Source organism: Aptenodytes forsteri, unplaced genomic scaffold, assembly GCF_000699145.1.
Source record: "Aptenodytes forsteri isolate BGI_AS27 unplaced genomic scaffold, ASM69914v1 Scaffold15, whole genome shotgun sequence".
Classification (NCBI taxonomy): Eukaryota; Metazoa; Chordata; class Aves; order Sphenisciformes; family Spheniscidae; genus Aptenodytes; species Aptenodytes forsteri.
In genome coordinates this window covers 4095300-4157518 of record NW_008795129.1, presented here as the reverse complement: position 1 = coordinate 4157518, position 62219 = coordinate 4095300, and the positions used below count along the sequence as shown (strand labels likewise).

The following is a 62219-nucleotide window of genomic DNA, read 5'->3' as shown; positions in this document are numbered from 1 at the left end:
GGCGAGCGGGTGGCTCCCGCCCCGCGGGGCTTCCTTCTCGTCTTCTCCGCTGCTCGGGTTATTTTGGCCGCGCGAGCCGAGTTTCTAGGGGATCGGGTTCTGCTCTGCCTAATTCGGTGCGAGCGGGACGCTCAGGTGCTCGGGAAAGGGCCACCGGAGTCTTCTGATCCGGTTCGGACATCCTTGCGTTAGCCGCTAGCGTGGCAGCCCCGCGGCCGGGCGCTGCAGCGCCGTGCTAGCTCCCGCGTCCCACCTTTTCCTGGAGCAGATAAAAGCCTCGGCAGGTACGAGGTGCTTTGTTTGACTTGCGCTCTGCGGGAATAGTCGTTTCTTCCGGGAGGATGTTTGCGGTTGCTTCAGGACAAAAGCACAAGGCGGAGCGCGGTCCTGCGCGGTGACAGCCCGGTGGCAACGCGCTGCGGTGTGACAGCCCGGTGGGAACGCGCTGCGGCCTGACAGCTCGCTTCTGGGAGAGGGAGACGCGTCCTGGGTCTAGGCTGAGGAGTAGGAGCGGGGCGGGGGGCTCTCGGGCCTGGAACACTTGACACGGACCCCTAAGGAAAATGGGTGCGTAAAATACCGCTGACTCGAGCACCCACCTGTTGGCGCGAGGATAGTTTTTCTACAGTGCTTGCAATATCACCCGAAAAGAATCTCTAGGAAGTAACTACCAGCGCTTCCTCAGTTTCTGATTTTGCATCGGAGTGTTGTTTCCCACGGCTTTTGGTGTGGGAGGGTGGAAGTCTGAGCTGAGATGTGATTTTGGAATGAGACTTTGCTGGAAACCATCCCTGTTTCCTCACGAGCGGAGCGGGTTAGAGCGTGGCCGTGGTTAAACACACGGTCTGTCTGTCAGAACTTTTGTGCTCTTGAGCAGCCCGGCTGGTGAACACTTGCTCGGTTTCTTAACATCGCTTTCTGTGGGTGTGGTACGGTATGGTAAGCTTAATCAGTGTTTTTAATAAAACAGATAAATAGCATCGATAGTTTTTTGTATAAGCAACAGTTAATTAGTTGCCTAATTCCATGCATTTATGAGACTTGAAAACTGTTTAGGATTGCCTTTATTTTTTTAAAAGCTCATGGGATTTCGCAGTGCTGCAGTCAACGACAGAGAAGTTAAGCTAATATTGAGTACTTTCAAGGAGAAGATACTCTTTGAACTACCTTAGGTCCCGGTTTTGTTGCTGATCCTGTGTTTTAGTGTTAGGTTTCTGCTGAGGTGAGATGGTTTTCAGCATAGCACTGTGTTTATTTTAAAGGCTGTTTGACTTGAGGGATTTCTAATTATTAATTTAATATCGGTAGTCTTCTGGGGGAAAAAGGTGTTTCATAAAGCTGTCATTGAATTTATTGATTTCTGAGCCCTTAGGTCCCGGTTTTGTTGCTGATCCTGTGTTTTAGTGTTAGGTTTCTGCTGAGGTGAGATGGTTTTCAGCATAGCACTGTGTTTATTTTAAAGGCTGTTTGACTTGAGGGATTTCTAATTATTAATTTAATATCGGTAGTCTTCTGGGGGAAAAAGGTGTTTCATAAAGCTGTCATTGAATTTATTGATTTCTGAGCTCTCCCTTCAAAAGAGAATTCTTCTGATGGTTTTTAGATCTTCTGAATGATTACCTAAACAATTACCAGTGGAAATCACAAATTCCTTTTGAAGGCTTGTCTTTTTTTTCATCTAAATTACTCAACTCTTCAAGATTATAACTCTGTCTCTTGGTTTAGTATTCTAGTTCACATGATGTCCAGTTTAGTAACATCACATGATAGGTTAGGAATAGCTGGTGTAGGAAGACAGTTACCTTTTTTTGGAAGGCTGTCTCCTCGCTTAGATATTTTGATACTTTAATACTGTGCAGGAGATTGGAGTGGAAGTATTATTAGTATGAATGAAACATGAACAGGGTTTTGTAATAGTAGACTGATTTTGAGATTAAGACCTGAAGGAAATGTTCCCTAAATACTGCATTTTAATGAATTTCGGTTTTGAATTAATCTTTCTATAAACAAAGTGCTTTATTACATTTTGGAGGCTCTGCTTGCTTTTGGGGAAGTGGGGGGGAGATAGTAGTATACCAATTCAGGACTTGGTAACTTCAAAATGTAAATTTTCACTAACTTTAAGACTTGAGTCCTGTTGGTAGGAATGCACACCATTATGCACTGCCATTTCCTTATTAATGCTTCAGTGTGCAACTTCTTGTGCCCAAGCACTTGGTCTTGTCTGGGTGAGCGTGTGTCGTTACATCTTGCCACAGTTTGCTTTTAACTGCCGATGTACGGGGCTTTATCTGTATTGGGTATGCTGAACATTTAGAAGTACTGGCTTAAGTGTTTAATGCTCCATGTTAACAGGTTAATTTTTTAATTCCTTTACTGCCACTATAATGCATAATAGTATACAATATTTATAAAATAATACATGTGTGCTATAATAAATATTTTTGCATTAATATAAATTGGCTGTTAATGTTTTATATCTGTCCTTTATTTTATAACTGTAGGACTGCATAAGCAAATATTATAAAAGGTAATCGCAAGAGGACTCTGCATGAAGCTCTAGGACTATAAGTATTAGTGTTTCTGAAGATACTAGGTATGGATAGCTTCATTGGATCAACAGCTAAATCTTTTATCTTAAATTTGAATTAGTCTTTAAAAATGGTGTCTGCATTTCTTTAGGGGAAGCATAGTATAAATACAATTATAAGATAAAGACTTCGGTATTTAAAATCAGTAGTAAGTGAAGAGAAATTGGGATTTGACACAGCATTTAAAATCTTCGTTATCAAAGGACAGTGCAGCAGCGTAACTTCAGACCACAACAGAACAATTTATCAGAAACTAACTGAAAACTTGTCTGCCGATTCTTTAACTTATTTTCATGCTTTGGAGTGTGTCACGTACCTGCTTTTTTGCCTGTATTCTGATAATTGCACCATTTTTTGACAGTTGGCCTTTTACTTGCGGAAGTGATAGCATAGATGAGATACTTGTGGCCTCATCACAATATACGCTGATCCTGCAGAAGCAGCGTTGGCGCACTCCTGCCTGGCCTTTGCTTTCACGTCTTCTGTTGCTAGGCTTGTTGGAGTTGATGATAAAACAGACAAACCATAAAAATATTCTGAAATACCCTGGGGTTTTTGTTGCAGAGGAATGGTCTAGGGAGTAGGTAGCATTTTAATTTTAATGTTGCTTCAATTTAATTATCAGTGCTCCGTAAGCATGCAAATATATGGCAAACATTGAAAAAGTAAACAAAACCCAGCCTGTACTGCATAGCAAAATTCCTAATTTATAATTGAGAAAAGCATTTTTGTTCGACTTTTAACCTGAAGTATGTTAAGCCCTGAGACTGTAAAGCTTGTTTAAAATTAATACATAAAATTATGGAATTTGTGTAGTATCTGTAAATTGTCATTTAGAGAAACACTGTAGAAGACATTTCGGTGCGTGTAAAATACCTCTTTGCATACAAAGTTGCGTGCAGACGAGTAGCCTGATTCCTTTTTGAGGTTCTCGTGGTTCCATTTTGAAGAGGTGAAATAAATGTCGCAGAAGCAGGACGTGGTGTGCCTGAGCAACCTCGTGCATCTAGGAAGTGTAACAGTAAAAGGACTGCTTGTACGGTAGTTCAGACTGTGCTGCTGGTACAGTTGTAGCGACGTTTAAGCAAGGCTTAAAATTCAGAGGGAAATGAAGAGATGTTACTAGAAATAACCTGCTCTATCCGAAGGAGAGCATGAGGCTGAAATCCACAGTTTAATAGACCGTGGATGTGAGCTGCAAAAATTGCACATTATCACAGTGCTTGATAGATAGAATATCTGTAGGATACTGGGGACTAGAAGCCTGGGATATTACTCGCCAGTTGAGTCTTACTTGCTGCCTCTCATTTATTTTCCTGCTTCTGCAGCTTTGCTCTGCCAGTAACAGATAATGTTGGTCCTTTTTTTCCCTGAACTATGTGCTGGTGTTCAATGAACTGCATTCTGGAAAGCCTCACTCCAAACTTTAACTTGAGAAAAGGAGTAAAATTGCATGCTTTCTGAAAGAAACTATCTTGATTTGAATTTATTTTGCTGAATCATCACATAAGATTTGGTAGTTGTAATCCTCTCTGTGTCTCCATCATTTTTCTGCAAAGTGTTTTTCATGGTTTACAAAGAATATCAACAACCTGCCAGCCTCATATCCTTTTCTGCAGCCTTTCATATACTGACTTAATCTAGCCTTAATTGTTTTACAGAATAAATAGTTTATTCCTAGGGCTACCATGCTGATTTCTATGGTTGTGCAAAGAGAACATTAGGTTGTGTTCCACATCACGAGTACCCTATTGGGTAACAGGAAAGAATGATGCGTGTACTGTGCTGGAGATAGTCTCAGTATTGCTATGCTTGAATAGTTTTTAAACCATACTGATGTATGGAAATTGTCTTTGTATTAAGCCTCAAAGCATCGCACAGACCCAAGTTTTCAGTAGTTGTATTGTCATGGAAGAAGTCCACGCTTGGACAGGTCAAACTGCGCAAGCTTCGTGCCAGTTTAGTGTTCTGCAGGGGACTGGAATGGTAGCATTGCCTTGTTGCTGGTATGGAGGGGTTTAACGTGACTTTCTCTACGGCCCAATGCTCTGAACAGGCAGCGTGACCGTATTGTGCTCCTTTGGAACAGATGTCCCCAGCTGTGATGAGGGTTGTAGCCAATACGTGGTTGCACTTGAGGTGCACATTGGTCCTCCACCACCTGGGTGGCAATTACAGAAAAAAGTTTCTGAAGGTTTACCTCCCGTTAATCAGATTGTACCAGCATATGGTAGGTAACTTGTGTGGATGCTGAGACTTGTTCGGGCTGCCACTGTGTTTTTGCACAGTTGAAGTAGATCATTATATACTCCATAGAGTTACTGAAATTACTGAGCTGATACTAAGCTTAGTGCAGAAAAAGATGCAAAGCCAAGCTTGCTACGCTTACAGAACGAGCACTATATTTTTCATAAATTATACTAAGTAAAGGCTATTTAAAATTGTCTTTTGTAGTCTTCCCTCATATTTGGAAGTAGTGAACTCTGTGAGTTCTGGCACCATTACTAAGTTGTTACATGGTTGTGTCTGTGAATTTTATTAGGATCTCTGAGCTATATGCAGTATATTGTCCCTACATATGAACCAAAACCAGAAGAGCTTGCTGAGGTATACCAAGGTAGAGATTGCAGCATCTTGTTTGTTGACCTTTTTTGCCTTGTCAGTAACTATGTCCTTAATAGGACACTGGTGTCCATCTTCGGGCATGTGAAAAGCTGCCTTTCCACCACCTAATTCTGTGCAAACAAGTCAGGGAAGAGAATGAAGAACAAAAAAGAATTTCTGAAATAACAGTACTTCAGTACAGCAAAATTAAGTCCTTCATGTTAGGAAGATGTTTGGCACTTGTTTTCATAAGGGATAAAGATAAAATTGCATTGACGTGTGAGTGTAACTCTAGATATTAGATTTCTGTCACTCAAATTATCTGGAGTCCACTCTGCAGATTGTTATTTTTACTTCAAATTATTTTACCACTTGACATGTTACTTCATAACTACTTGCCCCTGTTGCAAGCCTCAGTAGTTTAGCTAGAGCTGTAATAGGAATATGCGTGTTTCTTTTCTAGAAGTCCTAGAGCAGTGATGGGTCAAATAGTAACTCAGGACCCTTAGCATATGTGGAATGAGAGCAAGAAATTTTTATTTAGATCTCTTACGATGACAGCTATTCTTGGTGAATTTAACTCGTTGGACGTGTGACCTGGATATTCTTGCACATTGTAGCTGACTTCCTCTTTTGTTTGTTCTGTACCTGTATTGATAAGGAGTTCTTGATACTTTTTTCATGTTTTCTGGGATCTGGTGGAATCTCAATGAGTCATAGTATTTTACTGGCTGATTATGTAGCAGAAGATAAGGCAACTATCACACTTACAGTCGGTTATGCAAGTTTTATATTGCTATATAGCAATTTTTGAAAGAGACCATTGGACTCCTCATTGTGTCTTATTCCATGTTGGTTTTGACTATGAGTTATTGCTGACTTGCCTGCTAAGGTTAACAGAAGGCAATAGGATTTTGATTTGCTCTGTTGCATTCAAAGCTCAGAGGGTACAGGGCAACTATCACACTTACAGTCGGTTATGCAAGTTTTATATTGCTATATAGCAATTTTTGAAAGAGACCATTGGACTCCTCATTGTGTCTTATTCCATGTTGGTTTTGACTATGAGTTATTGCTGACTTGCCTGCTAAGGTTAACAGAAGGCAATAGGATTTTGATTTGCTCTGTTGCGTTCAAAGCTCAGAGGGTACATTTGAACAGTTGCTCATCAGCCAATATCAGAACAGTAAAAAAAAAGAATTCAGGGTTCTTCTGTTTTGTCATTTTGTCCAGCGTGTCTAAGGCTGATCAGTTCCTGATGAAATAAGAATAGTTTCTTCAATATGTTCTTTCTGCCGAGAATGAAACGTGGTGCTAGGGAGCTGAAATTTTCTTCCTGTTTTCTACGGCTATGAGTTCTCCACAGTTTGCAGGAGACTCCATGTATGCTGAAAGAAAATATAAAAGAGCATGACAGTAGTTGAAACTACCGCAAGACTGACAATGAATGTGCTGACCAAAATCTGACTGGTACTGATACAGCGTACCTGAGTGCTGTGGCTCCCTTAGAACCAGGGCTTTCTTTAGCAAGTTATTTTATGTTCTCTCTCTTGTAGTGTGATGTTTTTGCTGGAAGGTATGTTGTATGTTAGCCTTCTCTGAACCTAGAAATCCTCATATAGACGTGACAGAACAGTCCTACAAGATACTCTAGTTCTTTGTCGTCCCTAAATAAGAATTGTTTTCCTGTAAGTGTATTGTCACTGTTATTTGTTGTAAATGCTTTGGTATTGTGAAGGCAGTAATGAAAAAGAAAAAAAAAAACCTACCAAAAGCCCAAACCACCACAAGCTTGAACTCTTTGATAGCACTGAGCTCTGGCCACCAAATTACCCTACCACTAGGGCAAGATTATAAGGATGAGATATGTCATGACAGGGAAACTTATTTAAACGTGAAAGCTCATCTTTATAATTGAGAATGAGCAAAACCCAACAAATGTAGGGAGAAGAAAATCTGTTTGAGTTTCTATTAGACACCACCCCCAAATTCGGGCTGAAGTTGCTTAGGCTAGCTTTCTTACTACAGCCCTCTTAATTTGGGAGGGCACTGATGGACTGCAAATTGCTGTAACTAGGGACTTGCTGATTGTGAGTGAGGTGTAGACCGGGATGGCTGAGGTGGTGTGTTCATTTATGTAGCAGTCCTGAACAAGCTTTCTCTTGTGCTGTTCTGGGATGGTTGTGAGAAAGGAGGAAGTAATAAGGGTAGACTGAATTCTTTGCTTATGTTTGGTTTGGTCCCTTTTCTCTCCAGAGCAGACTGATGGCATCTTGGAGTCAGTGTGGGAAAACCTTGTAGGCCCTGAAGGAGGGCTGAGCATCATGTGGATAAGAGACAAGCAAAACCAAATTTGTTATAGTAGATATTGTAATTACAGTGTAGTTACTTTATTAGATCAGAAAATGTAACAAGATTTTGAATAATATGTTCTTGAGAAGTTGGTTTCTGTCACTTGAAGGTGATCTGGTATAGTTCCAAAAATGCAGAGGTCCCAACTCAGTATGAAGCAGGTCAGAAAGAAGAAGCTAAGTAAAGCAGTGGTCAATGCTTTCTTTGTTCAGGTACTGTCAAAAATGAATTCACAGACCTAAGGATGTTGTCATATTCTGTTACTGAAGGTTGTACAGGGACGTAGCTCGGTTCACATGTAAGCTGCTGCATGACAAGGAATAATGCTAAACTGGGCTTTTGACAAGTTAGGACCATTTTGAGAAAGGGCTGAAAATTATGTTCTGCAGCTGTTAGAGGAAGAAACAGAAGACGTGCTAGGCATAACAGGCTAGAAAGAGATATGGAGCAACTTGTCCCTTGCTACATTGGCAAGAGCTAGAGGTGGCATCGTAGTGCAGATTCTCCACTATCTGCTTCTGCTGCTGAGGGGGCTGGAACTGTGATTTTTCTTTCTTTCTTCCTTCTTTCCCAACTTTCTTTGAAGTTGTCCAACTGTGCTGCACTTGGTATAACCTTTCTGGTTGCTGGCAGAGAGGAGGAATGTCTACTTTCTCTTGCTGTGTTTGCTCTTTCTTTGCTAAGTCATTGACATTCTTTACCTGTCAGAATTGTTCTGAAGTCTGTGCTCTGCAAATGGGCAGGTCTGTGAAATTAGTTAAGTGTTTGGTCTCTGCTGCAGCTCAGAATGAAATTAGTACGGTATTTAAAGTTTCTTGTTGGAGATTGCTCACATAAGAGACTGGAATGACCCTTGTGCATCTTTGTAAACAAAAAAGATGAGGCTTGTAATTGAGATGACATGTTAGTATAAAGGGATTAAATTAGTTTCCAAAGCATGTTTGTTTAAATCCTTGAGTTTAACTTTTAAATGCCTCATCTGAAGAATTTACTGCATTCTACGTGTAGCTAATTATTTCTGAGTTAGCCTATCGGTATGACTGTGGTTATTCAGGATAAATGGAGTTGAAGAACCTTTGTTCACATCTTAAAAAGAGAGATGCAGAACTGTATTCAGTATTTCAGTTGTGCTTTATGAAATAGTTACAGCTAATTAACATTTGACTTTCTTTTCCTCTCCAATGTGTTCCGTGTTTGCGTATTGGTCTTAAAATAGTACTTTATTCTTCTGTACTTTAAAAAAAAAAATCAGGATCTATATGGTGATTGTGCTTGCAGGTGTGTACAGTTATAAATAGGGGTTTTTTTCCTGCTTTAAAAGTTAGATCACTGTACCTCCTAATATGTTGAAATTGTGGTAGGTGAAGGAGTTGCATTGGGTGAGAGGCTTTGTAGTAGCAACCAGCAAACCTGATACCTCATCCAGATGCATTCAGATAAGTGCAAGTAATGATTTCAAATCACTTAATTCTCCTGAATTCATGCAGTGTTTGAATACTGATAGATGAATGGCTTTAAGGACTTTTATTTTTGAAAAGTTAAAAGGGCTTGAAAAAAATTACTGCCTCCTAGCCAAGGAATAAGTTTTACTGGCTAACAGTAGCTGTGGAAAGTGAAGGGTGGATGTTCCCACAAAGAATTTCATGGCAGCCACCAGACTCCTTGCTGTTCTGTTTTTTCACTGTGAGAATGTTGGAAATGCATCAAAATACAGTCCTTCTGTCTGACTTTTTTGCCTCACGGCTACTGTAGGTATGCCACAGTTTAATTGTAGAGCTTCCTGTGAGGCGCTGCACTCTTCTGGGAATTTTTAATGTAATTTATACCATTACAAAAATGAAAAGGAGCTGCATCTTAGGAAAAAACAGTATACCTGTCACTGTGGGTAGATTGCCTGATTTATTTGCTAAGGTGTTGTTTAACAAGATGTTAGTCTGATATTTCCTTTCTCTCAGTGGAGACAAGTAGAGTTTTGCTTTTAACTGATGTGTGTTTCCACAAAATCTGTAAAAGCTTATTTATTTTTGAGACTTCTGCTTTTCTCCACTTCTGCTCTCTGCATCTCCATTAAATTTGTATGAATCCCCCTCTTCTGATACTTCAGTGATAGGCTCTAAGAAACTGTATGATCAACTAAGCCTTTTTTTTGTAGGAAAGCAGGCTGAAAATCTTGTCCTAGAATCCCTGCCACCCAAAAGACAAAAATACCCGGCTGTCTTTAAATGTAACTGTTGCCTGTGATTGAACAATCCTGCCTTGCTAGTTAATATGAATGAGAGTTTCTTGAATATTTTTATTCTTCTGGGCTTCTCATCTAACTCAATAACTTTATCTTTCAGTACCAAGATAAAGAGGAAGTTGTTTTATGGATGAATACAGTAGGACCCTACCACAATCGCCAAGAAACATACAAATACTTCTCTCTTCCTTTCTGTGTGGGATCAAAAAAAAGCATCAGCCATTACCATGAAACCCTAGGAGAAGCACTTCAAGGAGTTGAATTGGAATTTAGTGGTCTTGACATCAAATTTAAAGGTAAGCAATTGAAAGTGCTTTTAGTCACTTAAAAAACCCCACGAACCCTTAAAACTTGATTTTTGAATTAGAAGACCTGAAAGTTTGCTGCTGCTAGCAACTGAGTTTATTTCGTATTGTTGCCTGAAACACCCTGCAAGGTTGTCTACTACCATTGGCTTTTCAGTTTACAGTAGAGTTTTCATCTATGTGCCATTTAAGGCAGATGCTTGCAACAGATACATGCTTCTAAAGTAACTGATTACACTTTATAAAGTAAAACTAAGCTTTCTGCGTATGAGTGATTGAAAGTATATTTACTGGAATTAATATTCTGGAATTATCAATTCTGAAGATGTAATTTTTTCCTGTGATGTTGAATACTTGCAGACTCTCTGCAGTTGGAAAGCAGTAGCAAGGGCTCAACACCTCAAAGTTCTACCTTAACATGAAGTTAATTATTGTATCCTTCTGGTTACCATCTAGTTTAAATACCTTTGACAAATACCTTTATATTATTGGCTCTAACTCATCATATGCCAGTCAGGATGGAGCTGGTCTGTTTATTTTCTGTTGTTTCCTGCCCTCTCCCTCTTTCCATACTGTTCCAGAGATGACATTTAAATTCTTTTGCAAACACATTTATTGGTGTTAGGGGCTGAGTCTTCTATTGTGTAATTTCTCTGTGTGAGTTCTTCGGTGCCCAGAGTCCTTTCAATTATCTGTAACTGGTAGTTGCAGAGCTTCAAATAATAACAGATTCTTTTTGTCTGTATCGAATTTTAACATTTATATATTTAATCCAATTTGAGTTTCTGTGTATAGGTATTTTTTCTTCCCTTGAGGGCTACACTTCATTGCGTCACCAGTGCTTAACTGGATGGAGAACTTAAGCATAGTATTTCTTGTCTGAGCATTTGCAATCAGATGGGACTTAGTTTTTGTAAGTTACAAAAGCTTTATCCAGAACTGGACATCCACAAAATAAGAGAATTGATTATGTTTTTGCTATAAATAGGATAAATGGAATAGATTAAGTTTGTTAAAACCATAAATTCTTCATAAATTTTTAAGTTGCATAAGGGATAGCATCTCTGCATTAAAGGAATCCGGAGTTGAACCTTTCCTTTAAGAAGGGAACTGTACCTGCACAAACACTAGAAAACAGTCCTATTACTGGTTTGCAAGACTTGTAGCCTGCTGAAAATTTTATTCAATATGGGGGAAATAGCATATGCTCAGAAACGCAGAATGGAAAGAACAGAGGAGACAACTGGCAGCAATTCAACGTGGCTGTGAAGATTAAGTAAAACTTCTGTTGTCAGAATATGATAAATATTTATTTTTACAGCCAGTTATATGTGTAATTTTTATTTCCTTTAATTGCCCCATCTTTACAAAGAGATTGTGTTATTCCAGTGCCAAGTGTACTCTCTAGATGCAGCACCAAATTGAAAAGACTGAAAAGTTTGTGAGTTAATGTTTACTGTTATGAAGTGTCCTATTCCAAGATTTATTTTCTGAAGATTATCCATAGTTAATTTATTCCCGTATCATATCAAATTTTCGCTAGATCAAGTCTTTCATTTTGTGACTGGGAGTACTGAGCTGACTGTGCTGTTCTGTAGCTCACTTTTTGGCACTTCCGTCCTGGACCTGCACTTTTCCTTATTGACCTGGAGGTAGTAATGTAATAATCTGTTTTTATAGTGGAAGTGTTGAGATGATATCAAGGGAAGGAAATGGACTGGCTCAACATGAGGAACTGGCTGAAATGCTTGAATAATTTTCTTCTTTAGGGGTCCAAAAAGGCTAGAGCCTCTCTTGTACCAGAAGTACATGCAGTAGTCAGACAGGTTTAGATTTGTAAAGCACCTTCACCTAATTTTTCCTGAAATAACATGAGATAGATGAAACTTTCAGTTTATCTTTTGTCTCTTCTTGTGAACACTTTATGGTCTGTAGTCAGATGTAGTTTAGTTTTTCAGAGTATTTTCTGCCATTTCTGAAGGAAACATGCAGAAGCAGAGCATTGTGGACAAATCCCTTCTTCTGTGAATACACTCTCAAATACTTCTGTAAAGTACTTTAAAAATGGAGAAATTAATGAGTTTCTGTTTTGGTAATTCTTTAATCTAACACTTAGAAAAAAGATACTTATATGTTTTCTTAAACAAAAATAAGAACAACTTGGGTAACGCTGAACCTCCAGCTCCTCAATACATAGAAATTGATACCAATTCCTATTTGGTTAAGAGAAGTCTTTTGGAATTCAGAACTACAGGGAGCCAAAGTCATCCCAGACTAACACAAATTCAGAATGGTGGAAAAGTGCTGTGATTTTTTGTACTTTGTGATTGTTTTGGTTTTGATTATGTCCCTGCCAGATTAGTTTATCTGTTGTCTTCCATAGTTCTTTACAACAGGTAAACCCGTTTTCCTTAAGTCTTACTTTGCTTTCAGGTTAGGAGTTTCAAATTCCGATTCACAACTGCTTGTGCTGAGGTTTTGACACAGAAAGCTTTAGATTTTCTCTGTTGTAAGTATTATTTATTGCAATTTCTTCAGGGTTTAGGGTCTGATCTTCCACTCATACTAGTTTTTTCAGGTGCCTTTTTGCACCTCTAATTGCTTTACCGGTGCATATCAGGTATGTAGTTGCTATATTGGGGTATATTCTTCCAGACAGACTGGGCATGGTGTTCTTCAAAAGAGGCTTTGAATTGGTGCAGAAGAGTAGAGATTGCAAAAAGAATCAGGTGTTTATGGCTTGTAAGTCTAAGTGATTGATGTGCCAGTACATTTCCCAGCAGGTGGGGAATTCCTCTTCAGCCATGTCCTTTGTTGCTTTTAAAAAGTTATTAACACGTTGGCACTCTGTGTAGATTGCTAATCTGTATTGGACCTGCAGTGAATTTAACTCCGAACCAAAGCGGCTGCAGGTCAGATGTTTTCTGTAAAGCAGATGGTACATGGTAGCTGGTGGATGACTAAGTATGTGTGTACGTGATCTGGGAAGCTGTCCATGTGCACTTCTAGTTTTTTCCCTTACAATCTGTGTCCTCTGGATAAAAGATGAAGACAATAATCTCTTTGCTGTTAGCTGGCGTCCAGCAGCTTCTGTATCAGGAGGTGATTTTGTATTTCTAGCAGTGGATCCATGAAGTGAAATCTGAATGGGAGTCAACTCTATTTTACTATATTTAATCTGCTATTAAAAGTATTAAAATATCCTTTCTTCCAAATTTCAGAGTAACAAGTATGAATTAATTTTAGCAGTAGTTATTAGTACTTATTTAACATAAAATAATGTAAAATTTGTTGAAATCCAAATCTCCTTGATATACAGGTTTTTAAAGTAAAAACCCAGAACAAAAGATTGCTATCTGAGATTTTTTTACAGGCTTAAAAGCTGTCATAAACCCAGTACAATTTATATCCAACGCATGTAGGAAAATTTAAATTTCATAGACCAGCCCTTAAAATTTAGCATTTGTATAAAGAATTCTTTTACATTTTGGTTGTTGAAATGTGATGGTAGCTCAGTTTTTTGGTGACTCTTTAATGGTAGATATTTTTCTTGGCTGAAGTGGTGTTCCCTTTTTTTTTTTTTTTCTTTTTTTAAAAAATTGTAACTGGATTATATCAGTGAAATTGAAATTTTTTTTGTAATGGTAAATTTTATCTCATTGTTGTGATTGAGCCATCCTCCTACCTCTGCACCTTGCTGCAATGAAATTGAAACAGAGTTGTTGGCGATTTGTGGGGGTTTTTTTCTGAACAAATAGAAGCTTATGTTTTGGCACCAATAGATTCATATGTTCTTAAGTAAAAGATACGGCTTCAAGGAGTGTTGAGTACCTAACATCTGTAGCTGAAATAATTAAGAGCTGCTCAAGTACCTTTCAATAATCATTTAGGTGCTTGAATATGCATCTAAATACCTAACTGTAGGGACCTGCTTTACAAAATGTTGACGTGACCATCTGAAAGACTCGTACAGATTTTCTTCATGAATATGTGAATCAGATCTGAGTTAACAGGTAATTACGGTTTACCTCGTGTGTTTGGGATTATGGCAAGACTAACAATTACAGGTATTTTTCCTCTTTAATGTAAGAGTTTTCAAAGTTAAATTAGATTTGGATTTTATATTTTTAGGTTTTTATCCTCTGGAGTGAGTAAAGGGGAATTAGAATTGTTCTAATAAATTAGCTTCTGCAATAAAAACCAGTTCCCTTCTTCTCAACATAGTTTGACTGGACAGCAGTAGCAGGTGAACAACACGCAGTTTCACGCTTATCATATTTGAAGAATTATTTAGGCTGCAGCTGTCAGTAACTGAAGTATGGTAGACTGCGTAAGTAAAACTGTTCGTTAAATCAGTGGACCTTGCCTGTATTTTTGAAATAGAATAAGAAAATTATGGCTCTGCAGAAGTGTATTCTGCTGAGAATGGAGGTTTCCACTTGAATGCTCATAGTGGTGACTGGTGGGGCAAATCTACAGTGTATTCAGGAATCCAGGAAGTAGCGTTTGTTCTTGTATTTAAAAATGTGTCACGTGAAAGGATACCTGTGACCATACAGGATAGCTAGATTTCCCTTTTGTTACAAATATGGACAATGTTGTTCTTATATCACAGGTCTCAAATCTGTACAAATACCTTTGTGAATAAAGTAATGAATCATTAACATACACTTATAATATGACTTTAGGTTTTCAGTTGGCTTAATTCTCTTGTCAAGCTAAATCTAGAGTAATAATGCTTTTTATGTAATATGTCAAGTTCTTTATTCAAGCATTTGAATTGACATCCTCTACGTTACACCTGAGATCTAGTGAATTATTAAATGTATTGAACATTGGGATCATAGCGACTTCAATTAGAAAATTAATTTTTGACATTGCCATACAATACCAATTAGAGAAGATGAATTTAAAGGGGAAAAGGATTTTTTTAACGTGCTTGAATTTTGCATTTATTTAGAAATGTTATTAAATTACCATACTTCTAAGTGAGGAGAACTTGCCCAAGACTTCCTTCTACAACACCTCTGGAAAATATGACAGCCATTCAGGATGTTCAGTGTTGTACTAGGAGATGGTCAGATATAATGAGGTTTTATATGGTCTATATGTTTGAATAAAACCCAGTTGATCTGACTGTTCATAGGAGATTTAAAATCTGGCATAAGCGCACCTGCTTTTGTAACGAGTCTTGCTTTCATGCTCTTTTAAAATTTGCTTAATGTGCTGTTGACATTTCTGAAGCTGTGTTAGGTAGCAGATGTTACCTCTTGGACATCCCTGATGTAGACACAACACAAAACATACCTCTAACTTCACACTCTTCTTGGATACACACACAACCATAACTTGGATAAGAACTATCTAACATATGCAAAACTTCAGGTCTGGTAAAGCTGTAATGAAGTAGACTTCAGCTTCTTCAACTACTGAATGCTCTTCTAAGCTACTTTCATTTAATCATTTAACGCAGTGGACTTAAGCTTAACCATCTAATCCTGTCCTGTAACTAAACAACAGCTTCACCGTTCTCAGTGGCTGGAGAAAGGAGCACTTACCTTCATTCCTCTTGCCTTCATTCAGTTGTTGTAGGGGGAGGTGAGAGGAACTGTACTGTGTAGTATGGCTGAGGGTGAAATCATATACCATATGTAAAGTCACGCCTGTGTTTTCCAGGAGTTGAATGAGGTTGTTTCTAATGATTCTGCTGGTTTTTTGTGTATGTGCACTGGAGTAACTCGTAACGTAGTTGATCCACAGTTGATTGTAATATCACTGTGATGTCTTTTGGTGTTCTGAATACCGGGAGTAAAATCCATAAAAATGGATGAAGACAGTTTTTTGGTGGCATGCTGCTATCTGCAGCCTGGTCGGATGTCAGTGCAGTCATTTCACTTCAAATGATATTTCGAAGTTTTTTTTTTTTTAATTTCTTTTTTTTTTTCTTTTTTTACAGCAGCAAAATCCACTGTTTACATCCTAGAGTTTTAGATGCAGAATGGCTCATTTCAGTTAGTTTAAAAAAAAAAAAAGGCAAATTCCAGGGGTCTGAAAGCCCATGGCGTAACTTGGTATTAGATTACAATCTAATACCAGCTTTGTCTTGGTTAATTAACTGCAAACAAAGGCTGCTGTATTCAGGCTATAAAATGGGAAAGGTCTCTAAAAAGAGCACTTGTAGTTCATGTGATTTTTATTTCAGTAGTAGCACTTGCTCCCATCCCCGGGTTGTCCTTCAGTTGTGCTGGTACCGCTGTGTGTGTGTGTGAACCAGTCAGGAGAGAGCCACCTAAAACCAGCCTGGCCCTCATAGCACTTCCCTGGATCAGGCTTCCATGCTCCGGCGCTAGGTAACGCTTCATTTAACAGCCTCTACCAGTTTCTCTTTTACCCTTATTTTAATTCACAGTATATTTTCATTTGACCACTGTGTGTTGAACAATCCTTTGTGAGTAAAAAAATTTAACATTAGAAAGGCATTATCCTTTGAGTATAGTATGAAACTGCTAGAGAGTGACAATAAAGTGCCAAGTATTTTGGAAAGAATTATTCCCTACTTAGCAACAAATCCAGAAGATAGGGATTCTGATTTTTTTTTTCTTTTAATTAATGTCAAGATGTCTCAAAAAAAAAAAATCTGTTAAAGTGAAAAAGTGCCAAGCAGAGGCTTTTTTGGGGGGAACATAGTCCAAAAAGTATAGGATCCAGCTCAGTAGAGGCATAAATGCAAACTGAGTCCTGGATTTTTAAGTCTGTGTTTCAGCTGTGTGCCAACTTTAATGGCTTCCTTGTCCTGAATGTACCAGTATGGGTCCTGAAGATGTAATCCATGGTCTAAATGTCATCTTGGGACAGATGTTGACTTGAATGGTTTTGTTTTTTTCCAGCAGAAGGTTTATTGCCTAACAAGTCAGTCTAAATTTTTTTTTTTTCAGTGAAAAAATGAAGCTTAGAGTGTGTTCGTTAGGTCTTGAAAGAAACAAAAATAGAAAATACTAAAGTTTTCATAAGAAATAAGAGAAAGAGATGCATCCATTCCAGAGTAGCCAGGGCCACTGTCTTCTCCAGGGCTACAGGAAATCACTGCAACTTTGTAGGACTGCTCTTGGCTGGTTTCTTACTGTCTTGCTTCACCAGGCTTTCCTTCAGTTTTGCTTGACCAGACGTACTGTGCGTATTTTCATTTGGACAAATTGTCGTTATCACGGAAATAATGTTTTGTGTTGGAAATATTTCACTTGCTGGTGCTTTTTCTGTGCAGGTGATTTGATTTTCTTTTTAAGCTTTATATTGCAGTTAGTGTATAGGAGAAAGTAAGCTGAATTTTGATGCAGATTAGAGCTGTACTTGGGGCACAAATTAGTTTTATGTACTAGAAATGGGTCCTCGATTCCAGTGATGACAGAAAGAGGAGGGAGGGGGATCTGGAATTATTTACATTCGCGTTGTTTCACTATTTGCAGAGTGAAGACATTCACTAAGCAGCAAATGGTTTTTTTTGTCTCTAAATCTGTTGCTGCCTGAATTCTTGTAAACATGAGCCCTCTTGTCTTGTTTCACTTGAAAAGGTAACATTAGGGAAGGAAATTGGGATGTGAAAGAATGGCTGCTAACTGCATTACTTCTGAATTGTTAATGGGAGAAAAACAGCTTTCTGGCTTGAAGAGGTGGATTTATTTTATTTCCAAATGCAGCCTCTTGTGCATTCTTTGCATTATTCCTATTTTTGTCTTCTGTCCTTTTTCTCTACCTTTACCCTGATGGCTGTGTTTCTTCCTTCATGGTAATTTCTTGAAAATTGCTGAGAACTTTAAGAAGTTTTAGTTTTTACAAACAGTATTCCTAGTCGGTGAGCCTGATTATACTCAAATGGAGAGATAATATTGTACACAGTTTTAGGTATTTGTTAATAATTTCATACCTCTTGTAAAAGTAAAAGAGGTCTCATGATTTGTCCAGGTAAAGCTGCCATCAGCAAATGGATCTTAATTTAGTGTGGGTGAAGTAGCAAAAGGACGGTTCGAAACCTTTCCTTATCCGGTCTGTGGGAAGCTTCTGCATGGGAAAGGTAGAATGACAAAAGCAATCATGTAATTGCTTTAATGGTTCCCTTTTAAATGTCCTTTTTTGTTACCTACTTGAGGATAGCCAGGAGGGGTTAAAGACTCCAGCAACGTGTATTCCTCCATTTGCTTGGTTTGCCTTCGCTTTGAGCCAGCTCATTAATAAATCATTAACTGTGCTTTAATTTTTTGCAGACGATGTAATGCAGACTACTTACTGTGAAATTGACTTGGACAAAGGCAGACGAGATGCATTTGTGTATGCTATCAAAAATCACTATTGGTACCAGATGTATATTGATGACTTGCCGATATGGGGTGAGTGATATTATGCGTAAACAACTTGATTACAACTACAGGAGTCCTGTGCTAGTGGGTTTCTTGGAGTAATTTAATGACTAAGCTTCATTACGAGAATCTCACAAGTATGTAGAACTTATGTAACTAAATAATACAAATAAGTTGAAAGATTATTGCACTGAAAGTGCAATAAAGTGCAACAGTTGAGTGGCTTATACTAGTGAACTACAAAAACAATGAAAAGCTCTTTTGTTTCTCAAGCACTGATGTAATAATACCGAGTTCTTAGAGTTAAAATCTTTTAAATGTTCAAGTAAGTGGTAATTAGATAGGTCAGCTATAAGATCCATGTTAACGTGTTCATGAATAACAATTTTTATAAAACTCTTTCAATGGTTTAGCTTTATTTTGCTGGGTTTTGTGTTTATTAATAACGCAAGAGTTGCTCGATTTACTTTTATGGTAACTTAGTGACTTTTAAACAGTTTTGCATGCACAAGCTGTGGTTATATGAAGTAGTTTTATTTTATTTGTTCTTATACAGTTCTTAAAATTGCTCTTGCTGAGTGTTATTAATCTGGGCTTAGACGTACTTGTGTCTTGAATTAAAATTTATGTGTCCTTATTGCCATTGTCTCCTAAGCTCTCTGTTTTTTGTCACTCCCTTGTATCCTGTGATCACATACCTAGTAAAGAGAGCTCTGCAGATTGCATTTTGCACTGATAGCAATCAGCCAAACTCCCCAAGCCCTAATCTCCCTGTTGTAGATGTAAACTGAAGGGAAAGGAAAAGCACCACAAAATACTTTGTTAAGGTAAGGTCTTTGTTGCCTGTGTTCTGAGAAAGAGGTAAAAAAAACCCCAAACAAACAAAACCCCACAACACCTACAAAAATACATTTCAAGCCACATGACAGAAGTTCTTTGATAGATAGTATGCTGAATACCCATCATTCATTCATTCTGACAGAGGCTGGTTTTTTAGCTCTTTCTTATAATTTTAATTGTTTTTAGAAAGTAGCTAGCTGTTGAAACGTGAGCCCCAGCCAGAAATGCTAGTGTTTTATTTATTTATTATTTATCTGTTAGTCAGGAAGGCTCTTGCTTTTTTTAATGTATCTGTTTTTAAGAGATGACATTATAATGCCTGACAGGAGAAATACTCATATATTGTATTCGCTCTTTTCAGCTGATTTGCTTAGTGTGCGTAACAGCTTTGTGGCAGGGCTTGGAGTAGACCCTAATTAATCTGTGTGGCCTTTACTATTCTTCTTGCACAATTGCTGGTAGGCTTTTTAAAACCATCCATGAGTGACAGTTGTTGCTACAATATTTTTAATGCTTTTGGCCTTTCAGCAAAAGATCAATGAATGATTTTCCCAGACTAGTGGCAGCTACGTAGGCTTTAGACTGCCCAAGGATGATGGATGCTAAGCTGACTTCTTTGCAATCTTGTGTGGCTAGCAAGTCTTGGAGACTTTCTTTTTTAGGACTGATTTTTCTGATCTTATTTAGGAATATTTTTTCCTCACCTCAAATACTGAAGGACAAATATACTTACTAAATCTTCTATGCACTGACTAAATTTTATGCTCTCAGCTGAAAAATCTATTTTGCCATGATTCCAGTGTTTTTAATGTTCTTCAGTAGTATGCTTTGTAAGCACAAGAAGTCATTCCTAATGCTGCAGCTAACAAACATGCAGAATCTAGGTATCATCTTTGTATGACGTTAAGAAGCTGGTTTTGATAGTTGTTTGGAACCAGGACCTCAAGTTGTGATACTTAATAGATGACTGCAGCATCACAAGCACTGGTAATATTATGCAAGGATATAATCTGACATCAGGTGTGAAAGCAAGTGGTGCTGAAGATTTTGGTCTATGTCTCCTGAGGGCTAGGTAAAACTAACAGGACTGCAGATTAGTCAGTCAGTATTAGCCTGGCTTTTATTCCAAAAAATTAATTGGTTCTTGATGCGGGGCTGAGAAAGGAGTGGATGCACCTGAACTGATCAGAAGTGTTTATCTGCAAGTCTGAACAAGTCTTTCTGACTTTTGGGTTCCAAGTACAGTTTAGAAAACTGCAAATATAGCTTATCTGCATTAATTCTGGTTTTGATGGGTCTCTGTTCAACAGTAGGAATATTTCACGCTCTGAGTGCTGCCTAAAACTTAAAGCTCTGAGACTTGCTGCTCACTGAACAGTTTTTATTATAAACATTTCTGTTACGAATATGGCATGAGTGATACCATACACATGGCTCCTCCAGCTTGTTGGTGTCTTCGACTGTGTTGTATAGACTTGCCTAGTACCGCGTAATGTGGTGGTAGAGATACTAAGGAAAACTAGTATCTTTTGCTGGACTGAGTGTCATCGCATAGCTGTTAGTTCCAGTAACTGTAGTGAAAAACATTAGGACTGCTTAAAGTACACGGGAGTAAGAACTTTATTAATTACTTTGGCATCTCTGAAATACTCTGAACACTGAGAAGTTTTTTTTTGTTCTATTAAGATAGCGTCCGGAACTGGTTACCCTCAGCTTGCATTAAAAATATCTTGTGCTGAAATGGCTTTTTTGTTATTATGTGGAGGCTATCATGTTGATCCACTTCATTTGGATTACCTTTCCTGAGAACCCTACTAGCCAGCGTGTATTGTATGTACTGTATCACCCAATCCACTTTTTTTTTTGATTGTTGATCTGTGTCTTGTAGCTAGATTAAACCAAAATTTTGTTCCCTAAATGTAAATGGCTAGAGTCCTTTTTTTGTGCTACCAAAAGAAAGTAAGTATTCTCTGAAGAGTTTAAAAGAAAAGGATTTGAATGGTGTTAACGTTTGTTGAGAATTCTAGGCAACTTCTGTTTAATTCTGTTCTTAAAGCAGACCACTCGCTTCTCTGCGCTCATCCAAATGGATTTGTGGCACTCCTCCTGTCTCCTGGCAAACTTTAGTTATGTTCTTCATGGTTTTCCACCTTAGCAAGGCTTACTGATGTCAAAGTCATATGCACAACCATTAATATTTGAAATTCTCCTTAGGAAGTCCTCAAAATATCCAGTAAGGAGTACTCTATTTTCAGTAAAGACTAGGCATAAAATAACTTTTCTTTACTGCTGATAACTAAAGGTAATGACTTCCAACTGCTGTTGAGGGCTTTGGAAGGTTTACACTTTATTTTCTGACTTGAAAAAGGCAACCGGATCTTTTTAAGTGCATTCAGATAAAATGATTCCATTTTCTATTTTTTCCTGAATTGCTGAAGGAGTACTCTATTTTCAGTAAAGACTAGGCATAAAATAACTTTTCTTTACTGCTGATAACTAAAGGTAATGACTTCCAACTGCTGTTGAGGGCTTTGGAAGGTTTACACTTTATTTTCTGACTTGAAAAAGGCAACCGGATCTTTTTAAGTGCATTCAGATAAAATGATTCCATTTTCTATTTTTTCCTGAATTGCTGCCCCACAGTGGAGTGGCTTGGCTTGACTGTCTTTGTTTCAGGACATCTCCCTAAGTATATGGAGCACTGTGTTAGGTCACTCCTTCAGGTAGTGATTGACCAGAATGTCCTTTTAGTAGTTAGAGGTCTGTATTGTCATGGTTTTGGATACTACCATGGGAACAGATGGTATGCCAGGTGCTAGGCTGTATGGCATAGGCACAAACTGGCCTGTGTTTCATGTCGATGGCATATACAAGGCAATCCTGACAGATGAGCATGAGTGAAAAACATGACAGAAAAAGTCCACCTTGAAAATTAAAAAGCACAGGTAATGCACAAGTACCATTCCTTCATATATCTGCACCTTCGTGATAACCTGTTCCATATCCTTCACCTACTTGTTCTCCCACTCCCCCCCCACCTTTGTCTATCTTGAGTGCTGCTTTTATTGTGGCTTTCCATCTTGTGTGTGATCTTTGGTATTATGGTCTTGACATTAAAGATGACACTTGTAGCCTGTGAACTTCGTGACTGCTAGATTGACTTCCCCCTCCCCCCCCAGCATAGTACATTTTCTGGAATTTTTCTGTAGTAGATAAGACATCTTCCAGTAATTTATTGAAAAGTAAGAACTTAATCGTGGCTAATATTAAGTTCAGTTGAGTTCTGATGCTCCAGGAGCATCTGAGCAGCTTTCCGTGTTGGAGGTAATAAAAATCTTCAAGTAAATGATAACTTTCTGAATTTTTCAGTGAAAGTAACAGATAGAGTAGTAAAAAACTATCATTTTTGGCAATCATTGGAAGCTTGTGTGCAAATGAGAGCAAAAAGTATGTGTTGGGGAGTCAACGAATGAGGAATACAGAATGAAAGCAGAATTTTTAAGAGGAAGAAAAATGAGTGAAGGGATAGATGGGAGAAGGGAAAATACAGAGGTCTCGGCTAAGTTCTGTTCATGGACATTAAATCTGTATTCAGCTAGTTGTTTATCTGGTAAGAATTCAAAACTAGAGGAACTGTTGTTGTGTCTTCTGTTTCTTCTGCAGTGTTTGTAGCTGCATGCTTTTTTCTTTTAATGCCATTACAAAATGCTTCTTGCAGATGCCTGTGGATTGAAGGTGTAATCCAGGTATTACAGTTGAAAAGAAGAGCGTAAGGTCTGCTGTGTTCTCTTTACTCTAGTTACGTTGCTTTTTTAGCTGGCAAAACTTTTGTAATGCATATTTAAAAAAAATAATTACAGAATATTTGAAAAGTGTACCTGTAATAGATGCTTATGCTTATTTCCTATGCAGGTATTGTTGGAGAAGCAGATGAAAATGGAGAAGACTATTACCTTTGGACCTACAAAAAACTTGAAATCGGTTACAATGGAAATAGAATTGTAGATGTCAATCTGACCAGTGAAGGAAAGGTGAAATTGGTACCAAACACAAAAATCCAGATGTCATATTCAGTAAGTAATTTGGTGATGCATCTGTAATAAGAAATTCTACATGGTGAAATAGCTCAAAAATAGGTATTTGTATACCTACAACTCTGTATTGATATGTCAGGCTATATTAGAGGAAGATGCATATTCATTCCTTCAAATATTTTTTTTTCATTACTGAAAAACCTTGATAGGTTTATTAAGAATAAATGTAAAATGATGATTTTTGAAACGCTTCAAACAAACTGGAGCTTCTGTAATCTGCGGAAAAGTGTTTTGGTGGGAAAAGAAGATGTCCCAAAAGGTATAGAAACTAGAAATGTACAGGACCGCCCAGCAGGTACACATTTTCTTGATGTTTGGAGCTCTGACATTTGCATCATAGCTTTGAACTGGATTCTGAGCTAGTACCAAAACCCACTGTAAGCCTTCATCCTTTGCAAGCAGTTAGTATCAAAGCTTATTTTGTTTTTGCAATTCCAGTAGAAATTTGTCTTATTTATATAACCTTATTAGTAAGGTTTTCTCTGAAGCCCTCTGCTATTATATTGAATTGCAGTGATAAAAGGTAATGAATAAACAATGTTTGCTGATCTGAGATAATGAATTAAATTTTTCATTTTTCCTCCTTATTTATTTGATGTTACTTAAATCTGTAATGGTTCACTTGTCATGTTCACCACATTTGTATACTGAAACTCATTCTTAATGTGTTGCTTTTCTACAACGTGTTAGCAGTAGGTGTCAGCATAAGATTTTATTTCAGAGGATATTCTTGCCACTATTACATTTGTCTTGTGCTGAATAAGTTGTACAGTTTGAAGTGAAGATAATTGTTTTTTGTATGTGCTTTCTAGAGTTATGTTTACACTAATCTCCCTATTTCTACTGCAAAATTGATAGTAGAAATTTTGAATTTTTCTATTTCAAATTCCACCAGCATTACAAAGTCCATTTGCTCTGTGAATTTTGAGGTGGACAGCACTGAGTACCTGCCAGTAATGAAAATAACAGTAAATGTTCCCCTAAAATACTTCTAGTGTACAGAGCTCAAGATTTACCTATGCAATTCTGTTGGCACCACTGGGCAATTGCTGGGCTGGCATGTGTGGTGTTTAATTCACAGATTGTCTCTGGTGGATTTGTTCTAAGCAGTGCTTCTTAGTGGCAGATGCTCTAACGAGAAATGTATCTGCTTAAAAGAATGTTGAAAGCTATTAATGTTTTGAGCTACTAATCTTGAACAAGGTTGTAATTTGAACTGAAGAACATCAATGTCATACCTTAAAGTGAGTAATACTTGAGTCTTGGGGGTTTTAATCTGTCTCAGGACTGTGGTGAGTGATAGGGATATTCAATCTACATTTATATGCTTTCTTCTATACTGAATAAATGCATACTTAAAAAGATATGCACAAGGGGGCTCCATTTGTTTCAAGATCACTAAAAATCTTGATACTTCCTAATCTTGGCATGCTTTTGAAAAAATTTTAGTGTAGATTTGTGTTCAGTTTCTGAAATTGTTTTAGTTTTAATTTTTAAATGCAATCCTGCAAAAATTCTGAAAAATACCTTCTGCTACCGTATTAGCACCATATTGTTCATTAGTACAATGAAATCTAAATCCAAAGCAGTCCTCTGTGCAGCTAGTGGAGTAACTGATAGCAGTAATATGCTGCTACCCTGTACTAGTATGGCCATAAACACATACTTTTCCAGCTGGTTTCAGCATTATTTATTGGCAATTGAAGTGTCTAGATTGCAGAGTCCTGTGGTCTTACAGATTTTAGGCTGCAGCTTTTAGCTTTTAAAATTTTACTGTCTGTCTTTTTAAGGTCCAGCTTGATCCCTTTTACCCAGTTCCCTTCCAGCCAGCTTGTATCTCAGTTTATGCCCTTTTCTTTCTTATTGGCATCTGTTTTAAATCTGCTCTTACATCTTCTCATTTCCCTCACTTCTGCTAGACTGCATCTTTTTTCTTGGGCACTGTACTCAGAGAATTTAGGTACAGATGATTTCACTGAATACCAGTCCCAGTGCATGGCAGCAAAACAGATCTCAGCTGCTGTTGGGGGAGCAGAAGTAGAGGGTGTTGCTCGATGAACACCGGTTATGTTCTCCGCAAGCCTCTCTTCATACAACGCAACACATGGAAATGTTGAGAAAAGGGAGTGTGCTGTCAGAAAAAAAAATCTTTGGAAAAATTCCACTGCTTTCTAGCACGTCATTCTTGAACATATTTTAAACATGCTTTCTTTCTCTATCCTTTGTTCTGAAAACTTGGGCAAATTTGGAAGGATTTTTCAAAGGTATTGTCTTACCGTTTTACGAGTATCTACTGTGGGGAAAAAACCCATGATCTTTGAACTATTCATTTGACAAAACTGAAAAATAGGATCATTTGATGGATTTTGGTTTTGGCACTTTCAGTATGAGTATCTTTATGAGCTCCTTCTATAATCATGAAAAGGGTTTGTTGTATTTGACAACTAGAAGTTTTTGCATCTTTGGTTAGTCTCGCAGAGACACTGAGAGCTGAGACAGTGCAAGACTGATTCTTCCTTGTTCTTAAACATAAGCATAGACAAGATTAGATCCATGAGGCAAGGTGGCTGACGTTTATTCGATGTCTGACCTGTACATGTCAGTCTTTAAGAACATCAGTCCATTGTTTTTGCCAAAACCTAGGTTAATATTGAAGAAAACATCTGGATCCACAAAGTGGATGACTTTTAAAATGTGGTTTTGGTTTCTGCATGTGAGTATAGCTGAACATATTATAATGAGCTTTTCAAGTGTAAATTTTTCTCTCTTTAGGTGAAATGGAAGAAATCAGATGTGAAGTTTGAAGACCGATTTGACAAGTATCTTGACCCATCTTTCTTTCAGCACAGAGTATGTGTTCTTCTAAAACAACCTTACAAAATACCCCTTCGAAATGGTTGCTTTAGTTCAGAAGATGTCATGGAATTTTTGGATGACATCTTTGAATTTTTGGATGTCCCAGGTGTTCTGGGACAATGAAACAGGGAGGTCTAGGACTAGGTTTTAAGTGATAGTTCTGTTGCTCAAATAGGATGGCTCCAGCTTTTTAGAGTGCTTCAGTAAATGTGCAGGCAAGCTTCAAGCCTGCAGCAAATACAGCACAGTTCAAGAAAATATATTCATGTGATTGGAAGCAATGAAGTTTCAGGGACACAACTATACGATTTGTAAGCTGAATAACTGCAATTGGACAGACGTACACTTTTTACTGAAGTAAATGCAAAGCAAAAAGCATTAGCCTAAACCGGTTGGCAATGTCAGTTGTGAAGGTTTAAACCTGTGGTTGTAATCCCCTTAAGGGTAGTATACTGAGCTATACTACTTTCTGAAATTAGAGGGTTTGGATTCTGTTTGGAGCTCAGTAAAAAGTGGAAGATGTGCTTGTCAGAGGCAAAATAATGCTGCTGCACGTGTTGGTCCTGTGCAAAGCAATGGTTCCTTTGGCTTTTGACTGTGAGTGTCTCTCTTACTACTCAAACCCGTTCTCTAGGAAGGCAGCAGTACATCGTGTTGCCTTGCCTTTACCACGGGAGCATACACAGCCAGTTGTTCGAACTTTGCTGGTGCTTAACTAAGCTGTGATAACTTCGTCATGAGCAAGTTTGGCTGTTGAAAAGCTTTATGTATGGTGTTTCACAGGCCAGTTTTAGTGAGACTTTCTACAAATGTAGTGTTACTTACAATATGGGTTTATTGTTGCTTAGCTAGTGCTGACAAGCTGTCCTGCTAGGCAACGATTTATCCTTATTAGAACAAATTTGAAACACGTTTACAGTTCTAAACCTTAGGGATGTGTTTTCTTTTTGTAGATTCACTGGTTTTCAATTTTCAATTCTTTTATGATGGTGATCTTTCTGGTTGGCCTAGTGTCTATGATATTAATGAGAACTTTGCGAAAAGATTATGCAAGATACAGCAAGGAGGAAGAAATGGATGATATGGTAAGATCTGCATTCACACTTTTTTAAATCTCTTTTTTTAGGGCTTATCATTTTCTCTTTGTACATTCATTGTGTTGGCAGCTCTGAATGGCTTCAATTGGATGGAAAACTGCCTTATGTGTGTCTTGAAAGTGTTACTGGTTTTCTTTATAACATGCTCCTAGGTTGCAACCCAGAATTCTGTCTGTAGTCACTGGATTACTGTTCATATCCACACTTCGGTTAAACGAGGTCCATTCTGAGTGTGTAATAGGAGCCTGTGTATACTCCTAAGCACTTCAGAGGATTTTAGGGAGGGAGGGAATCTGATAGATTTTACTGCATCATACATTCAGGTAGTAATTTTTGTTGCCTTCGTAAGCATCTGAAAAGTAAACTTTTCTCCTAGTTTTGATGCATTCAGGAGAGAAGACATACTTGCACTTGAAGTTGCTTTAATAAATCAAACTTTTAATATATGCCTAGCTTGTGTGTTTGTCATTACTTGTCATGACTAGACTTAAAATTTTTTTGTTGTTGTTCCTAGGACAGAGATCTAGGTGATGAGTACGGATGGAAGCAGGTCCACGGAGATGTTTTTAGACCATCCAGTCATCCTCTAATATTTTCATCGCTTATTGGTTCTGGTTGTCAAATTTTTGCTGTGTCTCTTATAGTCATTGTTGTTGCAATGATAGAAGATTTATACACAGAGTAAGTATAATTGTGCCATGCCTTCCACATATAAATGCTTAAATGAACAAAATAATTGCAAAAATGAATGTTCTAACTGGCCTGGAAAAAAGTGTTTGAGAGTCTTTAGTCTTTATCTTTAGATCAGATGTAGTGTTCAGAAGGGCTCTTTTAAGTTGTAGTGAAACTTTGTCCTACTCTTATCACATGAGTTGGTTTCCTTTAATTTTACTCTTCATGCTTGCTTTTTACACGATTTATTATGAAACTAGTTTGTTGTTCTGCAGCATCACAGGTAGTTTATATGGGAAATAAATGTTAAAAGGTACATATTTCACTCCTCATTTCATCTGGAGTGACAAGATATTACTATATTTCTTACCCTGTTTTCCCTGCTGTGTCCTGTAAAGACTGAAGTAGGAGTGTGCTCTGTTGTGAATAGTCCTGTTTACTGCTGACAGTGCATTAAGCCAATGTTATTCACAAGTCTTCTCAGGAATGGAGATTTAATTTAAGTTCTTTCGAACAGATACTGCTCAGCTTGTGTTGCATGTAAAATCTCCAGCAATAGGTGGGCTGTGGTCCTGACTGGAGAGAATTCATTTAAAACAAACAAATAGTACTCCAGTTTAAATTTAACACACCACTTGCAGTTCACCTCGTTCTCTTCCTTTACCTTTTACATGTTTGAGGTTTTTGGTGTCCTGGATGGACTTCATCTGTTTCTGTAGTGATTGTATTTTGGATACTGGGGGGAATTTTTTTTTTTTTAACAAGTGCTTTGTTTTAAGCAATGACTAAAATTTCAAATCTCTGTTCTGTTTTCCCTTGAGTATCACCTGTAACTATTGATTTTAACAAGTTGTAGTACTTCTAATGTGCCACTAGAGAGAACTCTTGTTTTTGAATTTAGCTGCCTTTTAATGGTGTGTTTAAAAAGCCTCTCTGTAGTACCAGTATCTTGGCATATTTTCATTTTTCACATGGTGTTTTTCCCCCCCTGTGCCCCATGGTTACATTTCTGGATAGACTTACATACACATTTTTAATTGTACAGCATGTCAGCCTTTTAAGGGAGGGAATGAAACCATTTCAGAATGTTTGTGCACTGTAGGGACACTGGAAGTTAGTAATAGCAACTGTAAAATGTGTCAGAACAGTAATTTTAAAAAGATATATGCACTTAGTCTTTTATTGCAATAGGCCTTTATATCACTTTCAAAGTGAATTTAATTCTGTGTGTGTAACGGAACAATTGACCAAATCTGGTGCAGACAATTCTTAAGGAGAATAGTGATGTGGGTGAAAAAGGCTGTAAACCAGAGTTACGAGAATGATTGCCTGTCAGTGTTCTTCAGGTCTGTTAAAACTCTTAGGGATCATGGAGTGGATGCCAACTAAAGGTATCTCAGTGAAATTTGGTCATGTCAGCTATTAATTTATTAATACTGGTTTTGTGTTTTGAGAAGCTTTTCCATTAGAATATTTGAAACATAAGTGAGTAAGCTCAAGAATAGGAATTTTGAGGTAATTTTAGATCAACATCTGCTGGTCATTTTACGGGTAGCCTGGATTTACATGTGTCACTTCAGACTGTGCATGGTCTTCTGGGGTTTTGCACGTGTTTCTAAATTGGCTTAAGTTAGGAGAAGTGTTAAAATTGGTTTCTGTCTAACCTGTAGCTTTCTAAAATGGAACTATTGCTTTTTTTTTTTTTTTAAAGAAGCAAATGTTAGCATAGTGCTCCTTTAGTGTGTGTGACCATCAGGTATATTTGCTTAGTTCAATCCGTGCAGTCATGGAAGCCGGCTGTACTAAAGATTACATCTTTGAGTAGGGCAGGCATCCGGCAATAGTTCATCAAAAGCCAAAATGCCGATAGTCTGGAATCTCTCGGAACAACTAATTTGAAGAAAGTACAGCAAGCTGGCTGAAAACCTTCTACTGCTTTTTGCTATCAAAGAATAGCAGAGGGACATGGGGAAACAGCTTTATTCATGAATAACATTTATATCTTGCTATTCTTAGACACAATTTTTAAAAATGTATTTGGAGATGGCTTTTGTGATTTAAAATTATTAGCTTTGCATGTAAAATTTTAGAAAAATTATGCCAAAATGAGTACTCCAACATTTAATGAGATGATAATTTAAAAATGACTAAACTTTTCTGATTGGACTATTCCATGCTGATTTGTGGCTTCATTATAGTTTTTGTAGTTTCTAAATCAGGTCTTCTAATTTTCTGTAAGATGATCACTTCCGATCTTAAAAGTTAATTTCTGAGGGATGGCAGAAACATCATTCACAATCTTAGTATATTTTGGTTAATACTGGCCTTTATATCAAGCAAAGAGTACCTTTTATCTGCAATAGTGGCCTTACACTTTTAATGTATGTCATGTAAATAGTTCAGTTCTTTATACACAAGGTACACACATCCAAATGTCAGAGTATTTTGATCAGAGGTGAGATTTTGTACTCCAGTGAAAATAAGTGCATATTAGAAAAGAATGTAGTATGTCGGAACTCTTTTTCCCAGATCGAATGAGACTTGGCCAGAAGCTTTGGATACAAACAGTTTTAATTCTTATGCAGATTTTACAATTTACAGATTTTTACAATTTTACAGATTTTTACGTTACCTAAAAGTATTAAATAACTGCTTCTGCTAAATATACATATTTTACTGTAATCTTTGCTCTAATACTGTTTGTTTTTCTATTTCGTTTACCAAAAAAATCACTTCTTGTAGGAGAGGATCAATGCTTAGTACAGCTATATTTGTTTATGCTGCAACATCACCAGTGAATGGATATTTTGGAGGAAGCCTTTATGCTAGACAAGGAGGTAAATTGTTTTCATGTTTCAGCATTTTCATTACATTGTTAAATGGACAAGTTATTATTTTCTGATTTGCACTAATATAGAAGTGTCCTCACGGAGCTGGGTCATTCAGATGGAATCCATTAAATTCTTAACAAACAGAAAATATTTTGAATGTATTTAACTTTCATATTATTTCCTATGCAGTATTGGCTGCATTTTCTAATTAAAGATAGCTGAAGTCTGGTTAATTTAAAAGTAGTAAGAGCTAAAGAACTGTTACCAGTTGTATCTTATGAATTGCTTGTTGTATTCTTGCATATAATTGTTTGGCTCATGACATCCAGAGAGTATAATAGTCTCTTCCTCTTCTGTGACATGCTGTTAAACAGCTCATGTCATCTTTTCCAAATGACTCCTATACAGCCCTCCTCTATAGGTACCAGGAGGGCTGCGTTTACTAACATGGAAAGTATGAGTATACAGTACTTACTAGACCACTAATTGTGGATGGGGAAAACTGTTTATAGCATCCTTTAAAGAAGGTTATTCTAGTTTTCAGTATCTGCTCTGCTTTATACTTAGCAAATTCAAAATGAGTATCAGTAGAGAGCAGAAGCCCAATAAAACTGACATAACAGATTTGGACAGGCTGTCTTCAAGTGCCTCCCCACTATGCCTCTGAGTTATGATCAGTTACATCCTTGCAGTCCACTAGCTTTATCCATTCCCTGTGCTGCAATAAGAGAGTAACCAATATCTATTATCTTCTGTTGTGCTTTAGGAAAAATAATTCTGGTGAGTTTGCAAAAGAAAATTTGTATCTTTTTAGCACGACACGCTTGTTAGTATTCAGTCTCAACTGCGCTCTGATCTACTCTGAGTTTGGAGGTTAGATGTTTCTTTCATGTGGCTTGTGTATAAACCTAGCAATTTGTAGAAAAACAGGTCTAGGTAAGTTAGGGTTGCTGTTCTAAAATGTACCGTGCTGTATAGTTGAGCCAGATTTGCATTTTTTTTTCTACAGATCAAACGTATCAAACCGTGAAATACTGATTATGTTGGCCCATGGTGAAAATACCTATGATGGTCCTGAAAAGCATATGCTAGTTTTCTGACAGTTTTTTGTTTAGTGCATATTAGATGCATCTATGGTGTATTAAATTTAAATATAGACAGTATTTAAGAGCATAGAAAGTAAAGGGAATACAGTGAAAATTCTTAAGGTATGGCCCAAGAGGGTTTTTCTGAGCTCCTCAGGGAGCTCTAAACTTAGTAATAACTGCTAGCAAGTGTTGCTGTTCCCTTTATGCCTGGGAATAGAAATCGTTTTCCTTCTACGTCTTCTGCTGTTGAAGATGTCCGAGTTCACTTTTGCTGTATATTAAATGCTGTGGCATTTTGCTTTATACCAGGGATAGCCAGTTCCTTAATGCATCCTGAATGTGTGGAGTCAGCTTAGTCAGGTCAAGACAACCCGGAGCAGGTGCTACCTGAAAGCAGCTGTAGTGCTGAGTTGTCCCGGGAGCAGCGCTGAGCTCTCAAGTGCTCTCAGGGTGTGAGCAGGCTCTGCACAGGGCCAGCTCTGCCATCTCTGTCTCTACTAATCTGCAGCTTACATACACACTTATGTTTCATACCCCGGTTTCTTTGGCCAGCTTAGTCAGCTTATGCTGTTCTTCAGCCGAAATATTCTCACGCTGTATCCCTTTTCCTGTCTTTATGCCTGGCCTTATAAATGGATTAATGTGCTGCATCTTGTGAGTTGCCAGGAGTCAAATGAAACTGTTAGTTGACTCTTGGCTCTTGTATCGATGTAGTATGTTGTTCCTTAATTCTTTTACCTTTTGGGGGGAGAAGTTGTCAAATACATAAATTCTGGAGAGCTTGCTGATAACTTCTTAAACAAAATACACTGTATCTCACCAGTCCCACTGGAATGTCCCTTCTTACAGGAAGGCGATGGATAAAGCAGATGTTCATTGGAGCCTTCCTTATTCCAGCAATGGTGTGTGGTACTGCCTTCTTCATTAACTTCATTGCCATCTATTACCATGCTTCAAGAGCTATACCCTTTGGAACCATGGTGAGTCATTTTACTGGGAATTTAAACACCACTGTAGACACAGGAAAACTACCTTTTAGTCTAAATACAGTTGTGAGTTATAGCTTTAGCTTCCTAGTTAGAAATTTATTCTGGGAGGGTTTTAAGGTGCTTCAAGTATAATTCGTTTTAATCACAATAGCAACAGCTGCTGGATGCCAACAACAGTCTTCTCTCTGCTTAAAATGGCACTTCTGCTTTGTATTCAAGCTTAGTGTTATAACAACATGGGAAGTTAGCAACTTGAATTTTCTTCTGGATGGGCAATGCAAACTGGTTATAAGCTAAAATGCAATACAGAAGGATTCCAAGTGAAAGCTCCTTCCAAATCGTTGCAGTCAAGCAGAAAAAATAAAAGATCAGCCAACAAGATGAGATGAGACATCCTGAGGAGATCTGGCTTTATGAAAATGAATGACTGCTTTCACTTTGTGAAGTGGTATTTAATATCCAGTTATGGTCTTGTGTCTGTGTATTAACCATGTCGCTTGAAAAACAATGCTGGTTGGATTACTTTCTCATCTAATCATGATGACTTCTTGTTTCTCGTGGCTTTTGTCAGGATTTTGTTTGTTGTCATGGCCCTTTCAAGTAACTTCAAATAACCTCGTGAATACAATGTAGGAAATAATCACTTGGCACTTTGGCAGAATTTCTGTTTGAGTTTGCAAGGGGTATTATTTGAGAGCAGAATTTTTTGAAATATGCACCATAAAATTGCTTTTTCTAATTTTATGCAGTAGCACTGTTAACTTAAAATATATCTTAATATGGGAAGGCTTGTTTTCTTTTCAATATCTGTAGCAAATCTTGGGATTTAACCTTTTTTTATAGCTCCCTTCTTTGCATGTCAGTTTTTGTGATGTGCTAAATTGTTCAGGCTATTCAGAGATGTTTGAGTAGTCTTGGATTTCTTCTTAGTTTAAATCTATTACAAAATGAAGCTTCGTATCACAAGTTCTGTCTTAGAAATTGTATTATTTGGGGTATAATCAAATTCAGTATGTGACTGAAAATACTTCTTAAGAACACATTGTTAATAAATGAATGTGATAGAAATCATAAGTGGTAATAAAGAGACAATTCTCAGTTTCAGGCAAAGGCTTTCGATAATTTTCTACTGATGGAGGAGTCATTACTTTAAATGTACATTGCTGGTTCTAGTCACTTCCTTAGTAGTGTTTTCAATGCATGCCTAAATACCAAGTTTTTACATTGAATTCATTATTATAAAACCACTAAATATAATATCAAGCTAAACATGTTTATAAACAGTTCACTTATTTTTTCTGGTTTTCTTCTTCAAGAAATTAGACTAAAATTCTATCTTTGGATATGTTTCTATTAGTCGGTCAGTGCCCCAAAGGAATATTGTATTGGTTTTTCTTTCCTAAGCTAGCAGCCATATACAGTACTGTCAGAAAAGTTTACAACATTGATCTTTGATATGTGGAAAGAGGCTCTGTTTTACTGCTGAGCAAGCATTTATGATACCACATTTCTCACTTGTATTCCCATTTGGAGGTTAGGAATGCTGAGGGAAGGGAATTCCACCTGTGCTGAAGTTTGTCTTGTAAATCTGTTCAACTGATATGTACTTTAAGATCATGGAAACATGTACATGCAAAAGCAAATGGGAACATAAATCTTCAGGGGTCACTTAATCAGGATGTTAGGACTCTTTATACACAGTGATTTTAATGATCTCAAGGTTTTATGAATGTGTTTGAATCATTGATTGTGGCAATAAAACTTCAGTGGATTTAGCAGACTTTTAGTAGGAGCAGGTTATGAATCGGAAACTTCATCAGAATAAGCAACGCTCTAATGACTTCAAATCAACTAATGAAGCTGGTTTGTAGAAGGAAATGAAAATTGTTTGAAATTACCATGTTATGCTTCAGGTTGAAGTCCCCAGGAGGCCCTCTGGCTTTATTGATAAGATACCTTTGTGTCTTTCCACCTTTGTTTTCAATGTAGAGAAGCTTCCAGAATTCTCTAGTGCAAACTTGCTGCTGCTGCTTTCTTGGAAAAATAAAACCTCTGCCATCTAAACATACTAGAACACGGAAATTACTTCCTTTACCTTGGCATGTCTTGAAGCCACCCTCCTCGATTTAAATTGCTGGCAAGAATTACGACCTCTTCTTGATTACTGTAAATCTAGAAAAAGCAGAAACCGAGTTGCTGAAAAAAAGTCTCTGAGCTAAAAAGTTGCTAAGAGACTATGCTTAAATATGACGTCCTGTGCTTTGCCTGTTTTGCATTGCCACTTCCCAGGGAACCGCTACGTAGTCTCCTCTCTGTGACTTAATTCCTCCATCCAGACAGATTTTTCTATGGAATGTAGGCAAGGGCAGCTGATAGTGTCAAAGCCAAGACATCCAAGCTAACGCATAGTTGCTGCATCTTTGATCTACCTGGTATCTGCTCTTCCACATTTTGTCTGGAAGTGCTCAGATTGATTGGGCTCTTCAGGACCTTCATACACCTCACTGTCATTGCAGTCTGTTTTGAACTTCAAAGCTTCATTCACCTTGTGTAGCTCATTCCGATGTCTGGGATCTTGAAGATGTGGCAGGGACTGGCTTGTTCCTGAAATCATTCTTCAGTCTTGGGACTCTGCCTTTAGCCCTTTTGGATATACATGCAAGCCATCTACCTATACTGTGACAAACCTTCTGTAGTGAAATACACCATGAGCCTGAACAAAGGCTTAATCTCTTCCCTGGAATATCTTTCAGCTGCCCTTCCCTTCAAAATGCAATAAAGAATGTGACAGATTTTATTCAAACATCGGAGCTTTTTAAAACTTAATGGTTTAAAGCTTTCAACTCCCTAAACATATGAAGGAAATAGAAAAGTCTGGAGTTTTTCTCTCATCCCTTCACCTTTATAGAAATGCAGTGGGTACTGTTCAATTCTTTGTTCTTTTGGAGCCCAAATTTGATTTTTTGGGGCATTTTGCTTATTATATCCTGTTACTAGTGAACATAGAGTTCTTCTGAAGGTGTTGTACACCTTGACTTACCTTCTATTGATTTTTGTCAGTCGTCTTGGTGTATTTATCAATCATCTTTCTATTTTGTTGTGTTTGAATTATACGCAAAAAATGGAGTGTGGAGCAATTAAAAAGAATTTTAAATAATGGCAAGTGAAGTGACCTCTCCACATACATTTATGAGTGCGGTGGTAGTTCTATGCAGAAATACTTACTAAGTAATGCAGGATTTCTGCAGAGTACAGCATGATTGAATTTGAAGGGACCGTCCTGATTCTGGCATTTCAGAAGTTGTGATTGCTTACGTTGTTCTGTGTGACACATAATTTAAAGATTTCCGTTAAAGCTACTATGACTAATGTAATATTCTGATTGCAGAATCCATGCAGCTTCTATTAAACTGTTTAAGATGTACCATTTTTGTTTTATTTGAGCAGTAGGTTCCTGTGTGGCTAACACTTCCAGTATGCATGTCATTAAAAAATGATTTCATTAGATAAGGTTACGCACACTGAATTTCTCTTGGGATCAAGATCCTAGTGTTTGCATCTTTTATACCTTGTTTAAACTAGAAAAAAGTGTTTCCTCCAACAGGTAGCTTAATCCAGGCTGCAGTCATCCCTGACAGCTTTAAGTTGATATGAGTATTGGCTGCCACCGAAAAAGGAGGACCTGGTAGCACCAAAGATTTTCATGCCTTGAGCCAGATAAGGAAATACACCTGGCTAAAAATAGGAAAAAATCTAGTTATATACATTCAGCAGGGTGCTTCCTCAGATTGCTTGAAAGTGACTGTGGAACCTTTAGTGGAAAACCTCATTTTTGCTGAAAATAGACACAGCTTAATGCTTCTGCCTAAATTTTCAACAGTTCAATTTATTACCCAAAGCAGCACCCTAGATTAACAACTTAGTTGTAATAAAATTAATAACACTTTATTTTGAAGCCTTCTATTCTTCTCTTGTTCTGTGTAAAGTTTGGACAGATGATGTGCAGAAAACTGTTTCACTGTACGGATTCAGTAACCTCTGTATGGGAGGAGAGTCTCATGACTGAGAGTGCAGTTTTGGTAGCTGACAGGAAAGATCAAGCTGCTGCTTTGACAGTTAATTTTTATTGCTTTTCTCCCTTGTGCATTAAGCAGTCAAGGCACCACAGCCTGCCAGTAGCTGTTTAATATTAGATATGCTCATAAAAATTTTAATTATCACCTTTGAATGAAGTTTAATCTACAGTTGTCAGAAAATATGAAACACATGGCACTGGAACATAAATTATATCCCTCTTGACAATGTTTCCTTTCAAATAAGGAAAACTGAATCCTGCATGTTCAGTCAAGGACAGTAAAATATTCTTTCCCCATTGAAACAAAACCAAAAGGGGTTAGAAAGAATGCAGGCTTGGTGAGGTTGATGATCTCTTCTATGGCAACTAAAACCTGCAAACTAAATCAGATGCTCATGAATAAATAAGATATTTTGTACAACAAAAATGCAACAGTCAAAATGAAATAGGTATGTTTTAATGTACAGGCTTGGTAGAAAAACTCATGTAATTTGTCTTCAGTAATATAGATTATGGAGAGTGTGTGCTTGTTTGGTTGATGGAAAACTGGATTTGTAGATGTAGTAGATTTGCTTGTTTGCATAATTTGTGTTTTCTGAAGTGGTATTTAAAACTGTTCTCTGAATTTCTCTTGGCTGATGTTACAGTAATACTTCTCTTAAAAGGCTCGCTAAGACCTAACATTCTTATCTCTGCCTGTCATGCAACAGCTATTATTGGGGTTTTGGTTTTTCTAGTACGTTACCAGTGACCTCTGTAGGGAGGCGCTTCTGCGGGAGGGCAGAGCACGTATGTGTGTTGATCCTGCCTTTGTTTCCTGTTACCATTTGTGATGGTGAGATGGAGGCCAGTAAGTGCCTGAGCTGCTTTCGCCATTGTAATCTCATTCTCTGAAATCTTTGAGACGGAAATCTCATAACTTCATCTCTTTTTCAGTTAAGAAACTTGTGTACCCTAGTGCCGTGTGTTTGCTTCAGTTTGGATTTAAACTCTCTAGGTTTAGACATTGCCCAGCCTGCATCATCACTGCCCTTGTCATCTCTGGCAACAGACGCTACCTGTTTGGTTTGGGAGGGAGGCAGTGTCTTCACCTCAGATCTGAAATTAAGAGGCACATGCCTGAAAAGGGAGAAGCTAGAAAAGCCAGTTATCTCCAGTCATCTCTCACATCCAGAGAAGACTATTACTGCCAAGAATGAAGAAAGTAATTTTCCGCAAGCATCAGTCTGAACAGGTAGACTACCTTGGAGTCAGATGGTGAGTTGAAAGCAAGAAAGAAGATGCTACTGAGGTCAGCACAGTGTGTGCTGATTCTAACCAGCACCGGTTGTGTTGGTCAACCTACTAAGACTAGCAGGTTGCTGTCACCAGTGTGGGGCTATCTCAGAAGGCACAACATCCATGCCTTTATCAGCTTGGACAGCTTATCAGAGGCAGGTGGAAGTGGGAGGCATTCCTGAGCCTGCACTATGGTCCATCCTTGCTTGCTTAGCTGGGCCTTCTTTGCACTGCAAAATCATCTGAAATAATTTTTAGACTCCTGAATGGCTCCAGGAAAAAAGGAAAAAACACACTTCAATTCCAGCTGTCCTCAGAACATAGCATAGCATTAAGACAGGCAGTTCATTGTTTAACAAAACATTGACCTTACCTAATACTGCTTACTAGATTTCACTGAAGATGCTAGCTGTTCTGCCTGAAATCAGTTCATTTTTCAGCCAAATGGTTAATAGAATGGAAGATGTTACAACATTATGAATCATGGCTTGACTGATCTGATAATAAAACCACAAGCACTCAGATTTTCTGACGGATGCCAGTTACAAGCGTACTGGGGACAGGTTGGCAGTACTTACTGAATCCATTATTCAAGAAACCTTGGTCTGTCTCAGCTTGTTTTATGCAGATTTCAAAGCTGCTGCTGAGTCAGTCTCCCGATCAACACAACAGCCAAGCCCTGCAGGAACAAGTTGGGCCTTCTCCTTGCCGACCTGATTTGAAGCCATTCAGCTCTACTGTTGGTGTCACTAGAATGAGATGCTACTGACTGCCTTTTGTTCATCTATAAGTTTGCCAGCTAATCAGTAATTAGGCCTGGATGTTCCTTGCTTGGTTCCTTGTCTGAGGTTATATTCTTTCCACGTGGATTCTCTATGGTAGATGTGTTTTGCAAGATGGACAATTACAAGCTACTAAGTTTTGTTCCAGGTGAGCTTGGAACCCAAAGCTGTTCCTGGACAGTTTCTTTTTGCAGTAAAGCAGTGGATTCACTTTCTACCACTATCCCCAGTCAGGGGTGATTTCTGAGATCAAGAAACGAAGCTACAGACACCTTGATAACCGCACTGTAAAAGACAGTTGTGGCTGGATAAGCAATACAGAAGCCCTTTCACACTGCCTGTTTCTGAGTTTCCTGCTTCAGCCAGGTTTGAAACCTACCCACTGGAGCACCACAGAGCACCATGGACCACCCGACACACCTGGAGGTCCTTGCGCAGGCAGGAAGCAGAGCAAACTCTTCTTGGAAATGGAAATGGTTTCAATGTGGTCAGCTCAGAAATCCTTTGGATCCTGTCCAGGCCTTAATTCTTGAACGACTCTTCTACCCACTGCATTTCAAACAAGCTGGGACTTTTTGGTCAGGATTTTAGTAAATGTAGGACTCAAGATGATGTTCTTTGATGTTTCTGATACTTTTTGACATTTTTCTCTGAAAATTCTCATCTGCTCATTCTTTTAGACTGAGCAGTTTTCAAGTGCAGAACCTGCATCCGTTAAGTGAGTTAGTTGTATACTTCTCCTGTAATTTATTCTTAGGCAACCTCAGTGGCCTACCTAAGACACTATGCTTGATTACCTGTGTTTTTTCCAGTAATGGAAGATAAATGGGAGATACTAAAGATGTATTACTTGTGTAAAATCTGCTTTGTTATTGGCAAGTATAAATACTACTTAGCTTTTCCTTATTTACCATTGAAGCTTCATATTTTAGTGGCCCATGATATAATTTTTTAATATCCTCTCCTCAAAGATACACAAAGCAGTCTGGACAGTGCTTCTGCTTGTTGACCCACCTGTTTGGTGTACCTCTTCTGTGAAGCATGATGGCTTGCCCCATCCAACCCCAGGCAACGTTTTCCATTCACATCTGGGCTAGGCTAGTAATGGTATGCAAGTCAGTAACAGAGGGATAACCCACTGACTTTTGTCAGATGTTGCCTTAAACTCATGTGATTGACTTAATGCCAAGTTTGTATTGAGCTAATGTAGTGCAGCTTCTCATCTCATGAAGCCTAGTGGTTCTTGCTTGTCAGCTGCTTGCAGTAGATTTCCATAGATATAACATAGGTGAACAGCCTTTATTTATCCTGGAGTAACTGCTGCTTAAACAAGTCAGTGTGTGGCTCTTAGACCTGGTCCTCTGTCCATTGTTTTGGATTAATGTGCTGCCGTGGACTTTGCCTCCTGATGGGGTGAAAAGAGGAATATAGCTTCTTTGCTCAGGAGGCACCAATGTGTACATAGAGCCTCAGGCAACAGTGCTTTTAAAAGGCAGTATTTTCATATGTTTGCATAGAGAAGATCAGAGGGTCAATATTCAGCACTATGGTTATTGCATTATAGGCAACTGTTCTGTCTTTATCAATTAAAAAGCCGTGGACTTTGCCTCCTGATGGGGTGAAAAGAGGAATATAGCTTCTTTGCTCAGGAGGCACCAATGTGTACATAGAGCCTCAGGCAACAGTGCTTTTAAAAGGCAGTATTTTCATATGTTTGCATAGAGAAGATCAGAGGGTCAATATTCAGCACTATGGTTATTGCATTATAGGCAACTGTTCTGTCTTTAATTATCAATATTAAAAAGTTAACAAACTATGTAATGCTAATTCATTTTGTGCTAGAGTTATAAGTAGAGAACGTCTTGCTAAACACTTTTAAGTTTTCCCATTTTGGAAGATAAAAATACATTGCCTTCAAGGAATAGCAAAAGTAGAGCTACATACATACACTGGAAAAAAGATGATTCATGGTAAAATTTTAGGGAGGCTGTTCCATTGGAAAGAGCTGGAACATTGGCTTGACTTTGCTGCATTGTGCATAAACCTAATCTTTATATGTAAGTAGGGCCATTGTGCCTCTAAATTGCGTATCTCTGTATACCAGTGGTCACTTGTGTCTTTGGCAGTCTGTTCTTAATTACCTGGTTGGTGGATAGTGGAGAAAATTGAACGCAAAATTTTGATTGGTAGCATTCTGGACATGGCTTTGCAATTCTTGTTTGGGTTTCTTTTTTGTATTGGATTAAAAATTTTGCACCCAGCAGCTGTAGTTTTGTATGCAACTGCCTAAACACTAGATATTAACTCCAAGGGATAGCATACTCTGCAGAAGTTTAAGAGAAGCTGACGAAATTTTCTGTGATGAAGTACCATGAAGATTTCCATTTCATTTCTTTGCAATGTATTGAGTATAGTGATTAGATGAAAACAGTAAAAAAAAATCTGTAATGGTTCTATTCTCTCAGTTGATGCAAGAAAATATACTTAATAATGTTTATTAGGAAGTTTCTCAGGAAATAAATACTTCCATTTGATGAAATAGATGCATCTTGACTAATACTTCATAACTAGGAGTATGATTCCACAGCAATAACTACTAAGGACTAATATATACGGAGTGGGTTGGTTATCTTCTTTTGTCATCTTATACCTGTTTTTTTAAATTATTATTTTATTTTTTGCTTACAGGTGGCAGTGTGCTGTATTTGTTTCTTTGTCATTCTTCCATTGAACCTTGTTGGTACAATTCTTGGCCGAAACTTGTCAGGGCAGCCTAATTTTCCATGTCGTGTCAATGCAGTGCCTCGTCCCATACCAGAGAAAAAATGGTAAAGACAAGCATGCATGTTAACTAGATTTATTCAATTCAGTACCTTTAAAATGACTTTTCAGATGTGATCATTAAAAGTTTTTCTAGAATAACTTTTTTATTTAAATTGAGTTGTGTCTAGAACAACACCTCTACTGACACTTCCTTAATACGATTTTTCTGTTGAATAAAAACACCAAGTGCAGTTAATAGTTGTAGCAGATTTTACAATCCTGGATCACTGATTCACATTTGGCCTGAAATGCTTTTCAGTCTCTTATGCAAAAGGGATGGGCCCAACCCAGTTCTTGTATGGGTATCTTGAAACTAAACCTTTCCTCTTTAGTTAATGCCTCTTACAGATTTAGGATTGAATGTGCCTTGGAGACAGAACTGTTCCGTTTAATGGTCTCCATGTACTAGCTGAGACATATTTGCAGGGTGATGGTGGGGAGAAGCTTGCAACGCTGTTCCCAATTCTGGGCTTTTGTTGATGGCAGGGAGCCTAAAATACTCCAGGTATACGGTTTGAATTGTGAATAAGCCTTTATTATTTTTGAAGTGAGTATAAAGGGGTGGGTGCCTATTCTCAAAAAGTAGGCTTGGGTTTTTGGAAAATCATGAATGCAGTCACTTTTTCCTATTAATTTAATTCTGCGATGGAAGCAGCAAGCTATGGAAATGAAAATATCCTCAGAGGATTTTTTTTAATAGATTTTTCTTGCTTTCCCTGTTCAGAGGAATGGAACAGATAAAGTGAAGGGGGCACTGAAACGTGTACGCCTGCAATATCCAGGAAGTGCAGCACACTTAGTCTCTTGTTAGTGGAGGATTGTGCAGCTCAGATGCTAGGATTTGATTTATATTGTGACCTGTATCTTGGGAATCTGATGGATTTTTCTGGATCAGCATGACAGATAAAAAGAAATAAGATGCTTCTCTTGAAGATGATGAAATTGCACACCGTCAGTTTAGACAAGTCTCCCTATAAATAATAAAAGAAGCTGCAAATTAAGTCACTGCTTACGAGCTAGATTCAACATCATTGCAAGTACCACACAGAGGTCACCTTTAGTAAGTGACAGTATCATCTACAGGTAGCTGAGTATTCATTTTTGGCCATAGGCTCACGACTCAGTATAGCATTAAAAATAAGCACTGGTTCTTAATTATATAACCATTACCCTGCGAAATTTTCTTTGCGCTTTTTGCTGTATTTGTAGCCATCGACAGCATTGAGTTTTCACTGCCTACATTCAAGGCTAGTGGATGTTAATGGCACTTGATTGCTTAGGCCCTTTTTGGGCAAGAGAGATTCTTTCTGTAGCCTTTAAGGCTGGTTAGATACCTAACCTTATGCCTGTAGGTGATAGGCATGAGCCTTATGTGTTGTTTCAGCTTTCCCCAAGAATAACTCCTCCTTCTATCCATACACATGGTATCTTTGGGGGAATCTTCTTTCTGATATGCTGATACGAGACACACATGTTCTTGTTAGCATGCCTTTTAAATAATTCTCTGTGCTGTATTAATTATCTGGTTATATGTCTTAATATGTTTATAAATGAAAGATTAAAATTGTCCCTAAACTAATCTTAATATCTTTCAGGTTCATGGAACCAGCTGTTATTGTTTGCCTAGGTGGAATCCTCCCTTTTGGATCAATTTTTATTGAAATGTGAGCATGTCAGCTATTTGCCAATTTGATTAAAAAGTATAGTAATTTAAGTTCAATTACAATATCATCTGCATATTTTGTTTACTTTCTTCAGGTATTTCATTTTTACTTCATTCTGGGCTTACAAGATCTACTATGTTTATGGCTTTATGATGTTGGTTCTGGTTATCCTCTGCATTGTGACAGTTTGTGTGACTATCGTTTGTACGTATTTCCTGCTAAACGCAGAGGATTACAGGTGGTAAGTATTGCATTATTTGCATAGTTAACCAGATCCTGAGAGTTTTATAGAAAAGTAATGTTCTTCAGTCTAGATGGGTCTTTTCAAAGCGTCCCATGTCCAGATTTTAGCTGTAGGGAATAAAAGCAGTTCTTGGATCCGTTCTGTACAGGAGCTTTCTGCGTGTATGTTGTTCTGTGCGTGCATGTATGTATGTATGTATAAAACAGTATGTCAACGCACACAGGAATATGAAGAAGGATCATCATTTGGTATCAGTGGTAGCTGTTGCTGTAGAAGCTTTTGTCGCTTATAGCAGACAACATGTAGATTTCGTTAAATAAGTCTGTAGAACCAGTACACTTTATTTTCAGGGTAAGGTTTTAGCGCATTGTGCATCTTCTCGGGAAGCCTTTTTGTTAGATATATGATGGACGTGCATGTTTACTTTCAGGCAATGGACAAGCTTTCTTTCTGCGGCATCAACTGCGATTTATGTTTACATGTACTCCTTTTACTACTACTTTTTCAAGACAAAGTAAGTGGTAGTTTTCTTGCTTGAATATCAGATTATCGTATTGCCAAATAAGTTTATTGAGAAAAACTGGAGAAAATACCTAGCATAAATTCCTGTCTTTCTTTTTCAGGATGTATGGCTTGTTTCAAACATCATTTTACTTCGGTTATATGGCAGTATTTAGCACAGCTTTGGGAATAATGTGTGGTAAGTTTCAAATATATTGGCAGTTTTCTATTAGAATTTTTCAGACTGTCATGTTTCTGATTTTAGCTCTGTGGTTTTGGTGGTGGAGTGCGTATGTCTGCAAGATCTGCTCAAAAAAGAGAATTTCACACTCAGTGCAAGCTTGAAAGACTCAATATTTGGCAAGAAATTCTGCAAAATAAATCCTAAATTGAGTCCATGCTAGCATTTTGTTTTAGAGTTTTTACTGTCGCCCCAAGACAGGGAGCTAGGTATACCCATTGAGGCATCAATGGTATCGCAATACTGATGACACTACCATCTGTATCTTGTGGCATGTATATATGAGGGTGACCATAACAGAAAGGACTGACACTTCAGGATAGCATTTGAGAAATAAGTATTGGAATATTCATGGGTGAGGAGAGTGCAGATTGCTCCTGTGTGCAGCTGGATTTCATTGCTTTTTAAGATACTGTTTTGACAGATGTTTAGAAAAAACCATAGTTCTCAGCATGGAGGTTCATCTGATAAAGTCAAATATACTTGTTGACCTGTTAGCTTTATTTTTATCCTTTGCTTTATGACTTTCAGAAAGTGCTACTTGGTTCTTTTGCACTTTTCTATGATGTTATTTGGCCTGTGTGCAGCTGGATTTCATTGCTTTTTAAGATACTGTTTTGACAGATGTTTAGAAAAAACCATAGTTCTCAGCATGGAGGTTCATCTGATAAAGTCAAATATACTTGTTGACCTGTTAGCTTTATTTTTATCCTTTGCTTTATGACTTTCAGAAAGTGCTACTTGGTTCTTTTGCACTTTCCTATGATGTTATTTGTTTTTTATGTGTGATCCTTATTTAATACTTTCCTCCTTAGTAGTGAATGAATAGTCCTATAGACTCTAGTGGAAGGATTTCTTTGAGTTAGATATTTGAGACACATGATGTCTTACAGGAACTTACTTTCTGTAAAGTATGCATTTCTTGATATCCCAAGAGGGTGGGTAATTTCATAATGCTTTATAAAAAGGGGAGGGAAATCATCTCTTAACTGCTGAGTACCTGTTCCCCTTTTCTCTCATACAATCTAATCTTGCTTCATCAGGTTCTTGGCACATTACAAGACTTCCCTGCTGTTCTGGTAGTCTTGCAGCCATTTTTTTTCTTTAATAGGCTTATACTTTTCAGCGCTAATCTTTTCTTTTTAAAGTGCTCAGGCTGGTATTGATTAAAATGTCTATGATGCAGAAGCCAAGCTTGCCCACCAGTGTCTGTAATTAAAATGTTTTTTAAAACATGGAAAAGGAAGATTGTCAAATGCTTTCTTGTCATGGTAGGACACTATAGGACACTACTTGAAGGAGTATTAGAGTAAAATCCAAATTTATTCAAAATCAGAAAATACTTCAGCACATTAAACTTTGTTTCCACAGCTCTATTGAGATTTCTTTTTGTCTTTTTAACTGTGTTGGAAGAGAAGCTGTGAGATTCCTTTTTACTGAGAATTCCCATTTTCAGCATGTGGAGGGAGGAAAAAAAATCCCCTGTCAAAAAGCATTTGTCTAGGCAACTTGCTGCCATTGAGGTCTAACAAAGACATTTGTGTTAGAGAATTGTGCAGTGTGCGTGCTACTGACTGTACGTCTCCTGTGAAAAGTGTGTAGAGCTGTGCTTTGGATGCTCATGCGAATGGGCATGTTCAGTATCACACAGTTGGATATGAGACGAGCTAGTTAGGGTCCAAAGCAGCCACAGGGAAACTCTCTGTAGGCTTGTATCATCCAACTCTGTTTTTAGTGCCCCTGACAATGCCTAGTGAACTCAAATCCCGCATGTAGTGGGATGCTTTGATCCACAAAGTCTGCTGCCCTCTGCAGAGCATCTAGGTTCTGGGACTGGACAGTAGGGAGCCCATGAGAACTCCCAAACCTTTTGAGCTCCTCGTGCTTCCCTCTTAGTGACAGAAAAGAATAAAACTTATTCTCCAACTCAATGGATAGCTTAGGAGCTAGGTAGTATAGAAAGGCCTCTTGCAATACCACACTTCAGCATCCAGATAAATACTGTAAGTATGTTTGAAGGGCTTTTTAAAAAAGTTCTGTGCTTACAAAGTCACAACTGTAGTAAGTGTTAATTGGTTTGAGGTAATAGATGGGAATTAATCTTCTGTTTTGTGGTTGCTCTTCCTCACTATTTGGATTTTTCTCTTAAATAAAAGCTTGTCGTTCTGCTGAAATATGCTTGCAGTCTATTTCTGCTAAGCCTATAGAGGCCATAACCAAGTTAAACACCTTATCAGATGATATTTATAATAAATAAAATCATTCCCTTTACTATGGATTTTTTATTCAAATGAGCCAACTGTCCTGCATTTGTTTCAGGAGGACATTCTTTAGTCGTCATTGTCTAGGGTTTCCCCCTCTCTGCCCCATGTTTTATTCAATGCCTGTGAAGTAGCCTTGAAGCTTAACCCCTGCCTTGGGTATTGGCCATTAGTGGCCTTCACGGATAAGAATCCTGTGATTCAGAATAGGTTATGATTTGTTTATGGGGTTGAGAGCTTGCGGTCTCATGTGACTGCTCCTCTCTACTCCTCCCCCTCACTGCCATCTCATGCACACATTCTCTAGATCCCAAACGAAACACAATTAGTGCTTTGTTCTCCCAAATCTCTGTGATATCTGGCATCACATCGCTAGAGAAACCCTCAGAGAACAAGTTCTGGAATGTATCTGAGTTTAGCAACTAAAATGGGCATTGGATCTGTTGGCAGTGTCTGCTTTAACAGGCAAAACGTGATGACTCTTAAAACAGGAGTCCAGTGCCATTATTTTTTTTCCATTTACTGCATAAGACAGAAGATGAGTTTCTTGACAGGCTACAGAAAAATCTGTGTGTGCTCCCATATGACTCTAAGCTCACGTCACCTCCTCTGCGCAGCCCATGCTTGGGTCTGTCAGAATGCTGTACTGGTCTCTCCTTGAACTGCCAGGCCTTTTCTCTGCTGCATCCTCAGCACACTTAACGCTTGCAAGCAGCAACCTGATCTTGTGTGTGCTGTATTTAGTTTAATTGAACTCTACTTTGTCCAAGTTAGCAATACAAATCCCTCATTTGCTGGCCAGTGGAACGGTTGTCATGATATTTATACAGCTTGAAATGCTATGCAACACAGAGGCTGACTCCACAGGCTCTTTACTACTCCGATAGCATTAGAACGATGCATCAGGTTTGCTTTGTGCAGATTTCCTGATTAGATATGAATGTTGGGCTTTTGGGGATCTAAAACCCAAAATTCTGTGTGAGTTTAATGGCTGACCTCATGAATTATCTGAGTAGTCTCCAGGATTTAAAGAACTCTCCAGGTTCTGAATAAATCTGTAGTCAGCAATGCTAGCTGCAGGTCTGTATGGCCTTAATTTCTAAAGGCAAAAAAACTTTATATTGTTATTGAAAACTGAAGTTTTGGCAGAAATTTTTTAGCGTTGTTTACGCTTTTGTATTTAGCACGTCTTATGCAAGTCTGGTGCATCCCAGATCACTGAAAATGTTGATTCATGCTTTGTTCTGGGATTTTCTTTATTGCTGCAGGGAGGCAAAAATACCTGTTTGGAGTTGATTCTTTACTGAGCATCCAAGTGTTTGATGTTAGGAGTTCTCTTATCTGTACTGAGTTATAGGCCCTCACTTCTCTATCCTTTTCTTCCCATATTTTATGATGTGTTATTCTGGCAGCCTGTCAGCAGTTCTCTCTAATTCTTGCTTGATTTTTCAACTTCACCTCTAACCTGAGAGTTAGCCAAACTGACTTCCGTGATGATTTACTCTCATTTTGCTTGGAAGAGATGATGGAGCAGCACTGGGGTATTCCTTGCGGATATCCTAACACAACAGTATTTACCGAGCCTGGCAAACCTGAGGTTCCGGGTTTGACCAGGTAGGTTGCTGAATCTCTTTCTCAGAAGAGGTCTTGGTCCAGTGCATTTCTTTCATTTTTCTAGGTATTCTTAGTCCTGCAGTATTTTGGGTTTAGCATAAACTGTTGCCCCTATCAAAAACTCAGTGACCTGTTCTTTTATTACTGCTGTGACAATGCATACTCTGCTCATGACTCTTACTAATTTGAAAACCACAGGTTGCAATTTCCTTTAACTACTAACTGCTACTAGTTTAATCTCTTTGTACAGACCTCCTTGGAGTTTAAGACTCCTGGGATGGGGATCTATTATTATTTGTGCCTTGTGGGAAGGAAAAAGCCATCTGCCAATAAAACACTCATCCAGAAGGCATGCAACTTATAATAAAAACCCGCCCTCCCATCCACCTTCCCTGCAGAGTGGGTGATTGTATGTTTTTTACCCTCTGTTCAGAAAAAGGGATCCGGTTATTGGCAGCAGTAGGGGGGCTGCTATATTTATCGAGGCCAAGTGAGCATGGCCTCTTGGTAAGATGGCTTAATGGATTTAGATTGCTAGACTAGGGGAGTTCTTGCCAGACATTCACTGGGAGCATGGATAATTAGAGTTTGAGAACAAGTATTGCAGGTAAATAATTTTCTGTGTGCAGAGTGCATGCTTTATGTGACTTTCTGTTTAAGTGTGTGTGTTTTATATTGCTGGCTTGTTTTGATGATCAGCTCTCTAACATTCAACGTTTTCGGTTTATTTTGCAGGAGCTATTGGTTACATGGGAACAAGTGCCTTTGTTCGTAAAATCTACACTAATGTGAAAATTGACTAAGGAAATAAGAAAATTGAACTATGGATCAGTTCCTGTTTTCATGGGGATGAACTTGCACAACAAAAAGCGCGAGAAGAGATTTGGGTTTTAACACTGGGCACTATATGGGTCTCCATTTTGTGGATGGCTTAAAGTAACATCTATTTCATTGATCCTAGGTTCTTACTGACTGCTTTCTCCAACTGTTCACAGCAAATGCTTGGATTATATGCAGTAGGCATTACTACAGTACGTGGCTAATCTTCCCAAAAAACAAAAAAACAAAAAACAAAAAACCTAGCTCATTAAAGATGAATAGACTAGCTCTCTTCAGTGAAGAGGACAAACAGTTTATTTAAAGCATTTGTTCCATTCAATAAAAAGAGGGAAACTTGGCTGCTAAAACTACTTGATTAGTAGTCTTCCTGGTACTTAACATTTCTAAGTTATGTAAAAATGCCGTTTTAGAAAGATTACTCTTCTGATTTTTACTGCCATTGCCAGGATAGGAGGTATGTTTTATATTTTGACTCCAGGTGCTTTTTGGTTTATTTGCGATACCAACTATACCCTACACTCATTTGTTTAAAAAATAATTTAAAAATATATAAAAAACCCATATGCATGTAATATATCAGCTATTGTTCTAGTTGGACCAACTTCCCTTTATTTATCTTTAAAGTAATATCCAGCTACATCTTAAATCCATCCAAAGAAAATACAGTCTGAAGACGGGATGTGTTCTCTGCAATGCAATTTACTGTACAGTTAGAAAGCAAAATGTTAAATGAAGAGGATTGTTTTTTAATAAACACTTTGAGGTCTAGATTAAAACAAAACCAACATTTTAACTGAATGTCTAAAGTGATTCTCCTTTTTTCCAAGTTAGTCTTGCTTTTTTTTTTGGTTTGGGTTTGAATGAAGATTTTCCTTTAGACATTATACAAGGGGTAATAAGTGTATATAACATTAAATAATGTAACTTAGGTGTAGATCCCAAATGTATTTGGATGTACAGATTTACTACAGAGTACTTTTCTGATGATTCGGTGTAAAAATGTGTGAATTTGGGTGGCTTTTTACATCTTGCCTGCCATTGCATGAAAAGTTGGGGTTTCTTCACAATGTGTGTATGTCATGCTTTTCTGTTCTATTTCCTTTCTCAAGCTCTTACAGGAATTAAATTTGTAATTTAGAACATTTTAATTTTTGTTAATCCTATCTGGACACTTGTGTAACATCAAAAGCACAGTTGCTTTACAGTGTTCAGAAAACTAAAATAAACTTTTCAGACAAAAATGTTCTGATTGTGAAAATAGATGAGTTTGCAATTGAAGATGTTTGAGAAGGCAATACTGCTGAACGCCAGTTTCTGTATACAATATTAGTCTGGTTTTCAAATATCAAAACCCCATGCTTTGAATTCAGAACTTGCTTACAACTGTATTGTACAATACAGCTCCAAAGTGGATGACCAGCCCAAAAAGATTCTTCTTGGCTGAATTGTTTGTGGAGAAATCTGTTTTGTGATCCAGCTAGTGTGCTGAGAAAAGGGGGGGTTAGCGTGGTCTGAAATAAATGGGCAAATAAAGGTTAAGTCTTTCTAAGATGACTGTTAATTACGCACTGTATTTAGCTAGAAATATCCTGAATGTGTTTGTGACAGATCTGACAGCCAGTTAAAAAGATTCTTCTTGGCTGAATTGTTTGTGGAGAAATCTGTTTTGTGATCCAGCTAGTGTGCTGAGAAAAGGGGGGGTTAGCGTGGTCTGAAATAAATGGGCAAATAAAGGTTAAGTCTTTCTAAGATGACTGTTAATTACGCACTGTATTTAGCTAGAAATATCCTGAATGTGTTTGTGACAGATCTGACAGCCAGTTGGCTTGGGTTTTTTTGGTTTGTTTGTTTTTTTTTTTTTTTGCATCTGCCTATAGGGATGTCTTGGCTGAATTGTTTGTGGAGAAATCTGTTTTGTGATCCAGCTAGTGTGCTGAGAAAAGGGGGGGTTAGCGTGGTCTGAAATAAATGGGCAAATAAAGGTTAAGTCTTTCTAAGATGACTGTTAATTACGCACTGTATTTAGCTAGAAATATCCTGAATGTGTTTGTGACAGATCTGACAGCCAGTTGGCTTGGGTTTTTTTGGTTTTTTTTTTTTTTTTTTTTTTTGCATCTGCCATATAGGGATGTTTTCATCAGTGTGGCTGTCTGAAATAGAGCACCTGCCATGGGGAAGGCAACTTCCTGAATTTAAAAAATGAGCAAAGTATTTGTATTGATTAGCACTGTATTGTCTCTATATAAAAAGCACTGATAATGCAGTAGCCACAATGAGAAACAACCATGCTTTGGCAGGGTCAGGTTGGAGGTTGGGGGAACTGAACTGATAGGTAATGGTGAGAAGCAATGCATCCTGCTGTATATGGCTTCTGAAAAGTATTTGAGCTTTCAGCTCTGATTTCCCTGGCCAATTTTAACCAATCTGTCAGAAAATAATTAAGTTTTGCTTCAAGTGAATGGTTGGTGTCTGTAGCTGAACACTGCCGTTTAACAGAAGGTAATTCTTTTTTTTAAAGTACAGGCTGATTTTAAGATGAGGTTATAAACTGGGTCAACAGTTAGTTTTCCTTTGTTCCGAAACATGGAGACTTAAAGCAAAGAATGGGTTTTGTACTAGTTCTTGCTAGTGCATACGGCTGTGGGAAGCCCTCTTTTCATCCATGTTCTTCTAAATCTGAAGTGAGAAGCCATTATCTTCACACAATAAATACATTAAGTACTCCGCCGAGATGCAAGTTTTTTAAAGGGCATATTTTGATAATGGGTCTGTTTTCTCTATTTAGAGCACTGCTATGTGATTAGTCTATCAGAAATGTCACTAAACCGTTTGTGAATTTCATTTAATCACTTTTTAATGCCACAGAATGGTGGGCTGCCTACTTGCTTTCTCTATCCTCTGGCATTATTAGCTTTTGCATATCCAGATAGGATTGTATAGCTTTTAAAGTGACATTGAAAAGATACTTACTGCACAGGCATTGCTTTTGTTTCTGCAAGCACGTTCCTCTGGAGAAGTACGGTGTTTAAATAATTGACATTTTTATACTTCTACCCTAGCACGTGAGTAAGTTGGGGGGTTGCTTTGTTTTCCCCCTTCCTTTCGGTTTCTGAAGGAGTGCAAAATGTGACCAGTTTTCAACAGCTTGTCTTTATGGTTGCTGTTTGGGGCAAGGCTATTTATTTGCCCCCCAAAAACTGTGGATATAGCTTGAACCATCTTGCTTAACAGAATTCGGAAGCTCTCTGCTTAGATGATGTAGTCCTTCCTCTTTTATGGAAGAAATAAAGATCTTACAGCCAACACTCTTCTTTCCATGGTTGTTTCTTAGGAGTTTCTGGTTCTTGAGTTGAAGCTTTTTGATAACTCTTCAGTTGGCCGCTCAGTGCTTCCCTTCCCACTTCTGGTACAGAGGCCGGAGAACTGGGTAAATAGTTGCGTGGCAATCGCCAGTCTTGATCAAATGCTTTAGATAAATAAAATTGTGAATCTTTTCAATTGAGGCAGAGTGCATATAGAAAGCACCTCTGGTACGTCATGTATGAAAAGTGGTGAACGCTGGATTGGAGATAATGGAGACTGTAAATAAACGTTACGTTATGCTCTTTTTTGATGTCTGAATGTTTTGAAGCAACAGTGTCTATTAATTCCTCTCCAGACTTACATTCCGAAGCGTGTAAAGGGCACACAATTAAATTGTTTTCTGTATGCCAGTCTAGGTGTATTTCTTTCACAAGTTGCAGGTTAAAAAACAAAACCAAAACCCTAATACTTTTTACACTTTTGGTGCTAAAACCGGGTAAAATTGATAGCGCATTCTTATCACTGTCATTACTGCAGAGGTAACACGAATGAGAAAGTTGCACTTTGCTCTGGCTTCAGCGTCACCAGCATCTAGCCAGATTTGCCCAACGAAGTATATATACACCGCTTCGCTGAAGACAGCAGAATTGCGTAACTGCGAGTGCATCAGCAATTTCTCCACTGGAATGTGTCCAAAAAGCATAAGCTTAGGGAAAAACAAGTCTCCTCCCCAGTCTGTGGACAGGTAAACTGAATAGTTGGAGCTAGAGTTGAGGGGTCCTCTTATCTTGAATTAGTTCTTAACTGTGCAGCTTGTGGTTCACTTTAAAAGTCGGTTGGAACTTCTAGGTTGGAGAAGGATTCCATTTTTGGAACGCTTGGATCTTCTCTGGGTAAATGCACTGTGGTAGCAGCGGTCCTGCAATGGCTATCAGCACTGCTGCTGTCTAAAACAAGTATCTCCGACCAGGGTTAGCACTGAAGTCACGAAAGCCACTGCTGTTGTTGGACCTCTGTTGGAATAAAGCCATGTTTTAAGATTTTGAAGCAGCGCCATTTACAGCTTGCATTCTTCAGGAGCATCTTTTCTCAAAAAAAAAAAAAAAAAAAGTTTGGATGCCATTTGTTTTCCAAAGGCAGAAGTATAGAAATGAGCCTTGCAAAGGAACATTTGCTTTTTGCTAAATAGCTTCAGTGAGAAAATTCTCCTAATTTTCTGAGGAGACACCTGCATGCGAGTTCTGCAAGTAGTTCCTCACATCTCGCAGTTTTATCCAGGAGGTGCTTTTTCGGTTGGGGAAAGGGCTGTTACAGTATTTATTTTTATGACTAGTTCTGTGGTTCTGAATTTTTTCTTCAATTTTTGGGTTATGGCATGTGGAACAAAAAAAAAAACAACACAAACCCAAAAAAAAGGGAGAACCCATGAATCTGGAAGGCTTTGTGCGGTTCCAGTAAATTCAAGCAGTTCTTGGAGAGAATCACTTTAAAGGGCAGAAACTCAATTGGGAAAGGGATAAGAAAAAGTTGGTTTATCTGGTGGGCTAACCTATTTCAAAGGCAAGCCTCTGGAGACAAATTTGCTGTTACGGTATCATTTGCCCCCAGCCCCGTATCAATTACAGCCTTCGTTTTCATCAGTGTATTTGCCATGGTGCAAGGCTTTTGCAATAAACCAAGGGTTCATCTGTCGGGAGCAAGGGAGGTGATGTTCGTTGCTACCAGCATTTTTGGCTTGTTGATAGGTTAATTTTCTCGCCAGCTCCTAGTAAGACAATACAGAACAGTCTCTGGAGGTTCTACCGTGCCGAGGCTTCACTTCTTGTGGAAAACAAACCCATAGGAACTTCCCGTACTTTCTGTACGGAAGATCTCCTTCAAGACCTTGGGCTTGGAGCGTTCCAAAGCATAACTATACAAGTTCATACTTATCCTTCAGCTGGCGTCGCGTGGCTACAGCATTCCAGAAAATACATGCAGTTTTAGAATTGGGAGTTCGTGCAATAAACAAAACACGTAATTTTACAGGACTGTTCTTTTAGGGGGGCTTCTGATACGAAATAGTCCTAATTTGGAAATAAACTCTTCTAATATTGTGAGACATGCTTACCCATACGATGCAGCAGTTACCTCGATAGATTCCAGTTCACCAAAGCATAGACTTAAGCCCTATAAACTTGAAATACTATGCTGGGTCTGGGCGAAAACGACCAGTCTCTAGTAGTTCTGTCGAACAAGCTGACCAAACTAGAAATACATGCTACAATTAGGCACCGCGCTGTGACATTTTTTTCTGAAGGCTGTGTGCGGCAAGCTTTTACTTGGTTTCCAAAAAATTTTGAGAGCCATAGGGACTAACTGTTTCTGAGACTCTTCCAAACGTGGCTGAGAACATCATGTGAGGCTGAACTCAAGGAAGCTTTTGTGGCTGCTCATTCTCATTTCCCAAAGGTTTGTCTCAGAAATTTCGGAGTTGTGTGATGTACTAAAGCACTAGACAAGGCATGGTGGTTTTCTGGGCTGCTAGAGATGTAATGCTCCCTTTGAGTTCATTTTATGCTATTTTTTCATCCTGAATCACTACAGTCTTGGTTTAGCCGTATCGCTTTGTGGGGCTGAGAAAAATGGATTACGTTATTAGCTTAGCGTGGGGCTTTTCTTGCTTTGCTACAGAGGGGTAGCTACAAGAATGGAACGGAAATTTTCTCCTCATTTCCCTTCTAATGTCCGAGTGGCAGGTGAATTAGTGAACATTACCTACTGTTTGTTTTAAAAAGAGATCTGACAGTTTTACAGAGACAGACGCCCATTTACCTGCAAGAATTGGAGACACTTATAATAAAATGTTGAAGAGATGCTATTAGGTTACTTCAGTTCTGCATTTGGACTCTGCAGAATCATTTTTAGTAATTTGAATTGCTTAGCTGAAAGTTGATTTTTTTTTTTTTGGTTGAGAATTTTTTTTTCTGTTTATCTCACTACCAGAAAGTGATCAAACACCCACCTTTGAATCTGAAATGTACCACGTTTTTGTAGGATATGTATAGCGAAATAAATAATGAAAAAGGAAATCACTATTCCTGGTTTTAACGATCTAGAGAGTGACATGTAAGACAAACCTAATTTCAAATATTGCTTGCCTAACGAAGGGAAATATCTGCATGTTCTGTGCCATAGCCAGGTGTGTGATTTGGATGAAGATGCTACTACAGATAAATCTATGTACAGAAACCCTGTGCAGAAACTGTGATTGGGAAACTTCTTTAAGGCAATTCTCCATGAGGCAGCATCTCTGCTTTTTTGACAAATTCATTAAATTCTACCCACTGTTGTGAAACAGCCTAAACTCAGGTAGCATATGCTATCAGGCTCTGTAAAGGAGGCCTGTGGGTGAACAGGTAAACGCAACTGTCCCATCTTTGTCTCATAGCAGAGGCTTGGAGAAATGTTTTCCTTCCCCAACCCATCCCTTTGGGGAAAGAGAAAAAAAATATTTAAGACATTTTTTCCTACGGCAAAAAATTCTTTGGAAAGACCAGTAGATTTATCTTAGAATCTTGAACTCAAGAGATGCTTCTCCAAAGGTGTTCCCATGCCCTCCTGCTTAACCTTGCGGCAGAGATCACCAAGCTTTGCTCAACGCTTTCCAAGCACAACTGACTCCTGTATGAACCCTGAAAACGGATTTTAAGTGAAGTAATGAAACACCAGTTTCACATGCCTCAGTTTGGGAACCAGTGGTCAAGCCAAAATTCATACTTCCAGATAAGACCGATTTCTCCCCCTGCCTCCCACAGCTTGTCTCTGACGACAGCTTAAAAATACTCCAGAAGTAGCTTGTTTTTCCTCACACGGTTTAAGGATTGCAGTAATGATGGGAAAAACGTTTGGTGCTTTTTGGGATGGGATGACTTAAAATCCTGTCTGCTGCTACTTTGATGAACAAAAAGGAATTATCCAACCATCAATTACTTACTCCTAGCTTCCCGAAGTGTCACTGCTTGTGTATAACAGGGCTACGGTGTTAAATGTATGTTGAGTTGTTAATGCACAGGTGAATGTGTCTGTGACTGCAGCGCGCTATCTGTACAGTGGATTTCAGAACCCCTGGAACACGTTTAAGCACGTAGGTGTCAGCACCTTTAAAGATTCCTTTTGGGTAGGGCATCATTTAGCCTTGGGCGAGATATTTCCTGGGTGGCAATGCAACAAGCTTGATAAAAAAGAACAACCCGCCCCCAACCTACTGCAGGAGAGACCAAAATGGGTGACGGAAGGAAGAGAGAGCAGGGGTCAATATTCATTTTATCACCTGGATTTGTCAATGACAGCGGTCAAGCTGGTGAAGGAAGGGATGTCCTGAGAGAGGTCAGCTCTAGGAGTGATAAGGGGAGTCGAGAGCAATAGACCGCTAGGTAAAACCAGATGGAGAAAATGGGCAAGAGGAGATGGGGAAAGTGAACGGGCTTCATCAGGGTGGGAAGCCTGTAAAGGCACTAACAGAGTAAATGAGCCTTTGACAGAGTGTCATGAAGCAGAGGGAGGATGATGGCTCTGCAGAGTGCCCAGTGGTGCCTGTAGGAGGTGATGCACGGCACATCGGGCTAAACCTGCAGCAGGGGTTGTTTCCTACCAAAAAGGAAGCAATGAAATAAGTCTAAGCTAGAAGCGAGGGGTACTGGAAATGCAGAGGGAAGAGGAAAGACAATGCTTTGGGTTGAGAGATGTGCTCCAGCTCTCCAGGGCTCCATCTGCCCTTGTAGCGTTGATGTACATGGAGGAAGAAATACCTTAGCATGTTTGGGGAGCTAAGACCGGGAAATGAAATCTCTGCTTGTAAACTTGGGAGACAGCTGAGGAATCCACAGCGGAACAGGCTCCAAAGGAGTGGTGCCTCAAGTCACTTTGTTAGAAGATTTGATGGACCCAAGTGTTGGCAAGAGGGAAGAAGCAGGTCTTGTGGAAAAACTAACAAACTTGTGTGTTGTTTTGGCCTCGGGACATGTTGTGTGCAGGGATATTCCATCAGCACTGAGTAGTTCCCACATATCTTTGCTCATGGATGCTGTTCAGAAAGAGCTGTGTGCATTCTTGCTCAGCGAGGCTTGAAAAGACAGTGGATTTTGTTTGCATGTGTTGGGCAGGAGGGGATTCTGCAAAGGAAAGGGCTGCCTTTGACAGCGATGGATATAGATTGTTTTGTTTTCAGAGAGTTAACTGTTGGTGTCACGAGTTGCACTGCCGGTGTGAAACTTCGCTGACTGTTTTACCAGCTCAGATGAAAAAGAGACTTTCACAGGGCTTTTTATGTTCCTTGTGTGCACTGATGAGGCACCTGCCAATCAAGATGATATGAACTGATCTTGTAAACACCAAGAAGCAGTCATTACTCTGCGTGCACTGCTTTGGCTGCTGGTTACAAAATGCTACGATTGTTACTGAGAGCCATTTCTAGAAGGGTCGAGCAGCTCTCATGTTAGGGAATGGACTTCCAGAAAGAGTCTGCTGTAGCGGGAGAACTTTTCTGTTTGTGTGTGGACAATGGTAACAGACTCCTCTGAACTCCCTCACCGGCTCATTCTAATTGCACAATTAAGGACCCACGTTTTATTTTGCTCCCTTCCTCTTCCTCCTCCAAAGCTGTAGGATGTCCTCTTGTATGCCCGTCCATGTCTGTAATAGAGCTTCTATATGCAGAAGAGGTTGGGCTCCCCAGCGTAGGTTGCCATCCTGGAAGAGGTTAGCAAGCAGTTTCCATGTGGTCAAAAAAACTTTGTTCTTAGTGGGTGACAGCCCAAATCTCCACACTGCTGACAGGGGCAGGGCTTGCTCTGCTGATCCATGATGCTGATCAGGAAAGCTGTGGACGCACGCTTGCAAGCGTTCAAGCTTTTATTTTCCAGCTTCCCATACCCTCAGAAATTAATGCTGCCAGGACCTTCTCTACAGAGTAGAGAGAAAGGATCGCCTAGTGCTCTTATCTCGTAGGAATCGGGAATTCTTCTGAAGCACAGAAGGGGATCATCCTTTCTTTTTAAAATAACCACTAGGCTCTGCTCTTTGTCTGACAAAGTCATAGAAAGTAGCAACCTAATGCAGAAAAAGTAAAAGTTGTTAGCGTTAGTGGATATTTGTCTACGTTCCTCTTAAAAAACCTACAGAGGTGGAAATGCCCTTGGTTCTTCATGGCAATCTGCTCTAGGGCTTCCCTATTTTACTGCTAGAAAGCTTGCCTGAAACCTAAATCTTCCTTGGTGCAGCTGATGCTTATTCTTCTTCTACATATTTGAAGAGGGCTACTGTCTTTTCCTCTGTCTTCTGTGCAGGTCTCAGCTCAGGTCTTCCAGAGTTGTACCTAAAGCCCCTGGTAATCTTCTGCTAAGATGGTGAGAGCAAGAGCAGCAGCAAGATGCTTCTGTGCATATGAGACCTTGAGTGCTAGACTGGTTTCCAAAATTACCATTCCTTTCATTGTGTCTGTTCAGGACACTCATCAATGGATGGGTCAGCTGCATTTCAAATCCTCATGAGTTTGATGAGAACATGTACTCATTTAGCGCTCCTGTTGAAAGTGCCCTTATTCTCCAGGCTTGATCTCAACAGGTGGATTTGGTGTTACAGCCCCAGTTTGGTGACCGTCAGTGAGGAGCGAAGGGCGGAGAGTTTGAAATGAGCATCCTCAGGGAAAGCAAATGGCCAGGCAGCTGTGTTGTTATCCAGCGTTAGCAGTGAGTCCTAGTCACAACCTTGACTCGTCCATTGGAATGTGTTCTTGTTATTCCTGGTTTCGCCTCATTTTGCCAAGACTGGTACAGCAAAAGGGTGTTTCACTCTTCCAGTGTGAAAAATCCGAGACATTTCCCATACATGTTTGCTCCGCCTACCCTGTGAGTGACGGCCCCTGGAGTAGCCTGGGACTTTCCCTCATGGGTGACCCAGACTCCCCCACCTGCTGATCCCTGTCCTTCAGGTTTCTCCTCTGATCTTCTGGAACCGGCTTGGAATCACAAAGTGGAGGAAACGCAGTGTGTCTTCTGCTCAGCTATTGCCAGAACCGCTGATGTTAAAGGCTGAATGAAGGTCTTGGGTGTTAGCGTGGACCAGCTGCTGCGTTTATTTGGGCCATGGAAATAAGCGGCCAGCTTGCTCTGTCTCATATCAGTTCAAAAGACAACGAAAGAGATTCTGAGGTGTTGGTGGGTACCTAACTGCCATCACCTTGATTACAGCCCCCAGAAAATACAGATTAGACAGAAAAACATTGGTGTTAGAAGTTTTCCTCAGGGTGTTTCTTGTGCAGAGGCTATGATCACAACCACCACATGCACAAAAACATCTCATGCCATAAAGATTTTTAGAGTGCCCTTACTGTAATGTCTTGTACCTTGCTGGTAGTTGTTTACATGACATCTGTTTTTTATCTTTCTTGACCTCTCCCCCCGGGTAGCTATGCGGGCTATGTCTCCTCAGTGCTGCGTGTTACAGAAGACAGGCGGAGAACCTGATGCTTGGGGTGGAAAGTGGGCAACTTGTGCCAGCCTCCCCTTCCCGTGGGAGGGAGTCTCCCCCACGCTCCCCAGCCAGCTGTTTGTCTTTACCCGATGGGCTTTTCACCAGTTGTAGAAAACTCTGGTGTGGTCGATCAGCAGAGCTTTTGACCATGGTCTTCATGCCAGGGTTTGATGCAGCCTTTTTGGCCTCCGTGAAGGTTTGGAGAGGATATTCATTTCCTGACTTTATCTTTTCTGGGAAGCCAATATTGAGTGGGGAGCGGGGGGGGGGAGAGGCAGGAGTGGTTTGCAGTAGCCTGCATTGCTGCTGAGGAGATGCCTGAATCTTGTTGTGCCTTTTTATGCTCAGGTATCGGTCATTGCTGTAGACTAGGAGAGAAGTGACAAATTTATGGATAGCTGATGGCAAGCCATCGTCTGCCTGAGTGAAGGGAGGGTTTGGAGCCGGTGCTGTGATGCGACACACGTCTCGAAGATCCTGCTGTGGGAGCTTGGAAGTACGCAGTTGAAGGAGCAAAGAGTTATGGCACAGGGAGATTGTGGTATGCACGTTCACCCCAAGAACCCCCCGCTGAGCTTGCACGCTTGTCGGCTCTCCTCTGCTCACCAGTATAGTGTCAGTACTGTCTTTGCATAATGCTGCATCCGTTGAGTGGCACGAGGATAGGTGAGCGACCCGTAACTATCGCTGCAGCCTCAGACCACAACGTCTTGTCCAAGCAGCAGCTGCCCATGCAGTGCTGAATTCAGACTGAAGCACCTGACCCTTGCGAAGACGACTCTTAAGGCTCTTCAGCATCCAGCGAGGTGGCCGGCCTTTGGGCATCTGCCATTGCTATTTACAGTGACCCCACAGGGGAGAGATACCCCGCCTGTGCAGATTACCTCCATCACAAGCCAGCAGCCCTGAAGTATGATGCTTTCCCATGTGTTACCCCATGCTCTGCTGTTAAAGATGTCTGAGGTGCCGTACAACCTGGGGCGGCTGCGGTCCACCAGCTCAGATACCACGGTGTGGATTTTGATGCGGCTGAGCATCTCGCACACAATCTATCTGCCTGATTTCCCAAGCCTCGCTGTATATGGATCATCCCAAAGCCCAAATTTCATAGAATCATAGAATCATTAAGGTTGGAAAAGACTTCTAAGATCATCGAGTCCAACCGTCGACCCAACACCACCATGTCCACTAAACCATGTCCCTAAGCGCCTCATCTACTCGTCTTTTAAATGCTTCCAGGGATGGTGACTCAACCACTTCCCTGGGCAGCCTGTTCCAATGTTTCACCACTCTTTCAGTGAAGACATTTTTCCTCACGTCCAATCTAAACCTCCCCTGGCGCAACTTGAGGCCATTTCCTCTCGTCCTATCGCTTGTTACTTGGGAGAAGAGACCGACCCCCACCTCGCTACAACCTCCTTTCAGGTAGTTGTAGAGAGCGATGAGGTCTCCCCTCAGCCTCCTTTTCTCCAGGCTAAACAACCCCAGTTCCCTCAGCCGCTCCTCATAAGACTTGTTCTCCAGACCCCTCACCAGCTTCGTTGCCCTTCTCTGGACACGCTCCAGCACCTCGACGTCCTTCTTGTAGTGAGGGGCCCAAAACTGAACACAGTATTCGAGGTGCGGCCTCACCAGGGCCGAGTACAGGGGCACGATCACTTCCCTACTCCTGCTGGCCACACTATTTCGGATACAGGCCAGGATGCCATTGGCCTTCTTGGCCGCCTGGGCACACCCAATTTCCAGTAAAACAGCCCAGTTGCCCCTGAAAACTTCTGTAACGTGCTTAAAAAGCAGTTGAGAGGGATAGATGCACACCCTGACGTTTTGCCCCATCTTTCCTAATTTCTCCCGTTCTTTAGTTCGGGGTTTGTTTGGTTTTTGGGGGTTTTTTGGCCCCGTCTTTCTCCATCCGTGGTCGCGCACCTCCGCTTACGCGCGGATTTTAAGGCTGCGGCGCGGAATATTGTTTCTCCCGGCGGCGGACGAGCCGTTTCTCTTCGGCTGCCCCCGAAGTGACGGTTATTTCGGTGGAAAATAACGATAGCAAGGGCACTATTAATGCGTTTTATGGGTTTTGTTGATTTTTAGTATTGTAATGTGAGCTTTTTGCCACCCAAGTGCGGCAACAGAGAGAGGGGGCGGCTCTCCCCCGCTCCCGGCGGACCCCGC

The 62219-nt window shown here is 39.2% G+C and overlaps 1 protein-coding gene across 1 annotated transcript; it reads left to right on the top strand.

Moving 5' to 3' along the window:
- Nucleotides 1–9891: 9891 nt before the first annotated feature.
- Nucleotides 9892–50473, top strand: TM9SF3 (transmembrane 9 superfamily member 3). Its single transcript, XM_009277694.2, has 14 exons — nucleotides 9892–10082; nucleotides 18350–18472; nucleotides 23195–23355; nucleotides 26149–26226; nucleotides 27186–27317; nucleotides 27844–28010; nucleotides 30744–30838; nucleotides 32770–32900; nucleotides 41733–41872; nucleotides 43463–43531; nucleotides 43626–43772; nucleotides 44206–44289; nucleotides 44399–44475; nucleotides 49128–50473. Exons 1-14 carry the CDS (start codon nucleotides 9917–9919, stop codon nucleotides 49193–49195), a joined length of 1638 nt encoding a protein of 545 aa, XP_009275969.1. The 5' UTR covers nucleotides 9892–9916; the 3' UTR covers nucleotides 49196–50473.
- The last annotated feature ends 11746 nt before the right edge of the window (nucleotides 50474–62219 follow it).

Coding starts and splice junctions, on each gene's coding strand:
- TM9SF3 (XM_009277694.2), top strand. CDS start 9,917: ATGAATACAGTAGGACCCTACCACAATCGCCAAGAAACATACAAATAC. Junction 27,318..27,843: donor AGGAAGAAATGGATGATATG/GTAAGATCTGCA, acceptor TGTTGTTCCTAG/GACAGAGATCTAGGTGATGA. Junction 44,476..49,127: donor AGCTTTGGGAATAATGTGTG/GTAAGTTTCAAA, acceptor TTTATTTTGCAG/GAGCTATTGGTTACATGGGA.